The sequence below is a fragment of the Mixophyes fleayi genome, chromosome 5 (genome assembly GCF_038048845.1).
Source record: "Mixophyes fleayi isolate aMixFle1 chromosome 5, aMixFle1.hap1, whole genome shotgun sequence".
Classification (NCBI taxonomy): domain Eukaryota; kingdom Metazoa; phylum Chordata; class Amphibia; order Anura; family Limnodynastidae; genus Mixophyes; species Mixophyes fleayi.
Window position 1 is genome coordinate 230,640,507 of NC_134406.1, and position 57,138 is coordinate 230,697,644.

The 57,138-nt window shown below is 39.3% G+C and overlaps 1 protein-coding gene and 1 long non-coding RNA gene across 3 annotated transcripts; one reads left to right on the top strand and one right to left on the bottom strand.

The window, feature by feature from the left end:
- Positions 1 to 1,707: 1,707 nt before the first annotated feature.
- MCMDC2 (minichromosome maintenance domain containing 2) lies at positions 1,708 to 38,798 on the top strand. The gene is made up of 14 exons (XM_075211379.1): positions 1,708 to 1,887; positions 8,893 to 9,023; positions 9,138 to 9,197; positions 10,027 to 10,222; positions 11,496 to 11,618; positions 11,705 to 11,812; positions 12,708 to 12,836; positions 14,962 to 15,199; positions 16,191 to 16,396; positions 23,262 to 23,422; positions 25,156 to 25,335; positions 30,628 to 30,767; positions 32,574 to 32,683; positions 38,532 to 38,798. The coding sequence occupies exons 1-14, from the start codon at positions 1,782 to 1,784 to the stop codon at positions 38,696 to 38,698; spliced, it is 2,055 nt and encodes a 684-aa protein (XP_075067480.1). The 5' UTR covers positions 1,708 to 1,781; the 3' UTR covers positions 38,699 to 38,798.
- A 4,512-nt stretch (positions 38,799 to 43,310) lies between these two features.
- On the bottom strand, positions 43,311 to 49,868 carry LOC142159053 (uncharacterized). Of its 2 annotated transcripts, none has more exons than XR_012692898.1 (5): positions 49,815 to 49,868; positions 47,729 to 47,840; positions 45,335 to 45,407; positions 44,257 to 44,388; positions 43,311 to 43,540 (listed from the first exon to the last, which is right to left on the bottom strand). It is a non-coding gene; the product is annotated as an uncharacterized LOC142159053 (long non-coding RNA). The 2 variants fall into 2 exon arrangements; XR_012692899.1 differs by having other exon boundaries at positions 49,752 to 49,823.
- Positions 49,869 to 57,138: the final 7,270 nt, after the last annotated feature.

Consider the following 57,138-nt stretch of genomic DNA (forward strand, 5'->3'; position numbering starts at 1 on the left):
CACCATTGACCTATGAATTATGGAGGCAATCATTTATTGATTAAGGGAAAAAAATGTTAACTTATGGGGATTTTTTTTTTTAAATTATATTAAGGGATCAATATTATTGTATTATATTATGGGGTTAATATAAATATATAATTACATTAATGGGGCAATACTATCTAATTGCTACTGGGGGCAATAATTATTTATGTTGTACATATTTGTCACTACATATTACCCTCCAATAATATAATAATAATGCCCCCTTAATATAATGAAATATAAAATTTGCTCCCATAAGTTCATTTTAAATTTATTTTGCCCTTTAATAAATGATTGCCCCCATAATTCATACGCTGGGAAAAAAAACAACTGAAAACTGGTGGTTTCAGAAACCTCCCCTTTATTAAATCTACTCCTTAGGGTTATTAAGAATGTGACTAGTACACTAATAACATTTATTACAGTTGCTGACAAATTACAGTTACATATACTTTCAATATATATTGGAAAAAAATGCACGTATTGCACTAAGATGAGGTTCAGATGAAGAACAAGTACATAATGGTTGTAGTTGCAGTCATATGCATTGAAAAATGCACAGATTGTATTTAGATGAGGTTCCAATATAGGAGAATCTAATACTGGTTGTAGTTCCAGATACAAATCTGAGGACGAAACTGAAGAAAAGTGGTTAAACTCAAAAACAGAGATGCAGAAGGCATGTAATATCACACAACCAGTATACATCTATATAGCTTCACATCCAACAAGATAGCCACTATGTTCCATATAACCAAAATACCTTCATATAGCTCATATGTCACTATATAGAGCCAGTAAGTCAACATAGCCAGTAAACAAACTCAGACAATCCCTTGCAAAACACTTTCATGTTAAAGGACCACATTAGCTTAGTATTTCATGGCAATCCTGTGCCTTTTTATTTCATAAGGTTTACCATGGTACATTTTCGTAAAAGATACACCATCATCATCAACATTTATTTATATAGCGCCAGCAAATTCTGTAGCGCTTTACCATACAGCCAATATGCCCACATAGCCATTAGCCACATATACTTTGAAATCCCCATATGGTATATGGGGCATGTGGGACTATCGCTCCCCATACTCATTATGAAAGGGCAGCTAGATAGTGTCCTTCGAGCAATGGTCACTCTTATCTTATTCTCCACCACACAATCTCCACCCCCTACCTCCGCTAATTTTAAAGCAGAGCGTGGGTGTTTTATTTATTATCTTTTAGTTATGTAGCAGCACTATATTATGCAGTGCTGTACAGAGACCACTTGTCATTCATGGATGGAAGGTACATATGGGTGGACATCACAGGAGACCCAGCTATGCCAGAAGGACTGATATTCTCCAACAAAAACAAATTAAAAGTGGAGACTGGCAGAGATCACCGTGTGAAGTAATTCTGTCACTGTAAGACCTGATTCTAACCATGAGACTCATGAGAGAGACCACAAAGCAGGATATATAACCTAATACATCTGAATACAACCAGATATCTTTTAGTATGTTTAAATATTACCAAAGCTTGGAAGGACTGACCTATAGATTAATAAAGGTATTATTCTACAACTTCTCTAAGGACCTGATAAAAATGCCCCTGGATTAGATATCTTGTCACCACAGTACACCTGCCCCATAGCGCTCATGGTGCAGACCACATTTCTGCTGGTTTCCCATTTGCTGGTTTTCCCGCCAAATTTCTCCAGCTGCAGCTACTGCAGTCAGTGTGAGGAGACGGCTGTGTGACCGGCCACCATGACCTGGGCCCCCAGTGTCAATCACATGAGGCAGGCTGCGCTCATCTATATGGACAGGAGCAGGGGTCTAGAGAAGTTTATAGAGGACTGCAAGAGATATAATGGTGTATATATACTTTTTGTTATTAGGAGAGACCGTATGCTGGCTTAAATGAGGTATCTTTTGGAGGGTTTAGCCATTTAAAGTAAATATTAAACAAGCCCGCCTCCCACCACAATATGTCATGTGATATGTCACATGACTATGCATATTGGTATTGGTGCACAGATGCTTTGATAGGGGCAGCACATGCCCTCTGAGGACTCTCTGTTAATTCCTTGCATATACATTTGATTTAGTGGCATATATTGTAATCTGGGCTTGTTTGTGGAAACAGAGATCTCAGGTTCAATTTATAATAACAGATGATGGTGTGAATGCATGAAGAACTGTGAAAAATATCATTGTCTGTGTGACTATCTGGAGAAAAAAGTCATCAAAAATTACAATTATTTTGCCCATTTTAGGACATACCCCATAGGTGGAGAGACAAACAGTAATACAGATAGCCCATATGTTCAGACACTGTATTTGTATAGACTCAACTACTTATCTACTTTATTTACCTCATTCCTAAATATCCGTTACCTCAGCCAAAGGTTATACTGCCACAATATACCCCGCACCCAGCCCCACCACGGGCAGCTTCATCCCCCCAGATAGAACCACCTTATAAAGCAGAACTGTGTTACAGCGTTTTCTTTTTCTCAGAAAAAATAAAAATAAACAAAAAAAAGTAAAAATAACAAAATATAAATTAGTGAAATTATAGCAATAAAAATATTAAATTGTCAAACTATTGCTCACATATTCTAAAGAATAAAGAAACCCCAACCTGTATAAAAGATGGTCACGGAACTCCTCAGCAACCTTTATTATTATTATTATTATTATTAACTTTTATAAGGCGCCACAAAAAGGTCCGCAGCGCCGTACATGACATGCAGTAGTATTCAATAAACAGACTACAGTGATCCATAACGCATTTCATAATACATGAAAAACAAAATAATACAAAGACCAACTGATTACCATCACTCTTACTCACTGTAATTGGTTTAATGTCAAACGTAAAGAAGGTCTGGGCACAAGAAGTGCTAGGGAAGAAGGGGGTGATGGAATAATAGAAGAACATGAGAATACCTTTATAATACACAAGTAAATGATTATAATATATGTATAAACTCACAGACAATAGAAGTCACCTCAGATTTTTGTGACCTGTATAACAGGGGCGGATCCAGACTTTTGCTATACCCCGGGCGATTTTAGGGGGGGCGATTTAGGCCCCGCCCCCTTTCTAATTTCTAAGGCTGCCGGCGGCTGCACAGTATGTGCAGGTCCGCTCGGCAGTGACAGTGTGCTGCCCCGCTGCTCTGATTGTGTTTACAATCAGAGCAGCCGGGCAGCACACTGTCACTGCCGAACGGACCTGCACAGTGTGCAGCCGCCGGCAGCAAGCCCCTGCTAGGGGGAGCGCTCGCCCCGATCGCCCCCCCCCCCCTGGATCCGCCACTGCTGTATAATATAATTTAGCCTATAAACACTTCTAATATCCAGTAGGGCTTTATGTGAGAAGAATATGGCATAACTTTGGTTTTGGTTATACCTCTCCATTCAAGAGGTATCACATTTTTATATTTCTGTTTCATATGGCCTGCTAGGGAAAGTAGTCATGTACAATGTTTCTCTTTGATTAATTACTGTTAATGTATGAAAAACAGTTGGAGTATAGACCTATCAAATCACAGAGTCCCAGGAAGGGATTTAATCCACTGCTAGAATCCTGTTTAGTGATCTGTACTGTTATTGGTTACAGTACCAGGGGCAAACGCAGGATTTGCAGAGGGGGTTTCCACACCATGCCGTCAGTGGGCGTGGCCAACATGCATGGGGGCGTAGCTATAATTTTAGAGAGTGCTTGCCTGCTCTCCAACTCTCTCTATCCCCATAATATACATGGGCAATGCTGCGTGCTCTACTGTTAGGTGCATGCAGCTCTCTCTTTTCAAGCAGACCCGTGTGAAGTGGGGGCAGAGTCCAGCCACCTCAATTTTACAGTGCCCCAGGCTTGGAGGGGGGTCCCAGACACTAGAAAATTCCCCCTCGGTTTGCCTATGAGTACTACGTTTTGGTCTTTCTTCAGGTAACTCCAGATAGAAGGAGCTCACCATAGGAAATGCAATCTTGGCGAGTTAACTAATGATTCTGAATAGACATAGAACTATATAGTATGAGGCAGTCGTTGGTACATTAAATTGCAGACATGGAACTATGTATGATGGGCTTTGGGACTTTTGGAAGTGGACACATAACTTTATATGCTTATCAACTATATGTGTTTGATATGGGGCAATCTGCTATGCATGGAACTGGATATGATGGGCATTAGGAATGTGCATGTTGGGAATGGGACTGTATGTGTTTGATATGGGGGTTAATTTGACAGGTCTGCTATGCAAAATATTTACTTGCATCCATTATTTACCTGTTTACTATCATACATGGCACATTAGCTGTACACTTTTTTTTGTAATACTATATACATGGTAATGACATCTTTTACCTAGAACCATACAAATCAGAAGGATTTCAAAACATTTTGATGATATCTAACATCTCTCACTTATTAAAAACTGTGGAATAGGCATAGGAAAAAAATGGAAAATAAGAATACCACTGTTGTAAGAGATACAACTTTGGTGGCCCCAGAGTATAGACCTGTATACAGTTTGAGCCAATATTAGTAATAAACAATAGTGAGTCAGAGCAAGGGGTGTTACTACGTTCTCAAAAGAATTGTAGTCCAGCATCACAGACTAAGTAACCACATTCATAGTCGCTCCTACTATTGACTCACATATAGTATAGATTTCTAAATGAGAATAGCAAAAGGGGAATTTTCATTTATTACAATTATATCACTGGCATTACACAGTGTTTGACAGGAAGTGAGCCAGCCATGGTCCTGGACACTGGTATCTGTGATACTAATGCATTGCCCTGCTTGTCTGCCGGTTTTGAGAGACCGCTTCCAGGGGTTTCTAATTACTCAGTGAGCTTTACCTGGTTTGACTGTAATTGGAGGCCAATCAGAGAAAGCACATAGCTGTATACACCCATTAGCTTTCTGCTGCCCTTGCCTGATTGTTGTTGTTTGTAACTGTGATGTCTCCTTGCTTGCTGCTACTACTGTTAACTGTGTTAACAGTAAACAACAATAGCAAGTATTTAGCTTGAAACGCAAAATATGAGTTATGTAGTTTACGACTAAAGTCCATTGTAGCTTTAATAAGTGAAGTGAAATATCAAAGAGGATGGTCAGCCCAGACCTTCATATGACCCTAGGAGAAAGGACTGTGGATGCTTCAAGTTTGTTCTTCCTCGGCTGTTGGGCTGTCTGTCACGTTTCTCACGGTTGTAAGACTGGAGGTTCCAGGTTGGAGTATGAGATGAGGCAATCTAGGAGTGATGTTTAAGGCTGAGCAGAAAAGATACATATCCTGCGGCTAACACAGTGATGTAGCATTACCATCCAGTGGAAACCCCACTTATACCTTATGTGGCTTTTACATGGCTTGTCTGCGAGCAGCTTTGGAAAACTCTTTAGTTGCAGTGTGCACCAGGAGATGTCTTAAAATATTTGAATCCTGTGCCCATTAAAGCCTTTTTCTGCCAGGTGCCTGTTTTTTTGTTTTGTTTTTAAGTATATTTTCTTTAACAGTGTAGTAACAGAGACAGCAGATTACATTGTGGGGCCTTTCAGTCTTTTGCATTAAAATTGTTTTGTTAACACTTCTATTACACCTGGAGTAGGTATATCTGCCGCAGTCCATGGACTCTAAAGCAGTGGTTCACAAACTGTGCACTGCGGCTCCCTGTGGTGCTGCGGCCTGGGCTGGTGGTAAGCAAGTTGGGGGATACTTGGTAATTATTTTTGTTTAGAGGTGCCTTGAAAAAATGATGGTTTCCATCATTTGGCAATTAGAATGCCTCAAACTCAGAAAATTCGGAATCTACTGTTCTAAAGTAATTTCAGCGCCCCCTGCTGTTAAGAGTGTTTAAATGTTTGTGTGTTGCTCTGAAGAGTACTGCATTCTGCAATAATAACTTTATGAAGTGTCCCTCTGTTCCCGAAGGCTAGTTGTCCTTCAAGCAGTTTGAGTGATTTCTTTTTGCAGGAAAGAGAGCTCCTGTTTGACTGTAGCTTGTATCTTTAATTCCAGTCTCTGCCTCGTTGTCTGGGATTTCAGGTGCTGAAGAATCTGCCCCAGCTCTGCTGATTTAGCTGGATACACAGCAGACATAATGGGGCTTATTTAGTGTAGGATACATATATACATATGCTCTCAGAACCGGTGGTAGTCACTAACGCGACTACCACTACACCGATAAGGACTTACCCGACTTGATAAGGTAGAAGGTGCCAATCACGATAGGATGGGAACAGCGAAGCTTTGAAAAGAGGACTTTGCAGAATTGCGATCAATACAGAAGCCGCCACACAGAAAGTCATGCGACTTTCTTGGACTGTACTAATATTAGGGGTGTTTAATGAGTAATGCAGGGAGTTTGAAAATGTACCAAGTAGAAGGGTTGCTGTAAAATGTTTTAGATTGTGTGGCTCCCTGCATTACTCATTAAACCCCCCTAATAATAGTACAGTCCGAGAAAGTCACATGACTTTCTGTGTGCCGGCTTCTGTATTGATCGCGATTCTGCAAAGTCCTTTTTTCAAAGCTTCGCTGTTCCCATCCTATCGTCATTGCCACCTTCTACCTTATCAAGTCGGGTAACACGTACCGCACCCCTCAGAACATACGCAGGAAGAAAATGTACACAAAAAATTTAATATTTAAGTGCATGTGTTATACCAGACATATGTCAAGAGCATCCAACTCAAAACCAATAGCATTTGTGCAAGGCTTACGTCAGGTGTAGCAAGTGTGAATACTTACCTATGAAACTGTAGAGATAACATAGAGATTCTTGATAGTGTTTGTAGTAAATGCTAAATTCACATTACCCTATTTGTATACAATATAATAATGTAATGAGGTGTCATATACATGAGAGAATAGTGTCTTTGAAGTGTTGTTAATAAATGTTAAAGTCACATTTTTTCCATTTAAAATGTAACTAAATAAAATAAATTAAATCTGGGGGTACATATATGAAACTGATTTTCTGCTATTTTGCTGTTTATATTTAAAACGGCAATTTAATTAAAGACAAAACCACTGAATTGTTTTTCCCTTTAAAAACCTAATGGACTCTTCATTACTTTAATAGTTCATATGGAAATCAATTACGTAATTTGAATAGTTGGCTGCAACTTCATATAGTATGGCCATTTACCATCATCATTGTTTATTTGTAAGGGACCACAGACTCCGATAGCATTATAAAGCATACAAAATAAAACACAAGAATAAAAAACAGCAAGTGTAAAAGATTACTGACTAAAATTATACAAGCTCAACTTAAACATAAATTAGAATATGACATAGCACTGGTACAATGGAGTTAGACACTACTGAATTAAGACCTCTCAGCTGGAGGGGTCAATCAATCAGTATTAGCTAGTGCTGCAAATTATTAGTAAGTATAATTACACCACTCATACAGCACTCACTGGAGGTATGGCTCCTAAACTGTGTATCTACGAATGCGTCCACAACTTATTGTAAAACCCTTAATGTGTTGAGTCTTTACTGTACTAAGCCTACGGCTTCATGTCCCCTTTCTGCCTCTCCAGGCCCATATATGGACACATACGTACACATTTTTGGGGCATATGCTCATAATGGAAATGTGTATCTTATGAAAAGAAAAATAGACATACATCCAACTGTAAATGAGTCCCAATGTCAGTAGTTGATGTAATATAAAGTCAATAGCACACTACCTCCTTTATTCTTTGAGTGGCACTTCCCAGGCATCACAGGAACATCTCAAGTATATAGAAAATTGTATAGAATGAATTGATTGTGAGGAGAGGAACCAAAAGGTTGACGTAGCCCGATAACAGGTCCTGTCCTTAATGGACATAGTCTTAGTTATTAGAGTTCTTGGTAATGATGGATTGTGTCCTTGTTGTTAGTAGTATACATGTCTTATTTCCCCCCTGCTATTACTGACAGTAATATGGCTACTGGCAGTTGCAAGTGCATATGGTTGGTGTATGTATAGGTAGTTCATAAATGTGACTTTTATAAAAGGTCATCAGAATTGGCGCAAGCTGTAAACCCAGGTAATGTCTCCTTACTGATCAGATATGTACTGCTGTGTGCTGGAACAGATGACAGGTGCTGCAGGAGATATATCAAGAGCATGTGATATTTATGTCAGTAGCATTTGTTTTTATATTTATACATTTTTTTCCCGTGAAGAAGTTTGCTTGTCACTGAGCAGATATTGGTTGGGGACAGTGAATGTGGAGGTGGAGAAATGGAAGTACAATTAGGCTGCAAAGTTAAGGCTAGAACATCAATGTTTTCTGAAATAGTGTATGTCACGTGCTACAGTAGAAAGACAGCCGGAGATTAGGGCAGTTGGCGTAGGAAGGTGGGGTTTTAGTTCATGAAGAACTGGGCCGACTTCTCCAGACTCTACAGTAGGAATAGGGTGCATCACAATGATAGAGAAAAAGAGGGTTCCCTATTAACATAGAGAAGGGTTCTTCTCTGTAAGGATTGCGTGACGGTGGAATTCACTACCAAGGGAGGTGAACGATGATATTCACCCATCCATGTGTGCACTCTCATAGTTCCACCCTTTCATAGTGTTGTATATGGATGTACAATCTCGGGGGTGGGATATAAGGCACCCCTATGATCCAAAGACTATTTGAAGTGCCAGATAATTCATTTCTTGCTTCCTATGAACTATGTGTTATACAATAACCAGTAGGATGCTGCCCTCTGCCCAGACAAATGGGTCATCTGGGAGACTCCGCTTTTAACCAGGGAGGCAGCCTTAGAAAGGAGTAAGAAGACTAGGCATAAAATAAATGTGGACATGTTCATACTCTATTTCTTAATAAATCAGATACTTATTTTTTATATAGAGTCCACTCATAGATATGCTGTCTATCGGTTTGTAATCTCTATCAACCCCACGGATATCACAGAGCTGAATGCCACTCTTGGAAACTATATACTTCATGAGCCAGCGAGGGCTACTCAGATCTTCCAGTCGGTATGGTTTGTAGGTTTTATAAAATGCTTCTTTATCTTATATTATATTCTCACCCTTAGTACACACCATAAAGTAGTATTATTATTTATTCAGACAACTAAACTTGCATTTTAGGTTTGTGATGCTGCAATAAGAACCCTGTCTTTGATTGGACAGTACCAGACTGAGGCACAGGTATGGAAATGTCCTGTATATTTAATATCATAATAACCATTTAGTAGCAATAACTTTTCACTTACGAAAACAGTTGAGTTGGTTTACTAAAGTGCATCTGTTGCCTTAAGGGGCTAGCTATTTTGTTGGTTGAACCCAATATTCACAAGAAGGCAGCTTATCACTATACTTCGCGCCTCAGTACAGTTACATATTCCTGGTGAAGGGGTAGGCTGCATTTATGGGATTATGGGATGACAGAGGTTCATAGTGAAAACAAAATATATTGTAGCTGTACCTAAACCGACAGTAGTACATTGACCACATCCATTCTCCCCTTTCCCCCCCCCCCCCACCCCCACCCATTAAGACCTTGAACTTGAAGCCTGTTGGAAGTGTCCTTTGCATTAGAAGATGAACTGCGTGTATTTGTGGTTATTGGCGTATGGTCTGTTTTCAGAGAATTCAGTCTATAAAATGCCTGCTCCCACGATATGAGACCGGTGCACATTAATACTGAGTTTCATGTACAACGTGGTCAAAGAATGACAGATATTTTCCAGAAAGAATTTGATGTATTCTGTGCAGGCTCAGATCACCCCAATATAGCAACCACATGGCAGAACAATAGCTGCAGGGGGTTACAGTATGAAACCACAAGTGGGGAATGGTCAGACAGCTATTCCAACGCCATTTACTCAGATAAGGTGGTGGAATTACCATCACTGCAGGGGGAGCTGCTGCTATGGGGCCAGAGGTGAGAGAGCCCTACCCCAAATTTGCTATGTGACCCAGTGTTCCCCTGCTCATATTGTTATCAATCTTTTTCTTAAATAATCTTGCTTTCCAGATAAATGTGGTTCTCAAACTAACCCACTTGCCTGACCTACCTGGTTATCGATTAAGCTTAAGTGAATTCCCCTTGGACTACAGATCTCAGCGACTTTATATGTTGGAAGGAACAGTCACTGCAATGTCTACAGTGACCAAATATACTCAAGGAGCGAGGTTTCTGTGCTCAGACGCAAAGTGTCCCTTTTCTGAAGGTACAACTGTTAGAAAACAGAAGAAGCATGCTTAAGATTGGTTAAAATATTTAATTTCAAAGCAAATTGTTGGAAAGTCACTAACTCAAACCACTGTGTAGAATACATATTCTAGTTCTTACAATAATATATATATATATTAATTACTTGTAAAATGGACCTTTGACCTACACACAGTGGAAGCAGCAATTTAGTTTGATGTACCAATATTCAGTTTATTCACTCCATGCCTCATGACTCAGTGAAGTCACAAGTTCCTAGGTAGCACTCCTATGGAATTTGGTTCTGCCCACAAAAAGGCACAAAATGGCTGCCTCCACTGTGTGTCAAAGTGTCACTGACGGTCCACTTTAATAGATTTTTTGTGATTATTGTACTATACAGTTATTATCTCTTATGTTTATGCTCATACAAGAGAAGAAGCTGATAATAAATGCTCCTTAAATTTATCCCATGCATTCAGACAGCCACTGTTGCCACTTTTATTTTTGTAAAAATCAAGATCATTATCATCATCAACATTTATTTATATAGCGCCAGCAAATTCCGTAGCGCTTTACAATTGGGTGCAAACATTAATAAAACAATACTGGGTAATACATACAGACAGGTAAGAGGGCACTGCTCGCAAGCTTACAATCTATGGGACAATGGGAGCATGTAAAGATTAGAGGGCTATCAATCTCCCACATATCAATTACAAGTATATACATTTTGGATGTTTATTATATTTGTATAATTGTATTGTATATTCATACAATATTACACTATTGTATTTGAGTTATTTGTTTTTCATGTTTGGATCACACCATTGTGAATCCCATTAGGGAGCACCTGGTCAAGAGATCAAATATAAGTGCTATTTATTTATATATTTGTAATTGATATGTAATCTTAACATGTTTTTTATTTTTATATATATATTTTTTTAAGTGTATAGTTGAAGTTCAAAGGGTTCTGAGCTGCAATCATATGTAAGGCGCTCTAAGAAACCATTTTGTTTATTTTAATTTAACTTTTATTTCTGTGTATTGGGATCTGTATGTTGTTGTTTCATTTCCATGTGGATTCAATTGATTGTGACATATTGATTATTTATGGATGTTAGTCGTGGCTGATGGGTAGCATCTCTATCTGATGGTCATTGGAGAATCATCCAGATATCTATAAGAGATATAGAATAAATTAATATAAAATACTTATTAAAGCGATAACAGTCATTTCATATAAGACTAGTGCGATAATATTCTTATTATCTGATTATGTATGTCAGATTTCCGATATATCCGAGTCCACATACCTGGGGCTACAGAGTCAGCGACCGTGAGACAAGACTTTGTGTGTGACTTATGCTCTACACCCCTAAAGGAAGACATGAAGTATAGAGTACTTGGTGGTATGTCATATATTTAGGAAGTTATAGGCATTTCACTTTAAGGTTACCATGATAAAAATAAGTGACCTTTGAATCTGTGTTGTTAGATAAACAGGTGGTTGATTTAATGGATTCAAAGTCACTGCACATTTTCCAAGGGCGGTGTGGAAATCACCAGAATTACCGGTTCCAATCCTATTCAGTGTTTGTCAGAGGTAAGTTCTGTTTAAGTCAGTTTTATTTCTTCCTACTAATCACTTATCTATGTGTGTGTTGGCAGTCAACCACATTATTAATCAAAAGACTGAAAAAGACACTGTACAATACTATCAAGAACTGGAATGTAAGCTGTATATAGCATTGCTATGTTTTCCTGAGGTGTAAATGTCCAGTCATTTGCTGGTAATTGAGCATAAAGTACTGGAGAAAATTCCCCCTTCTTTCTTGGTAATAACGACGACGCAATTGTGCAGCATGAGATAACTCTATACTTACCTGTATAATAGTCTGTCTTATATACGGATTCAAAAGGATTTATATACACTGGGCTGAATAAACTTTGGACTGATTTTGCTAGTTATTATCTTATTTCACTTACCAACGTATACAATATTAGTTTTTAAAGAATATATAGATTCTATGCATTGTTATAAACTGTAACATCTATTTTTAACCTAAGCAAATGTAAGGTTGGCTTATAAGTTATATATTGTGTGGAATCCCACAATTGTAAATGTTATTTCATTGCAATTATGTTCACATTGATATTTTGGTACAGAGTTTACAGTATCTTGCTATATGTCATCAATTTCTAATCAGCTTTTTACTATGTTTATTCATTCATCAATAATTTAATAAGATCTGGAAACATGCATTTATGTATTTTCGATTTTTAAGACTTGTGATGGCTACACTTATTCCTTAGCAGCTTAAGTTTCATTTTTGTTTCTGCATAATTCTTCTTTTGTGCATAAGAATAAATGCAAAAACCAGCATAGCACAATGGTGGCAGCATATTCTGACCAATAATATTCATTCATTTACTCTGCATTCATCACAAACTTACATTATTAGAACATATACCACATCTTTATTCTTTTTATTCTATAGATGAATTAATCAACAGAATGAAAATAGGAGGAAGGTATAGAGTTGTAGGAATTCCAGTATGTGGGCCCAATGGTTCTCAAGTCACGGTCTGTATAGAAGCCAATAATATTCATCAGTACATTGGAGAATGTAAGTCCGCTGCATGTCAGATCTCAAAGTGTCTTAGATACATCACATACAGTATAATACATTTTGCATTCTCTACACTTAAGCATAACCTCAGACTGTCCTGGTTTAGTCAGGACAGCCCCAAGTAAAGGAGTGCCTGTCCTGCCATCCAAACAGCTGTAACCTGTGTCCCGACTGCCGGCAATGTTGGGAGGTATGTCCCGATTACCATGGCAAGCAGGTTCTGCGGGCTCCTGTCACTTTTTAAGGGGACAAGAAAGAGGTTGGGGATAGCCATGCATTTTGGAGGCGCTAATCACTCCCCTAGGGCATACAATTCACCTCCAATATGGCGTGAACATACAACCTTTTTGTGGACATTGTGCTGCAGTGCGCTTGAGTTCCCAATTTGCACCAGGCCAACATTGGATGGTTTGTATTAAGTACAATGGTAAAGCTAACCGTTTTATATACCTACGTTAAGAAGACAGTGGATGCAGCTAGACTATATTATAATTTAAAGATCATTGATCAACAAGTGCACACACACACAAGCACAAGCCAGCAGTTCAGGAGATCCGCAGTGTCAAATGGAGAATTTCAGAAGGGGTTTTCCAAGCCACTCTGCCAGACGGGGCACGACCATTGAGCAAAGGGTGTGCCTAGCATTGTAGCTAGTGTGGGACTGCTCTCCAACTCCGTTCCCATCCACTTCAAATACATGGGCAGCACGGTGGCTAAGTGGTTAGCACTTCTGCCTTACAGCACTGGGGTCATGAGTTCAATTCCCGACCATGGCCTTATCTGTGAGGAGTTTGTATGTTCTCCCCGTGTTTGCGTGGGTTTCCTCGCACACTCCAAAAACATACTGGTAGGTTAATTGGCTGCTAACAAATTGACCCTAGTCTGTCTGTCTGTCTGTCTGTGTGTGTGTTAGGGAATTTACTTTTTTCACATTTTGTGGACATCATTAAATTAAACCCCCACCCACATTACATTAAGAACTCCACCAACATTACATTAAGAGCCCCTCCACCCCCCCCCCCACTGTTCTCCACCCACCACTTCTCTGTCTGGCCAGGCTTCAGGGAGATTGGCAGACTCTCTTGGGAGACATGAAGATGATTCACTATTTCAGGAGTCCTCCAGATATTCTGAGAGAGTCAGCAAGTACAGTCCCAGGCCTGGTGCAAAGTACACATATTTGGTATGATTGGGAGGACTAGCAGACAAATTGTTGTAAATTTTGACTGTGTTGTTGAACATTTATTTATTGTGTTAATTTATGAACAGGTATAGCAATAGAGGCCCAAAAGTGCCATTGTTGAAAATTGTATTTGTGGACTGTGCACCTGTATTCATGGGACTACATGTTGTTTAAATACCGACTATTGCAGAGTAAGAACATTTTTTGTGAATCATATTCCCGATTTTTGGGGTTGGAGCTGCAAGGCTTTTAGTCAAAAAGAATCTTGATCACCTCAAAAATGGCAGAAATCAGTACTTTTCCAATAACATCCTCTCTCTGCCTGGGTAGCATAATACACAATCCACATAAACATATTTTAGAAAAAGGAAATGAAAATATTTCTCATTTCAAATACAAGCAAAAGTGATTTCTCCTTATTATATGAGTTACATGAAAATTAAATAAAGGTCAAATGACCACTATATTGAGAGACAAACATGTTTATATTACTGAGGATGGTGGGTTGAAGGGAATGGTTTATGTTAATTATTTCATTTTGATTCTACCACAAAAATGACATATCTGATATCCAGGCGTATTGTAAAATGGGAGTGTGCATTTGTGTATGTGCAGAATAGATATATGTAGTTGCACATACAGAGATGTACTGCATCATGAAAATCCTGCTCTTCGGAAATATTACTCAAAGGGTGTATTTAAAATATTTCTGACCATCTTTCACAAAGATAAAATATTTATTTCAATATAATACTGTGTCTCTGAAAAAGAAAACAATATAAAAAACAACTAAACCTAAAAATGCTCTGGACAGAAAGATACAAAATACAATTGCTGGTATACTATGCTCTTCATGGGTATAATTATTCCTTGAGGAATAAGTCTGTTATATGAGGTACCTTCACATGAGGCATTTTCCTCTGTTCTCTTAACTAACAGGCCCACTTACCATGAGTCAGGTATTCCAGGATCTTCACTCAAACACTATAAGTTCGCCGTGGATTTTTACAGGCATCCTTGCAAATCATTTTGCTTCACAAGTTGTCCCAGTGGGAATTTATAATACTCTAAAACTCTGCATCCTGCTCAGCCTTGTGCAAACATGCAATGAGGACAAAGAAATTGGGAATGCCCTCGATCTCCTGGTTGTGACAAGTGACGCACTGATTGTGGAGCGGTAAGTATGGAAACTAAACACACAGTTAAATAATTGTTCCATTACTGATCATGTTAAACAAGGATGATTAGAAATGCAGAGCTGGAAGTATGCAGGGAACATACAAATAGCACAGGGATTCCCAATTATAATATGACCTATAAAAAAAAGTTAACTTGAACAAGGTTTGTTCTGTCCTAAAACATTGCAGTATTTTGATTGTTTTCATGGATAAACCCCATCAACATTGTCATCTGTGTCAGTCAATGAGGCAAGATGGTACAAGAAGTGTAAATTATGTTTCATATTGGATCATTGGTGTATTGACAAATATCCCCAACCCATCATGTGGTGTAATGTTTAGATAGTCTGTTATGTTGGCATTGGGCTTACAAAGATTGCTAATTTTTGATCTACTAAATTATCTATACAGTCCAACATTATCTGTAATGTTAACTGTGTTACACCTTCAGATAATTTTAATGTCCTGGATTGTACGTGACCTCCTGCAACTTCTACTAAATACATTAGGCATTGGATAGAAAATGTATCCACAAATATAAATGCTTTGGTGAAAAACACCTAAGAAAGCCAAAGGTAAAACAATGTATTTAGTAAACGTTGATGGAGGGCATGTACTAATAATTATACATTTTTCTGAATGTGGAAAACCCATTTAACATTATCAGAAGGACTTGAAATGGAGACTAATGTTTTCTGTTTAGCTACACCCTTTGATATTGCAAGTGCCTGTGTCAGCCAGTGTTGAACTGTTCTCCTGGAACTAAGTGTTGACTGTTATAACATGTAATTTGAAGGATGGAAAGGATTGTACACACTAGTTGCTTTTCTGAAACATTGCTCATATAAATGTCCCCATTACTTACAGTTACTACGGAATAATAATCATAAAATGACGTATTTGACTTCCACTTGTAAAAGATAATGATCACCTGTTCAGTCATTAAATTATGGAACATGACATAATGACAAGTAATCATTTGCTTTGCAGACTAATGAGTTACAGTATTTGCCTTGTGCCACGTGCAGTCCACCATACACAATTCAATGATGTATTTGCTACTGTGACTAAAGATGAACTTGGAACGGGAACTGCCATTGTAAATGCTGGCAGTGCTTTAATGGCTAAAGGAGGGGTCTGCTTCATTGGAGATATAAATTTGCATAAAAAAGATAAACTTGATCACTTACTATCAGGTAACTAAAATAAGAATTAGTCTTAAACTAATGGGAATATAATAGAATGAACGGCTAAACCATTATAATCTATAAAGCAGAGTTAATCTACTAAAATGTACTACAATTCTTGTCAGCAGTTCTGAACACCCTGCTTAGTTAACCCGGTATGGTTAGATCATGCTGATACTGGATTCATACACCCAAGTAAATATACAACAGAAATATCACTAGTGTTTCAGGGGTGACAGGTTCTTTGTAACTAAGGTTTTCTTTTAAACAGTATCATGATGTTTAATTGTATACAAAAGCCTACACCTTCTATATTTTGGAGGAAGTAGAACAGTATATTCTAGAAGAATCCAAGAGTGTGAATCCTACAATTTCCAGTGGCATAATACACCAGTGACACTAGGGGCATAATACACCAGTGGCATAATACACCAGTGACACCAGTGGCATAATACACCAGTCACCCCAGTGACATAATACACCAGTCACCCCAGTGGCATAATACACCAGTGACACCAGTGGCATAATACATGTCGAAGTCGTATAATTGGATGAACGAAAGTATATTGGTTAATATTGTTTTATCGTGCGATTGCACTCAGTATGCCACGCTACACGTGGCATACTGCGATCGCACGGTAAAATACGCACGCACACACTCGCGCTACAACATTTAGTTATTTATATATTTCATATTTATAATGATTCCATTCCACACTGATTTATGAGCAGATAGTATTTAGTTTAATATTAGTTTATATATTATGATTATATGTACACTTTAGTGTTATTTAAGGTTCAGGTTATAGGAAATGTGTCATGTCTGATATCATTTTAATCACCTATTCATCAGCAGTTGTCCGGTTTTTTCGCCGAAGAGATCACACATTGCATACTCTAGTTAGTGTTGTTAGGGAATAAATACTTAAAGTGATGCTGACTGTAATGTGTAAATAGATTAGCTTAAACTGGTTTCTGGGTGGGAGAATCATCTGGAATGTTGACCCTCAGCCTTGGAGGGGGTTGTTTGAACTAGCCTATGACCTGTTTACAATGGACCCACCTGAAGTCTGGACCTATAGAAGCAAGCCACGTCATCTGCATTGTTGTCTCTGTAACACTGAGTGTATATAATATAGCTGTGCTCCCACTTGCTTCAGTCATTCTCTGACCACAGTATTCTGGAGTGAAATACTGTTCACTGGTACCCGTGGGAGCTCAGCTAGCGCAAGCGAGTGCAGCGGTATGTATTTATCTTTTGGTATTGGCTGTACTGTATTATAATCATGTATTGAATTGTTAAATTTTACATCTGCTAAAAATAAATTACTTTGTGCTTCGGAAACACAATACAATCGCCTATGCAATGCTTATTTGAATACAATAGAATTACTTTAATATACACTAGTGACACCAGTGGCATAATACACCAGTCAACCCAGTGGCATAATGCACCTTTAGCTTTCTGGACTCCTATTCAGAACTAGGAGGCAAAACACCAAGATACTAAGTAGTACTACCTACCTCTTTTGTACTCCTCCTGGGGATGGATCTTGGCACCCTGTAGTAGTCTGGTATGGCATTTTTTGATTACTGTGGATTCTAGGGTTCAACTTCACTCTGCTAAACTAAAAGAGGCAACAGGTCACAGTTTCCCCCTGCTTTTGCCAGGCTCACCCAAGACACCTAATTACACACCACTAGTAAGTAAACTGTCATCAATAATGATCAAAATAGTCCAGAATGATTGTAATAGCAATCCTTAGTCCAGGTTTGTCAAAAGAAGAACCACACCACAAGACCCTGCTTCTCCAAAGCTGAGGCATTTTAATCCTCCCCTCGAAAATCTCCCCTCTTGTCCATGGAAACCAAGGTTGCTACAAGACTGGAGACTGCAAGAGGGGCTGAATTGGGAGATACCGGTCCTTCTGCTGGCCTCCTGTGGAGGAGGCTCTAGCAGGTCTTGGGCTGCTGGTCCTAAAACAATGAGTCTAATTGGATTTATACAGACTAATTAATCTAGTAACAAGATGATTGTTGTTTATTTGTAGGGCACAGTGCTGAACAGTTGTAATAAAAAAACAATCTAAGAAAAAACTTACACAAAAGCAAATACATATGCAGATGACAAAGAAATTTCAGGCTTGAGACAGAAGGTAGAGAAGGGTCCTGCTTGTCTGAGCTTACAGTCTAGAGGGAGACCTCACTGCTGAGAAAACAGAGCTAGTGAGTGTTGGAGTGGAGAATGGGACTGGTAGCTGGTAGCAGGGGCGGATTGGGAACTTAAAGTGGCCCTGGATAAAATTATTGAAGTGGCCTCATGTCGGCGGGACCAAAATAACTGGGTGGGGCCAACAGAAAAGTAGGCAGGAATTAGAACTACAGGAATTTGGTTGTAGTAACATTTAGGAAAACCTAGATGTGATGACTTTACACACAGTGGGTCATCTCTAAAGCCATGCAGGGCAAATGTATAGTATACTATAGGCAGCCCCCTCTTAGTATAGTATAGTATAGGTAGCCGCCCAATAGTATAGTATAGGTAGCCCTCCTTAGTATAGTATAGTATAGTATAGGTTGCCCCCTTAGTATAGTATAGTATAGGTAGCCCCCCTTAGTATAGTATAGTATAGGTAACCCTCCTTAGTATAGTATAGGTAGCTCCCCTTAGTATAGTATAGGCAGCCCCTCTTAGTATAGCATAGTATTGGTAGTCACCCTTAGTATAGTATAGGACCCCCCCTTAGTATAGTATAGGCAACCACCCCTTAGTATAGTATAGGCAGCCCCCCTTAGTATAGCATAGTATAGGTAGTCACCCTTAGTATAGTATAGGACCCCCCCTTAGTATAGTATAGTATACTAAGCCCCCCTCACTTACCTTCAGTTGCTCTGAGCAGCGTCTCTTCTCACATCAGGCAGACAGGAAGTGAAGTCAGACTTCCTGTCTGCCGAACAGCACCGTGGGAGCCTAGCAATTGGCTGCCTGTTGCTGCCCACTGAACACCAATATTTTAGATTGCTTTCCTGTACGTGCCTCCCCCCACCGCATCCAAACACGCCCCCGGGAAAATCTGAGGTGGCCTCCAGGTGGCCTCGTTAGGCCATCGGCCTACCGGGAAATTTCCCTGTAAGGTCTATGGCCAATTCGCCCCTGGCTGGTAGTATCCAGAGGGGGAAGTATCAGGTAGGGATACGGTTGACTATGCGATTTGAGAGAGCGCCTGAAAGATTGAAGGTTATCAGAGAATGTGGTCAGGTGAGGTGGGAAGTACCGTATATGTGGAGCAGCACTGTAGACGTCTTGGGGGTAAATGAATCAAGCTGTGATTTTCCTGCTGGTTTTAAAACTGGAGATGTTGCCTATAGCAATCAACCAGATTTTAAAACCTGCCGGCAAAATCACAGCTTGATACATTTACAGGTGCTCTAAGGGCTTTGAAGGCAAGGATGAGCAGATTGTATTGAATTCTTAAGGTTATACGGATCCAGTGTAGGGATTTGCAGAGTGGTGATAGCTCAGTATTAGACATGCTGAGCTTTAGATAGCATTAAGACATCCAGGTAGAAATGGTGGAGAGGCAGTTGGACACACAGGATAAAAGAGAAAAATGTCAAGGACGGTGTTATGTATGCCCAGGAATAACGAGTTTGTGTTGTAGTGATAAACATTATGGAGTTGCATTATGGAGTTGCATGAATGAGTAAATGCCACAATGATATGCAAGCGTTAAACAGTCTTTTGTTGCATCACTGAAATAAGCAATATCTCTTGAAGTATTACTGGAGTAGATATTCAGTGTAGACAAGGCAAGATATTAAATAGTATCTCTTGAAGCAGATTATAAGGTCTTTAGGTACGGCAAGATAATGCACAATGTCTTTTGAAGCAATACTGATGCAAATAAACACATAGTCCAGTAATCACTGTGAATCCCCTCTGTGTGAGCAAAGCACAGTTGCCACAGTCCATGCCTAAGGACAGGGGCGGATCTAGGAAATTACTATACCCCGGGCGATGTAGGGGGGGGGGGGGATTTAGAACACAAAAACACAATCAGAGCATTCGGGCAGCACACTGTCACTGCTGAACGGACCTGCACAGTGTGTAGCTGTCGGCAGCGAGCCCCTGCTAGGGGGGGCGATCGCCCCGATCGCCCCGCTCCCCCCCTGGATCTGCCACTGCCTAAGGATTCTGAGTTGAGCTCTATTTGAATAGCTTGTAGATGCAGTCCAGTAGACAAAAGCCATGAGACAACCAGAAACAGTCTCAAATGATGCAACCAGATATTAGGAGTCCAATCTGAACACAATCAGAACCAGCAAAACTTTATGGTGCAGTCCAGAAGTCAGGATACAAATGAAATGCTGTAACAGGAACTGGTGCAATGTCAGGCTACTGCATCTTATTCAATTTCTTCCTATCAAACTCTAGCACTGACCAGTCATGAATGCAAATGGGGTCTTTAAATGGTACATCTCACCAATCAGCTATTCAGGGAAGACACATCTGCACTGCAATTCAGACTGGATTGAAAGCAATGATGCAGGGAACAGTTCTTCAGAGGGAGACACATCTACACAGAAAACAGTTAATCGTGAAGCTCAAAACATAGATGATTTTTAAGCCTAATAACAAAGATGAAATAACCAAAAACGAAAAAAAGAAAAGCATTACTGTTTTGATAGACCATTAATGACTTGACAGAAGGCAAAATGCAGGGAACAAACGGCTGAACCCTAACAGGAGGAGAGGTAGATTTGGGTCACCAAAAGAAGATGTATGAAGGTAGAAAAGCAAGCGGCGAAGAGCAGAGCCTAGAGAAACACCAACAGACATAGGGGCGGATGTGTCAAAAGAGAAGACACTGAATGAGCATTTAGAAAGGTTGGAGTTGAATCAGTACTACAAATGCAAATGGACTGGGTGGTGTACAGAAGTGGAGTGTGGATAATTGCATCAAAAGTGGAAAAGTCAAGTCAAGGAGGATGAGTACAAAATTTTTGTCTTAGCTGTCAGTAGATCATTGGTCAGTTTAGTGAGGGCAGTCTGTGTGCAGTGTATTGGGTGGAAGCCGGAAGCAAATGGGTTGAGAGAAATGTGGCGATAGCTGGAGAGGGAGGTAAGGTCAGAGATGGTATATTGAGAGTAATAGAGATAAATGTATGTTTGAAGACTGAAGGGAAAGTACCAGTATAGATGGACAAGTTGAAGAGATACAGTCAAGCAGGCAGGGGGGAGGGAATGTAGGTAGGAAATGGGTAAAAGGTTGAGCAGGGCCACATTATGAGCTACAATAGCTTGGAGACCAAAATTTATGAAGGGCCTATTGTGAACAGCACCATGTTGCCAGAGGTGGTATGGCCAGCATCATGGAGGGCATGGGTAGCGCCTCCTCTCAATCACCTCCATATCCCTCTCCTCTTTCCTTACATGATGCACACACCACTAACTCTATAGTGGTGAATGCGGTCTCCAATCTCAATATGGACAGGAGACTGCATTTAAAATCAGTATAGATAAGAGACTGCATATAAAAATGGTACCATATATAGAATTGATCCAACATATATATATATATATATATGTATGTATATATATCCCAGGTGAGGCTGCACTCAAGGATTTAAGACAGACTGTAATTGTATAAAAAAGGTGTATTTAATCCACTCCAGCGTTTCAGTACATTACTTTCCTCGGGACTCATGGTGTCCCTGAGGAAAGTAATGTACTGAAACGTTGGAGTGGATTAAATACACCTTTTTTTTATACAATTACAGTCTGTCTTAAACTTCTGGCAGCGGCCCTGGCTATAGGTTGCACTATATTAGGCAGAATAAGGGGCAGATGTCTCAGGCAGCAGAACCAGTAAAATGTAGGAAATTGGTTTTAAGACATTCCTAACAGAACAATTAATATATTTTATTTACATTATATAATATATATATATATATATATATATATATATATATATATATATATATATATATATATATATATATATATTATCCAGGTGCTTGGCACTCCTGAATAGCAAGTGTACATATCCCTATTGCCTTCCTCAGTACTCCACTTGTATGGATAGTACAATAACTCAATAAATAGATTCCTGTAGATGTATCAAAAAGGTATATTTAATCCATTCCAACGTTTCAGTACATTACTTTCCTCAGGGACTCATGATGCGCTGTGCCTCAGCCGTTTTGCACTTTGAAGATTACCTCCACAAACAGCACATAAAGGAATCCCATGTAGTCTATGAATAAAAGTAGCCTGCTGATATGGCAAAAAATATCATAGAGAGAAGCACAAGTGATTATTTGATTTTCATTTTAGTAATTCATTTCAAGACCTCTCTGCTTATGACTCTCTGTTTTTTAATCCACCTACCTGTACAAAACATTTTTTCTACCGGGTCAGTAAATTAGAAGACTGCAAGCTTACCTATTGAACACATGAAGCTTTACGGTTGTGTATACTGCCCCACTTTTCTACACAGCTTTAATATATTACATTTGATCAGACAACAAAAAGATAGCTGAATAGATTTATCATTAATGTGTAATTTTCCATGATAACATTTTGCTGTTGTGGTTTTCCTGCAATTATTTAAGGAGACAAATTTACTTGCCCAGAAGAACAAATGATGTGTCCTCAAAGAGACTGTTTCTGCATATCCATTTATTTATTTTTACTGAGCTATTATGTCATTTATTTAATTTATCTTATTTATGGTATGTTCATATGCCCAACAATGGGCTTAATTGTTCTTTAACTATTGTGTAGCAAAATAAGCATCTGTGTTTCAGTCTTGTTCATTGCTGGTGATATGCAAATAACCTATGATTAGTATATTAGTGTGTTTCTCCTTAGTTTTGGAGAGCAGAAACACCACGGTATTCATACCGGGGAAGAAATATGGTAACAGTGGTGATCACCAGATATTCATTCCTATCCAGTGCAATTTTTGGTCATATGCAGATTCATCTTCTAAGAAGTGTAATCAAAGGGAAAATATCTTCATTGGTCAGATGGTAAGTAATCTGAACAAGTGTTTTCTGTTTGCACAATGGGCCTTGGGGAGAATGCTGCATTTTTAATTAACTTACATAGAGCATGAGGCTTGCTATGTACACTGGAACATTTGTGTGTTTAATGTAAATTCCAAATGGTTCTACAGTGAATATTAAGGTTTCACAAGTGATTCAGTAGGTGAACAGTGTGACTTTTTAGCCCTTGGTCCCCTCCAGATTCCTCAGTTACAGAAGAGGCAAGGACCAGCATGGTCAATACAAGTTAATCCCGCCAAGACTCACTCAACATTCAACTCTTGTTATCTTCCTTTTTTTGAAAATGATATCCCTCATGTTGAATGAAGCATCCTCTCACAACATAGTAATATTTGTATATTAATAGTGAGAAAGGTCCATAAGCTGGTGCAGAGCTAACCTTTTCTTTTTTCTATTCTCCGAGTGCGCCAAGTACCGGCTTGAGCCAATAAATGAAACCTGGGCTGGTGGGTCCAGAAGTCCAGCCACAGTCTATTGGGAGTGCCACCTCGAGTACAAACTTCTGCAGAGCAGCAATGAAGGGGGTAAACCAGGAACAATGTCTCTGCTGATTTCATCAGTAGTGAATAGGTTCCTTTCAGGAGATTGTTTGTGCGAACTTGGAATCTGTAGACAGCATGGATGCCCCTTATTCATGTTCCAGAACCCAGGGTTAATCCAGGGAAGATTTCAGAGTTAATTACATCCCCAGTGATTCGGCTTTTTTGCTTTGGATCCATTGTGGAGCTCTGTTTTGACTCATCCTTCCTTCCAACTACCAACAAATTTCCTTTGCTTCAAATCTACTGGGTTGCTTTATTTACAATAGATTGATCATTTTGCTCTTTTCTTCTACTAACCCATACTAAAGCCTTTTCAATCCAGCACACTTCACAAAAATGACAGTCATTAAAGTAGTGAATGACCTCCTTACAGCTAAATAAAAATGTACATCTTTCTATCTCCTGGATTTCTTATATGTAATTGACATTGCTGACCACTCCTTCTGCAAATGTTTAATTCCCTTGGCATCTTCTATTCTGTCCTCTCCTGGTGTTCATCATTCTTGTCCGACTAGTCATTCAGGATTTCCTTCAGCGGAACCTAATACTCCATGGTGCCTCTCAAGGTTGCAGTACCCCAAGGATTGATCCTCAGTCCACTACTACTATTCTTTTTGTACTCCACCTCTCTTATAATATCATATTGGATCCAATGTCACTTATGTGCAGATGACACTCAGATTTCTGTTTCCATTCCTGAACACACTTTCTCTGCATCAGCCTATATCTCCAAATGCCTATCAGCCACCTGCTCATGGATAACTTAAGGGTATTTAAAGTTAAAGTTAATCCTAAAAAATACTAAAATATTTACTTTATTCCTCCGTCACCTTCCAAACTTCTCCCAGATATCTCTTTACCAGTCCACAGCACTATCGTTCTACCCACTTTACAAGTTTTCTGTCTGGGTTTCAGTCACAAAGCAGCTGTCTCCTTTATCCCTCACGTTCAGACAATCTCCAGATTATCCAGATATACCCCGGGGAAGGTGAAGTAAGTAGCTCTCCTACACTATTAAAACAATAGTACTGGAAAGCTACAATTAAAACAATCCAGCTTTACACTAAATAAAACCGATGAAGTTTAGTTACATTACTGCGTGTCATTTTTTTTTTAACAGTACTGTTTCCATATTTCTATTTCTTTCTTTCAAAGGATTTAAGTGTGATACCATCCATCCTCAAGGATGCATTTGGGATATTAGTATACTGCAATGAGTCATCTCACAGTCATCGTGATGTTTCTCTGGTACATCACAATCTGATAAGAGCAGTGAGTCCTGGAGCATCTCTCTGTCCTGCGTCACAGCTGTTTACAACACAACACTATGAAGAGGTAGAATTCAGAGGATTATTAATAATAATAATATACTGTGTAGATCTTTACAGAATCATAAGTTGAGTTTATGTCTCTGATAAAGACAAAGAAATATCCATAAGATCCCAACGTTTTTATGCTGTGAAATACCTGTGTTGTAATTCACTTTTCTGTTATAAACCACTACAAATTTATTGTGATAAATAGGACTGTTCTCATAAGAGATGCTCAGGTTTGCTCCTCCGAGAACTGAGCCCACCCGAACTTAGCAGATCTGAGTACCGAGCAGAACCGGGTCGTTACTTTCGTGCGCCCTCAGAATTGAAAACGAGGGAAAACGTCATCACATGTTGTCAGATCTCGCAAGTTTTGGATTCTATTAGTACCGCCTTCCATGGCGATCCAGCGCCATTTCACAGAGAGTCACAGAAGGGGTAGCACGGTTCTTTGCAGCCTCTAGTGCAGTTGGTCGGCGTCATAGAAAAGAAAGAGGAGGGGTAGCAGTGTTCTTCAAAGTCTTCAAAGTCTCCAGTGACATTCTACTGAGTTATAGCTCACACAGAAACAGAAGAGCTCTATTGCTAATTGTCATTGCTGAAATAGAAATAATAGGGCTGGCAGTCTTGTTATAAATCTGCAGTCACATTGTACTGTGTTATATAGCTAACACACAAACATGAGAGCTCCATTGCTAATTGTCATTGCTGAAATAGAAATAATATTGCTGGCAGTCTTGTTATAAATCTGCAGTCACATTGTACTGTGTTATATAGCTAACACACAAACATGAGAGCTCCATTGCTCCATTTCTAATTGTCATTGCTGAAATAGAAATAATAGGGCTGGCAGTCCTGTTTTAAATCTGCAGTCACATTGTACTGTGTTATATAGCTAACACACAAACAGGAGCGCTTCGTTGCTCCATTGCCAATTGTCATTACTGAAATAGAAATAATAGGGCTGGCAGTTTTCTTCACAATCTGCAGTCACATTTTACTGTGATGTCAAAATGGATTCACAGCAGTACACAGAAGCACCAAGCAGCTGCTGGCACCAGTCATGATGATAGTAATCCCACTACGTCATCTGCTGAAGCCTATGTTAAAGTGCATAGTGTTTTAATTTTAAGTCAGGGAACAAAAATGTAAAAAAACACCTTTTACTTTGGTAAAGAAAAAAAAACTGTAATCCAGGCAAAGTTATCTGCAGAAAAAAATAAAATTGCCAACATGCCATTCTACAGTAGCAGTGGCAAGGAAAGAATGAGGCCTTCGCTTTTCTCTATGAGTGCTAGTTCTGCAACTGTCACTGAGGCATCTTCTTGTAAAGTCAGTCATGACCAAGCAAGACCTTGTCATTCTGACTCCAAAAGTGGTGTTCAAATACTTTTACATGTAAAAAAAAAGAAAACAATAAGGCATTAGAGGAAAATGTATATTTAGATTCAGAAATGACACAAATCCCTGAGGAGAGTCTATCCATGAGTGCTATGTGTAAGCCTGACCTTTCTGATAGTGTACCCATAAAGAAGGACCTTACTAGTTGTATTTATTTATTATTACATTAATATACGCCTATATAGTGTAATATAGGATAGTCTTTACATATGATGTTTTTTTCTGAGCTCACTATTTTATAGTATCATAAAATGCATGAAAACTATGTACAACTATCACAATATTCATAATTTCCTAGTAGTGGCATCACTTTAGAATTCAGTAATAGATAATCTGTTACAACCCATGTTTTACATGGGAGAACACACTCCTTTTAAAGTGTCAGAGCATTTGAAGCTATCTCAAAGGTCCGGGTAACCCCCCTCTCTTTGTACTTTATTGACAGTAAAGTAACTGTTTAATTATGAGATGTAAAGGAAAGTTGAAAAGTTTAAATGCGCAAAATGTACACTTTTTCTCTGTCTGCTAAATATTTCCCTGCAACCTTAACTTTGAATTTCTTGTTTTCTATATCTTATTTCGCTTTTTTTTTTACCAGTATCAATAGTCATAAGCAATAAAGATGCTTATGGCCTGGTATTTAAGGGGATATCCACCTTCCCTGACCATAATGACCCTCCTTCCCATGAAGCAGTAATGTAGATCTCATTTATAATGAGACATACAATGTTACCTTAAATCATACTTACCTACTTTTGAGACCAGCTGTCCAGGAGGGGGTCCGTTGAGGGGGCGTGGCCACGCACGGTGCGCCGCTAGGCTCTGCCCCCTGTCAATCTTAGGACATTCTGGCCACGATGCTGCGGTTAGCCCCGCCCCCACCATCTACAACAACGGGGAGATGCTGGTTCCGGGTTTTTTGCCTGCTCTCTCGGGAGTCCGGGAGAACTCCCAAAAAATCGGGAGTCTCCTGGACATTCCGGGAGAGTAGGCAACTATGCCTTAAATGGCAGCTTTCTGCTAAACTCCAAGGCCCTGATTCATTAAAGAAAGCAAAGCAAAAAGGAGTACATTTGTACCTGGACAAACTACGTTTCAATGCAAATTAGTTTATTAATTTGCACATAAGTTAAATACTGGCTGATTTTTCACGTAACACACAAATACTTGATTACTTTATTTTACACTGAAATTTAAAGTTGATTTAGGACATGCCCCATCCCAACTATAAATTTGTCCCCACATTTTAAATTTACCTCCCCCTCCAATGCAACATGGTTTTGGCCAGGTGCAAATTTACTCTTTTTTTTTGTTTAGCTCTCCTTAATAAATCAGGCCCAAAATGTATGTTACAGTAATTGGTCTAAATTCTGCATTCTCAATCTGTGGCTTCTTTAAAGATTTCCACATTTTTTGTTTTGGCTTGTACAGTAGTTGTTAAATTATGTGAGAAAATGACTATGATCAGGAAGGATTGGACATAAGACTTACCGAAACTTCTCCTGGGAGGCCGTTGGCCACAAGAGACTGCCCAGAGGCAGCCTAAAGTTTTTTTTTCATTTACCTTTACTCTATTTTTTTTCTTCCACGTGCATGCCTAAGTGTGGGGGGAGGTTTGTTTGCAGTCCGCGGTCACTTGGTTATTAAAGAAAAAAAAGGCTGGCCGCTCCTCTCCTTGTAGGGGTTGTGCAGTCTATTGTTACAGCGGGTTTGGGTTTGATTATGAGGGTGAAGGGGTTAATGGACCCCTTATGGAGTTAATTATGGTGAGGGAGGTAATAAGGGGGTTAATGAATATGAATGAAATGAATTGATGATGTAAGAGTTAATTAATAATGAGGATGAGGGAATTTATTAATTATAATTGGTTACTGATGTTGAATGGAGTTGCTAAAATAGTTCATGATTTTGAGGAGGGGTTAATTAATGATGGAGATGATATTGTGTGTCAGTCACAAAAATGCTCTCTGTATTGTATGGCGGTCACTAGCATGCTTTTTGTATTGTATGGCGGTCACTAGCATGCTCTTTGTATCATATGGCGGTCTCTAGCATGCTCTCTATATTGTACATCTATCACTAATACTGGCAAAATTATCATTGAAAGCAATATAATACCTACTTTGTATTTCATTACCTTTTGCATGGCGTATTTGTGTTAAGGTTACACAGAAAAAGCATTTGTTGAATTACTGATGCTAGTGTTTACAAGTAATCACAGTTCACCACCATGGTTGGGACATCTCAAAGTTTTGCATACAGGTATGCAGAGGCAATGTGATTTCCCCCCTCCATTTCTTTTTTAAACCGCTAGGTAGAGTTTAGAATCAGTGGGAGATTGACCCACTTATAAGACCCAGTTAGAATGATAGTGGCCGCGCTTCATGCAACAGAAAGGACTTCCCAGAGACAACTACTATAATGTTAATGCTAACCTTGGGAAGCTCCTGCTTCTGTATTAAGCTGCACCTGTCAGGCGCCGTCCCTCGATCTCTCTGGGACGGCCACCTGTCATCTCGCCCAGCGCGTCTGGTTGCTTAGCAATCAGACGCATCACTTTCGGCCGCCCGTCCACATCACACTAAGCGTGCCCCGTTGCTAGGCAACGGGACGCTATGAGCGGATCTCTCGACGCTGATCAGTGACAGAGCTGCAGCGCTGATTTCTATTGAGGCACTGTAGTATTTAAACAACTTCTGGCCCTCCTACCAGTGCCAGAGTATCAGGTCTTCCTGCCTCCAGCGTTTCCTGTGATTACCAGTGTTTCCAGTTCTATATTGTTCCTGACCTTCCTCGTTTGCCTGTGACCTTTCTGACCCGGACCGTTTGACTACCTCTTCTTGGATCTCCCCTTGTACTGCGCTTCCTGAACGTTGCTGACCTGGCTTGCCTCACCATCCCTCCGGATATCCTTGTGTACCTCCTGTTCCAGAACGTTACTGACCCGGCCTGTTTCACACCTCTCTTGTATCTCCCTGTTGACTCGTGGAAGGACCGCGACCTGCTTGTCCCTGCAGCGGAGCCCATACCTCCTTGCGGGGGTCCCTGGTGAATACCAGGGGCACGTTAGACTCCGCACCTTCCTCTGAGTTGCGCCAACAATAGCAGGTACGAATATAGTTGTGACAGCACCACTAACTGTAGCCAATGCATGTGTGGTGTGCTGAATCTGCCCACTACGTGTTGCATTGGCCTTGCCTGCCACCGATGTGGCAAGGGCTAACAATGTGCTAACCCTGCCTAGTTTTGTGTTGACCCCACGTATAATTGACTTGGTCCTGTCTATAAGAGGCCACTTTACGTTTTTTTCCCAGGGCCACTTTAAGTTCCTAATCCGCCCCCAACTATGGTAGTAAGTAACATAGGCAAACCTAGTGCCTGGAAACCCCCCCTCCAAGCCTGGGGCACTGTATAATTCAGGTCGCTGGACCCTGCCCCCGCTTCCCATAGCTCTGCTTGAAAAAGGAGAGCTGCGTGCACCTACCAGTAGTGCATGCAGCATTGCCCATGTATATTATAGGGATAGGAAGAGTTGGAGAGCAGCCAAGCACTGTCTAATATTATAACCATGCCCCCATGAATGCTGGTCACGCCCACTGGTGGCATAGTGTGGAAACCCCCCTCTACAAATCCTGCGTTTGCCCCTGAGTAGCCCTTGCATTCACATAATGCTCAGCTGTCTATTAGGCTAATGTCAGGGTAATGCATATAACAAGTTGACAGCTAAAACCTTACTCTACAGATCCTGCCACCTGCATAATGTATTTGTACTGATTACTTGCAGAACAATTTGTCATGTTCTAGTAAAAATCCACATATGTAATGATATTTTTTGTAGCATTTTTGTCATGGTCATAAGTGAAGTTTAGGGCGATTGCGGAATGTTAACTCAAGTTTACATTTACTTATTTAGCTTATTGCTTATGCAAAGAATTTACAAGTGGTATTTAGCTCCCAAGCAGAAGCACTACTACATGGTTATTATTTGGCAAGCAGGAGAGTAAGAACAGACATGACTGGAATTAAAATTCCAACATCTGCACTACGACATCTGTGAGTATGTTTATTTTATGTGTGGTATGAATATACAGCAATAGCCATAGCAGCCCATGTGGCTGCCACCACTGACCCAGAGAAACAAGGGGCCCAGTGTGATTCAGGCCCCAAACAGCACATGAGCGCCCATGTATATTAGCTGAGGGAACTCTGCATTTTTACCCTGTGTTTCCCTGGATGTATTAAGCAGTATAAGTGGTAAATTCTTTACACAGCATTCAGAGGACGAATCCAGAGCTTACACTGCCTCCTAAGTAGAGGAAATCAGGATATAAGCACAGAGTTCCGTAGGCTGCTCAAAACACCTGTATGCTATTAGTCTATCCACCAGTGGATGCATCTGCTGTGAGCAGTCTATGGAAGTGGTTCCTGTCATTCTCAGGTGCATCTGGACCAGATGACTGTTTGAGGCCTTAATAGATTTGTTTTTTTTCTGGGTGTTGGGTGCTGGATAATTAGGGTCCCCTCAAAACTGAGCTAAGGGGCCTGGTAATATATAGTTATGTCCATGTATTACAGCATAGTACTGGTAACATACTTAACATGTGAACACATATAGTAATGACTGGTCTTTCAAAGCAAACTTTTATAGTTGATAATTAAACACATATCTGCTGTCTCAACTAAGGTCCACTCTACAATAAAAAAAGCCATCAACCAGTAGTATTAGTAAAGCAGAGTAAAGCTCTGGAGAGACACTTGCACTTAAATTTTCTCCAAAAAACCCACATATACTGGAAAAAAAAAAACAATTTGAAAATAAGCTAAAGGTTCAACAGACACAGTTGTGTCCATAATTTGAGTAACTGTTGTGCAGTGGTCAGAATGCAGACAGGAGTACCAGCAGTAACAGTCAACACAGATTTTATTCAGCATAAAGATCTCCTAACTACAGAAGCAGCCAAGAAGTAACTTTATATATAAGTGCTCAATGTTCTTTTTAATATCACCACCTAGGGGTAAATGTATGAATTTCCGGATTCTTCATCTCCGGCGTGTTCAGCCTCTTCGCTTTAAATTTAAGCGCTGAAGAGGCTGAACACGCCGGAGATGAAGAATCCGGAGATTCATACATTTACCCCCTAGTGTCATAAACTGGTAGTACACCACACTAACACTCATGTCCACTGTAATTTGCAGTGAATTCAGTCCTGTGATGAAAAGGCTGAGTGACAATATGGCAGGGAGACACAATGCTCCGGGTCTCCCTGGTATTGTGACACCAGCCCAACCTGTCATAGCCTAGTGCTTGTAGTGGCTCTTTGAGGAGGACCCCATCCTAGGCTATGTACTGGTAGTAATTGATGAAGACGACTGTCATCTCTACTCCATGATGATATGCTTTAAACGTATCTTAATGCAGTACATGCTTGTAACATAGTGTGCTGAGCCGCACATATCTTTAGATACATACAGCTCTGCATACACAAGTAAATTTGTGTTGTTTCGAGCATAATTTACTTCAATGTGTGTTTTTTGCATCCATCTATACATCAGGGGCTAAATCTTTAGGAAGGGTTCAGGACACCAATGGCTCTCCTCCACCTGCTCTGGTGGCTCAGTTCAGGTAAATGGAGGTCAAAAGGAGATTTTTTTTTTCCCCCAAAGTAAACACACTTTTAAAAATACTGTATGTTAAAAGGGAAAATATATACATTTAACATTCAATTACGGCTAAACTGTTCGAAAATTACAATAAAACTCAACTCTGAATGAATCTCCTTACCTCGTCTTTAGCTTCTAATAGCCTTTAAATAACTGTAACCCAATTTTTAACAACACTTGTATAAACATGTGTTCTAGATATTCAATATCAGAAGCACACACAAAATTAAGTTTGCGAAGGGAAGTGACAGAAGAAGATGCTTTGATTGCAATTTTATTATTTGAAGCCTCTCTTACATTGAAACACGGTAAAGTTGTGCATTATTCTACTTATTTAAACATTCTCGTATACTGTTAAATAATGACACACATGTATGTTAAATTCAAAATATTCTTGAAATGTTTTTAAAATGGTTCTTCAACCGGAACTTGCTTCCACAGCAGTTAATTCACATTTTGTCTGTATTTTCACTGTGAAGGTATGTAACATACATGTGAACTAATTGCAATGCACTGTGAAGTTTGACATGTCTGACTAAAAAATGAAAACCCTATTATAAGTTTTATAACTCTGGGCTGGGCTGGGACACCCTCCGGTGGAGAAAATATTATATGATATGTAAGTACAGGAGATCAGTAAACTAAAATAGAAATATCATCCATAAATCAAGTGATTTATTTTGTTATTATTTAAGTTAATATTATTAAATAGATACTTTTAATTTATTTATACAGTAAAAATGCACTTACAGAGTGAAGATTATTTAAATCATATGTGACCATTAGTCTAGACTGCTCCCCACAGTCAATAGCAAATCGGAACCATCCACTATTGCGTATTCTGACCACCCATTCTGAAAATACCTGTTTATAAGGTTACAATAGCATACATAAAGGAAATAGTGGGAAGTTCCCAACTATATGGGACTTCATTCAGTTCCGTAAGCAACTTGCACATAAGTTGCGTTTTAAAAAAGAGCATGGAATTTGAGTGTTGTTCTGAAAAATCCAAGCGCATCTCAAGATACATTTTGATTTTAATCTGGTTGGAAGTATAGTCTGCCTAAACGGACTGCAGAATAAGTACAATAAAAGCTCACATGCGTACACATAAAAAATGTTGTAATATAAAATAAAATAACTCTTTACAGTCATTTCTATAAATATTTTCAAATATACATTTTCTTTATATATTTTTTTACATTAAATACATAAATAAACTTGATTTCAATGTGTACTGTGCACACAATGCATTTCTAAAAAACAAACAAAATAAACAAACTTTGTTTATTCACATAGCAGCAGATAACAACATTTGACAGTGGTAAATAAGATGTCAACAGTGCAATTGCATCCCTTAAATTATTAAACTTGTAACACGTAATAGATACAAGCAAAATTTCACAAAATTGAAATACCTTGTCAGTATAGAAATTTGAAAGTAAGGTGTACAAATCCATTTTTTAATAACAAAACAGAAAGAGAGCAGGAAATAAAAATAGAACAGGAGGTAAGGTGCCACTGTGGCTTGCTGCCTTGGAGTGGAGGTGGTAGGTAGGAGAGAAAAAATAAATAAAAAGAAAGGAAGGTGAATGTGAAAATATGAGGCCCGTGGTTCCCGTACATTATTAAACGATTTAATGGTATTACGAAGAATATATATATATATATATATATATATATATATATATATATATATATATATATGCCAAATTATGTTGATGACTATTTGCACTGATGGTTCATGGGGTTGTTTTCAACCAGCGGCTATTTTGCAGGTGGCTGCTGAAAAGATACACCTAAACATCTAGTTTTGGTGATTAGTGGCTGTTGGGATCCCAAGAGGGAGGAGGAAAATAATGGGGGAGAGGGGAACATTGAGATGTAGCAGGATGAATGCAAAATGTCTTCATTCTAACCAGAATGAAGCTAGTTTTGGACATTGCCACCATATATGGAAAAAGGAATCAAATACCGCTTTCTTTCCATGCTTCAAAGGAGTTCAGATTACAACCGGGTGGGAATCTGGAGTTATCACACAATGCATTTTTATAATCTATTTTAGTTACACACAGTTGTTCTATGATAGCTAATAGCACTTATATGTGTACTTTATAATTCAAAGACTATGCCATGTCAGTCATCACTATCAGTCGGCATTTACATTTACAATGTAAATGATGTGCAAATGTTATGGGTGAAAACAAGAGTACTTATGACAAACACAGGACTTGAATTGGCCGCATCTGCATCGGCATACCCTTAGTGTACAAAGGCTGCATTATTCTGCACCTTCCCTCCCCTTTCCCACCTTTTAAGTCTTATGGAGTCTTAAGTTTCATTTACGTCATGCATTCCAACTTTCAAAACGTCTCCCCCGGGATCTATGTGACAGGGGTTAGGAGGGGGCGTGTTGACATCTTTGCATCACCAAAGCCCCTCCCCCACGATAAAATTGGCGGCATTGAATAGAGGGGGCGGGGCTTTTGGGCTTAATGGTGAGATTAAGCCCCGCCTTGACATTCAATGCCGTGAATTTCGCCGAATCCGGGAGGTTTGCCTACTCTTCCGGGAGTCTGGGAGGACTCCCTGAAATTCGGGACCCTGACGGGAATTCCGGGAGAGTAGGCAAGTATGATTTACGTTCGGACATGAAATTCAAGCAATTGCGTCCATTGATGTAATGTTCATCTCTCTCTGGGCGTGCGCCAAGATACGCTACACAAAACAACATACGTCTGGACATGAATCAGGCCCATAGTGTCCACGTTACTAGTGGGACAGGGCTGCACTCCCACATTATTAGAGTAATAAAATGATTCTGAGAGGAGTTAGAATCATTAAATTCAGCATACATGGGCTTAATGAGACTTATCTGTATCTGAATGGAACGCAACCCAGACTGCTGTTCATATGAGCTCATGCAGATTACTATTAATCAGAGGTCTAGGGGTGGATTTACTAAAATGTCTAAAAAGAAAAAGTGGAAGTGTTCCCATAGCAACCAGATTCCAGCTATCATATATCATCATCATCATCATTTATTTATATAGCGCCACTGATTCCGCAGCGCTGTACATAGAACTCATTCACATCAGTCCCTGCCCCATTGGAGCTTACAGTCTAAATTCCCTAACACATACACACACACAGACACAGACTAGGGTCAATTTTGATAACAGCCAATTAACCTACTAGTATGTTTTTGGAGTGTGGGAGGAAACCGGAGCACCCGGAGTAAACCCACACAAACACGGGGAAAACATACAAACTCCACACAGATAAGGCCATGGTCGGGAATTGAACTCATGACCCCAGTGTTGTGAGGCAGAAGTGCTAACCACTTAGCCACCATGCTGCCTATCTTATACATTATAGAAAGTAATAGCTTTCTAGAATATATTACTGTATTATTATGAGCAACACCTCCACTTTTTAGGCATTTTAGTACGCACGCACGCACGCACGCACCTTTGATGTTTTAGGAACAAAAAGTTTGCTGAATTATATTTTTACACCACATTATAAATATTATCTACAATATATAGAAGATGAGATTACTGTTCCCAAAAAAATATGTTAACCAAGCTATAATTAAGACTGTGCTCTTAATAAACAATACAATAATTGGAGCAAGTTTAAAGCTCCTTATAATCCCATTTTCTTTTAATTATTTATTTATTTTTATGGGAAGGGATAAACGTATAACTAAAACTGTTGACTTAGCTACTATGAGTAAAGCACAATCCTCTTCTTGCAAAGGAGCCCCTAAAGATAAAACTAAACACATTTGTCTGTAATAAATTTGGAATCAGAGAATTTAATGGTGCTCAAATGATTGTACAATATTTTTTCAATGATATTGCAAATACTTCTGTATAAAGTTTTCCTACTGGAAATACATTTACTGTTTTACAGTGGTGCTAGAAAGTTTGTGAACCCTTTATAATGATCTGATATATATTCAAATCTTCATCCAAGTCATAAAAATAGACAAAGAGAACCCAACAAATCAAATAACACACAAATTATATACTTTTCAATCATTTATTAATCAAAATGATCCAACATTAAATTTATTTGTTGGAAAAAGGATGTGAACCTATACTTTCAGTAACTGGTATGAACCCCCCTCCTCTCTTAAGCAGAAATGACATTTACAGTAATTGTTGATCCGTCCAGCACATCGACTTGAAGGAATTTTGGCCCATTCCTCACTACAGAACTGCTTCAACTTATGGATGTTGGCGGCCTTTCTTGTATGAACATCCTGCCTCAACATTAGGATTGTATTAAGGTCAGGGCTTTGTCTCGGACATTCCAAGTTCACGAACGATTACCGTGACACACTTCTGTAGAATTTGCTGATACAATCATATTCACAGTTCCATCAATGAGGACAAGCCGACATGGCCCGTTTCAGCAAAATGGTCCCAAACCATGATACTGCTACCACCATGTTTCACACTTGGGATGAGTTTCTTATGTTTGGGATGAAATGTTTGTTTTTTCCAAACATAACATTTCTCTTTTAAGCCAAGGAGTTCTATTTTATACACATCCACAGAACATTATTCCAGTAGTCTTCTGGATCATCCAGGTGGTCAATAGCAAACTTTAAACAATCTGCAATGTTCTTCTTGGAGAATAGTGGCTTCCTCCTTGCTATCCTCTCATGCACAATATTCTTGTTCAGTGTTTGCCTGATGGTGGATTCATGACACTTACATTAGCCAGTGCAAGAACCCTGCAGATCCTTTCATGTTACCCTGGGATTCTGTGTAACCTCCTGAAATATTATATGCCGTACTTTTTAAGTGATTTTTGTTGGGTGACCACTCCTGCAGAGAACAACAATGGTCTCTATTTGTACACTAGCTGTCTGACATTGGATTGGTGAAGACCAAAGTCTTTAGAAATCATTTTGTAACCTTTTCCAGCCTGATGATGAGCGTCGACAACTCTTCTTCCAAGTTCCTCAAAAATCTTCTTTGATGGAGACATGGCATACATTCACAAACCTGTCTGGTGGTGATCAGTCTTTGATAGCAAAGAATCAGGTTTATGTTGTTGTTTCCAGTTTGGTATGCTCGCTGCTTTGTGGCATTTATACTGGAAAAATATATATACATGAACTGTTACATGTTATTGGTTATATCAGTTTTACACAGCCTATATAAGGTGTGAATTTCTGTTACTTATTCTAAACATTCCACTCCATATAATGTAGTAGTGTGCATAATATACCTTGTGTCTATTCAATTATTCGGTTTCAGTGTTCTTTGATTTGGGTAATAATTCTGCTGTGGAATGTTTTGACTACTCTCTCTTTCTAACATGTGGTGGTCTATGATAATCAGCGGCAGGCTGGGCTGGGTGGCAGGGGGGCATCTGCCCCCGGGCCGGTCCCATAATGGGCTACCTTGGACTGGGTCACTGGGCCATCTGCATTTTTTTCCTTTACAATAGGCTGCTGAGTCGAGTCGCCCCCGGGCTGAAGTTTGCCAGCCCTCCCTTGATGATAATAGGGGCCCTTAGAGCAGCAGCTTGTGGCCCACAAATTATCCTTGGAATTCTGGGCTCCAACTATGTCCCTGACAAAACATAAAGTGAGATTAGTATAAGGGGCTTTCTCTAAATATACCAATATATTTCAGAAATGTTACTGCTGACTATTGTAAAATACCTGGAGGATTACTGCACAGAGTATATTAAAATACTTGGGTTGATGAGCTGGCTTTAAATCTCAAAAGTGGTCCTTAGGGGACTTTGCAGACTTATGACTATGGATTATTAGTCACAAAAAAGTATGTGGAGGAGGGGCCATTGCTTGCACACCAGCAAAGTACAGCACAAGCTCATACACCCATACATCGTTCTTCGTTAGCCATTTTCTGCCAGGGGAGCATTATGGAGACTGTCCGCAGGGTGCTTACTGACATGAAGTCTGTGCTGTAAAAAGAAATATCTCCCTAACCCCTGCAATTACTGTATCACACTTATTTTGTGTTCTAGTAAGCTTCTTATACTTTTACAGATATATAAATATTGTTAGTAGCTCGTTTATATAAACAATGTGTTCTGTTTTTTTGTGGTTTTTTTTGTTTAGTGGTCCTTTAAGTGATCTAAGTAGTGTAATGTGTGTGTTTTGTGCAGGCAGCTCTGTGTTCTGTGTATCTCAGAATCCTGTCTTCCCTGTTGATGTCCTTGATGAGAGAAGTTTGCATCAGAGAGATAAGTACCTGAGAGAATGCCACCAGCAGCTGTTGCAGTTTATTATTACCTATGGACCCGCAACAGCCGTTTCTATGGCTGAAGAATAATATAGGTATAAAAAATTGCCTACTAATTGCATTCAAGAAATGTTAACAAGTACTTGTGATATGTTGTACTTCATATATAGCTGTTTAACTTATTACTGAAAACAATGCATAAAAGATAAAATGAACTGTATCTTTAAATAGTGTTTTTGCCTAATTGTGCCTAGAATATGAGATAATACTGTATATTTTAGTTAAAGTTTCATGCTTACAGATGGAGAGACAAAGAGTAACACACATCTGACCTAGTCCCCCTAAAAGAAACATAAAGGCAACCCCTATACTTAAAGAAGCAGCCATCCCTGGGACCCACCGTGACTTACTAAATTCCTCTCCCAGCACTTCACCGCATCCTCCGGAGTGCGGTGAAGCAGTGACCGCCATTCCTGCAGCCGCTGTTTGGGGTACCCCATGCACAGCTCACAACGACTGTGGCCAGCTCCCTTTGAAGTTATCCAGCAACAGAGGCGCCCCTTCAGTACCTCCAAACCCCCCACTTTGAGTTCACTTCACATTATGTTCTTCTGACAGTGACTTGTATGGCCAAAAATTAATATATATTACAATTAAAGTAAACTAGAGGTTCAGAGTGAGGCCAAAAGCTTCACTTACAAAGATTTACACAAGAGTTCAGACAAAGCATAAGATGCTACCTCTTCCTCCAGATAATCACTGGGGATCCCAACGATGCTCTATTGGATTGAAATCTGGTGACTGTGGAGGCCACTGCAGCACAATAAACTAGTTAGCATGTTCATGAAACCATTTTGAGGTGACATGAACTTTGTAACATGGTGCGTTTTCCTGTTGTAAGTCATAAAAGGTTGCACATGGTCAGCAACAATATGCAGGTAGGCTGTGGCATTTAAACAATGCTTAATTGGTATTAAAAGTCCTAATGTGTGCATGAAATCATCCCTTAAACCATTAGACCACCACCATCAGCCTGCACCACTGACACAAAGCAAGATGGCTGCATGTTTATTCCAATTCTGACTCTACCATCTGAATGTTACAGCAGAATTTGAGATTTGACAAACAGTCAAAAGTTTTTCCAATCTTCAACTGTCCAGGTTTAGTGAGCCAGTGCCCACTGTAGTGAGACTCAGTATGGGTAGTGCATCCACTTCAAGGTCCAATGTGCCATGTGTTCAGAGACACTCTGCACACAACTATAGTAACACATGGTTATTTGAGTTGCTGTCGCCTTCCCGTCAGCTTGAACCAGTCTGGCCATTCTCCTCTCTCACTAAGATGAAGATTTTGCCCACAGAACTCCAACTCACTGGAGGTTTTTTTGTTTTCTGCAGTTCTCTTTAAACAGATTGTTGTGAAAATATCAGATCTGCAGCAGTTTCTGAGATACTCAAACCACCCCCTTCTGACACCAACAATCATTCCACGGTCAGTCACTCAGATGACATTTCTTCCCAATTCTGGTGTTTAGTCTGAACTACTGAACATTTTGACCATTATTGTATGCTTTTATGCATTGAATTGATGCACATTATTGGCTGACTAGGTGTCTGTATTCCCAAGCAGGTGTACCTAATAAAGTGATGGGTGGGGGGGGGTGTGGGTGTGTGTGTGTGTGTGTGTGTGTGTGTGTGTGTGTGTGTGTGTGTATATATATATATATATATATATATATATACACACACAAGTTAACCAATGCATGATACTCATGCATTCTAGTCAAATCAAGCTACTTAAGGTGTTAAAAAGGTTCTTGTCATGCATTTGGGCCATAGCCCAGGCCTCAACCACCAACCACTCCCCACTGTCACCCCCGGCAACCACCAACCACTCCCAACTGTCACTTCTCCTTCAAGAAATATATATATATTTTTTTTAAGTCTTTATAAACACTTTTAACAATTAACAAATTAATAACATCTTAGTATACCAAATTTCAGCCCTTTCTGAATTTTTTTTTTCCACACACACTAAGAATTTAGTAGGTCAGTGTATAACTCCGCCCAGCAGGTGGCGCTGCAGCTTGGTTTTATTTTTTCCACACACAGACTAACACACGCCACTAGACATTTATATTATAGAGATAGATAGATATATATAGCAAGTGAGGATGGGGGCAAGCAGCAGCCCCCTCATGTACAAGTAGAGGACCTACAGCTTGAGGAAACTGCTACTCACCTCTTGCTGCTACTTAAGGAAAAAAGGTTTTGTTTTCTGGGTGGGGATACCTCACTCAAATATATTGGGCAGTAGTGGTTCAACCTGCTAGAGAGCCCCAGCAAGGGTCTTGCCCATGCTTTCTGCATGAACTTGCAAATTGAAGGGAAAGACACTTTGTTATCTTCACAAAGTGTGATAATTATGTCTTCCAATATCTGCATTTGGCCAGGGTAGAAGGTGCCAGACACAACTTTACTCCATACATAATTTTAGGTCCCAGCCTCACATCCTTCTATATTTGTTCCATTGTCTTGTAAAAGCTGAGATGAAGGATGAAGTCCCTTGCTGCAGTAATGACGTGTAAGCACAGACATAATGCCTTGTCAAGCAAAAGCATCTCATCTAGGATCAGAGGCAGTATGTGGAAAAAGCAGAGGAGTAATTCTTCCAGCCAGATACACATCCTGAGATGTTATGAATCCTGAGATCATTTTCCTAACCCTATTATCAATGTTATGCATTTTGTCTACCATCTGACAGCTATCACATCAACCAATATCTTGCTCTGGCATTTACAGATTCTTTTATAATTTCCTCTTGCTCATGTTCCAAAGCATCCAACCAGCTACCCTAGATTTAGGCTTCTCAGCTAGTGTATAATGGGCTACTGCCAGTACAGTTTGTATGCCTGGAACAGAAGTTCATCCACTTTGAGGGCTCCGGTCAGATGTAGATACTGTAACAGCAGATGGTGGCCTTTCCATGTCAGACTACAAGCAGGACAGGTGCCCTAGAGTTATGTTTCCAGGCTCATTGTTTTCTCACCACAGCACCAGTACCATCATCAGGTTTATGTTTCTTTCAAGGGCCTGCTTTGTACTTCAGGCTAAGACCACATAGAGCTTACAAGTCAATGAAGGATTGGGTGAAGGGGAAATGTACGTCTAGTAAACCTCCAGGTGGTTTTGGGACCAGGCCTCATGTGAAGATACAGCAAAACTGGTATCCTATGGAAAGTCCTGCCACTACTTAATCTGCTCCAATTAGCAGATTCCTCTATTATTTAGGGCTAGGGGGCATTTTTTTTTTTTAAGTTTGCTATTAACACTTTAAATACCATTGCAAGCTCAGTAAGTGTGCAATGCTGCTCCTCAAACAGGTAGTACTGTGTAAAGATGTTGGCACTTTATAAAAGGATACATTTTGCATCATGAGTGGTCCTAAAACAAGCCCAACAAGAATTCTAGTTATTGGGTTTGCTGGCAAGTGCGGTTGGAAGATGACCACTAATAGTCCATCATCTTCCAAATACACAAAAGGACCCCAGAGCAGTTCTAAAATAAATAGATTTAGATCTGCTTATGCAGACAAAATTAAAAATGCAAAGAGTTTACAGACCACTTTGCAACAAAGGGTAGAGGCAAACAGTGATCAAAATCATGACATTTTAGTCTGGTATAAAGTTCTAGCTGGCCAAACATACTTAGGGGTTACACTGGTTAGCAAACTTAGGCCAGCAGTACGTATGTAGTAAGATTTACATTATGCAGCCTTGAAATACAAGAATCCTACTACTATAGTGTGTTGACATTCAGACACCCAAAGGGAAGAATTTGAACTGCAAGAAGAAATCTGCACAACCACATTTGACAAATCTCTCAGGTTCACCCAATGATAGCCCAAGATAAATCCATATTAGCACCTCAGGCTACTCATACATGATGTCTGTTACATTATCCTAATCTTTAAAGTGTATTGCAAATGTGTAGTTTGGAATAAACTGTTGCCATATCAGTCAGTACCTAAACCTTTTGTAATGGTTTTCTTTTTCAATTCTGTAACAGACAGGGATTAGTTACAGCACCCACATTTTTCCTGATAACTTAGTACTTACACTACGGGCCTGCACACATCAGACACATTGTTTTTCCAGTCACTCTGAACACTGCACAACTGTACAGTATTAAAATTCCTTTGGTACTAATGGTATGCGCTCGTCTGACATCCGTTCTAATTGTGCTGGAATATGCTGCAGATACCTCCAAAAGCCATCCTCGCAAAGAAATATATCACCAATTTACCAGAAAGTTAAACATGAATTCCCAGATTTGGAGTAACATACAAGCATGTCTACACATTAGTGCAGGGTGGCCAACCTGTGGCTCTCCAGGTGTTGTGAAACTAAAGGTCCCAGCATGCTTTGCCAGTAGTTTAGATAGCAGGGCATGCTGGGACTTTTAGTTTCACAACACCTGGAGAGCCACAGGTTGGCCACCCTGCACTACAGACTTTGCCCATTTCCCCACAAAAAGGTTTCACCAGTTTCAGTACTTTATATTGGTTACTTTTATTGTGCGACAGCCAATCTGGATATTACCACACTGCTTACAGATACCTGGGTGAGTGCAAGTACAATGGATGTGGTCACATTGTATTACCATCATTTCAGTGTAACAAATAAATTTAGACCAAAATAAAATTGGGACTAAAATGGTATTTATTGGGTTTGCCATTTATACAGGGTGACAAAAGGCACCAAGATAATATCAGTATTTTGTTATACTCCAAGTTTTGCATAACACATGCGCTCCTCTTTAAATGGATATTCAGCATTTGAAATCGCAGCCTGTTTTCTGGCAGGAGAATCACACTTCATTTGCAATCTTTTCACGTGTCAGATTCTCATTTGTTTCAATGGATCATCAATTCCTGAAGTGGAAAAACAAGTGTTCATTAACACATTAAAGTTAAAGGACAACTTTTAGAGGCTTGTACTTAGAAGTATTTGGCTCCTCAGATATTTAAAGCATCAACATTTACCATTCAGATGGGTAAACGGCAAAGATAAATCATCATGGAGTCAGGAGGATAATAGCCATCCAGGGAGGCAATTACTAACTAGTCAGATTTTACAGTAAGACAAAAACAAACATTTCTATGGTGAACTTTAGCAAATTCATCACTTCACAACAGAGCAGATGGTGTGACCAGGCTTCTTCCACTGTATGTTAATTAGTAACCATGTACATATCACGACCTCTACCCATCAGCTCTCTGTAGCAGGGAAAATGCAACAGCAGATCTAAGACATGACTGTAGAGATCCAACTAACAGCTCAGAGATCCAAGCTGCACTAAATGATCAATAAAAAAAAAAACAACAACTTAAAATATGCCAATTTGTATATTTTAATGCACCCAAGAATACCTTGTATTAGCTACCATTTCAATCCATTGTAACCAAGTAGGGTGTTAGTGTCTGCCTCTGTACTTAAGTTACACTAAAAAGCAGACTGCTTAAGTGAGAATAGACTAAAGTTTTATATCTTCAGTCAGTTTTTACTCACATTTTCCTTACGGAGTTTATTTGTTCTAGTTGTGCAAATTATTTTTTTTATTTTGTGATAGGCATCCTAAAATACTCACCATATGTCCATAACTCTGTCGCAGGAAACCAGGCAGGCCCAGACCTAGCAGATTAGAGTCTTCGAGTACAATACATGGCAGGTGACATTCATTGTGACTGCATGAAGCCTTAATTACCAACATAGGGAACTCCTATAGAGGGAAGAAAAATCCAATTTTTTAGACGATCACAACACTATACACAATTAAAAAAGGGTTATATCCAGACATTTTATGGAGACGCTTCCCTCAGAAAATATTTCGTAAAGATTTAAGTTGCACATATATCAAGCAGAGACAACTAGTGCCCTTATGCTAATACTTTAGAGTTTATATGATCTGTATTTAGATCTAGAGCAGGGACCTTATTACACACGCCATATGCATAGTATGTAGGTCCTTTTACAGATCTTGCACAGTATAAATATTGATCAGATTCACTCCAGATTGCAGACCAGAACAGTTATACATAATATAACGCTAGGCACAAGAGCCAAGCCTGTTCTGCATGATCCGCACAGAGGTGCAAACTGCAAAGATCTCTTCATTTAAGGATCATGCCAAACAGGACTGATGGTAATGGGGTCACTAATCTAGTTTTGGGAATGAGAGGACAGAAAGACAGCCAATACAAGTGGAACAGTCAGTGATCTTAATTTACTTTAATTGCCAGTTAGTCAGTGTCTAACACCAATATACATGCATATGGCAATTACTCAGAATGAAAACAAACGTCAGCTATACTTCTAGTAAAAAACAGATTTGCAGACTTAGAAATATGCTGGTATCAGTTTATAAAAGTGTCACCACAGTCAATCTGATGGGTAAACGGCAATAAATCATCATTACCAGCAGCATAATAATCCTCTAACTTGCGATAGGACAGTAGACCCTGTTTTTCAATGCATTCTTTGTATAGGATGTGCAACAAAAGAACACTTAGGCTTCAGACCCACAGAGGGCTGCTTTGTACATTTAATAGTCAGTCCAAGTAAGCTTAAGTACACGTCTATCCCTGCTGCATGCTGACCATCATTAAAGTGAAGCCAGTGTCAGGGACAATACACTACAGCTGATGTTATTGCACCAAACTGCTTACCTACAAAGACCAGCATCCATTTCATCCTGTGTTATCCACAGCAGGATACATTAGAACATAGCACCTGCTAGATCTAAAAAAATGCAAGATAGAAGTTATTGAGTTAGAGTTTGCTCACAGTTCAGCAGGCCTTTACTTTATACAGGACACAACTCTTAATGGTCCAACTATCTTTATAATATACAAGGGAACATAACACCTTAAACTACACAAGTAGCACCATGCCATTGAAACCGGTTGATGTCAGAGTGTCGGGCTATTTGGAGATGCCAAGCTTGGCAGTTACATATTGGATGTATTTAGAGCCCATGTTTTATTTTAAATTTGTGTACATTGCTGCCTCACATCACTGGGGTCATGGGTTTGATTCCAAATTATAAACTTAACCAATGAGTGTCTGGGTGGTAGGGAATATGGCCTGTAAGCTCCATTGCACCAGGGACCCAAGGATTCAAAATACTCTATGAAGAGCTGCATAATATGTAGGTGCTACATAAACAGTATAAATTGCTAACAGATAGCCTGATTTTGCCATTTGTATAAAAAAAGATTTCTGCCAGACTTCGATATTTATACACATCCTGGTGAAAGCATATTTTTCATATAGGTAAATCTTTGTTCTTCCTAGTAAAGAGAGGGCAAAGCAAGAGTTTCAGAACCTCTTCCAGCTTCACTGTTTAGCTACATATACCACATGAACAAGTCACGCCTGACATGTCACATCAGATTTTGTTTCTGTCAGCACATCATCAATATGATGGGTAAACGGCATAGAAAAATCATCATTGTGACAGTGTTTGGGCAATGGCAGTTTCCAATAGAAGAGGGTCCAGATAGCACCAAACCAAAATTACAATTACCACCACTCCAGATTTCAAGATGTAATACAATTACTAGCTGAGCTGTTTGGAAGGCAGGAATTGGAGTTCCTTTGTTCGAAACTCAAGATTTGCCATGAATTTCTGGCTAAGTGGTTAGCGCTTCTGCCTTACAGCACTGGGGTCATGCGTTCAATTCCCAACCATGGCCTTATCTGTGAGGAGTTTGTATGTTCTCCCCATGTTTGCGTGGGTTTCCTCCAAGTGCTCCGGTTTCCTTTCACACTCCAAAAACAGTGGTAGGTTAATTGGCTAATAGAGTGTGTGTGTGTGAATTTAGACTGTAATCCACAATGGGACAGGGACTGATGCAAGCGGGTTCTCTGTACAGCGCTGCGGAATTAGTGGCCCTTTATAAATAAATGGTGATAATGATGTAGTAGAGAAACAAAGAAAAGACGACCAGTCTTCTCACAATTTGGAGAGAAGTTTACATTGGAGCGAGACTAAGACTAGAACTTGCAAAGTGGGAACATTTTACTACAAGTTTAATTTCATAGTAGTGTGGTTAGCACTTCTGCCTCACAGCACTGGGGTCATGAGTTCAATTCCAGACCGTGGCCTTATCTGTGTGGAGTTTGAATGTTCTCCCTGTGTTTGCGTGGGTTTCCTCCGGGTGCTCCGGTTTCCTCCCACACCCTAAAAACATACTAGTAGGTTAATTGACTGCAATCAAATTTGCCTAAGTATCTCTCTTTGTCTGTCCGCGCGTTCGGAAATTTAGACTAAGCTCCAATGGGGCAGGGACTGATGCGAGTGAGTTCTCTGTACAGCGCTGCGGAATTAGTGGCGCTATATAAATAAATGGTGATGATGATACTATGCAATTAGTATGTCCACAAAGACTAAATTAGGTCTCCACTGCCAATATGTACTAATAGATGCAGACAACTTGGACCCAATAGGGAAGAGACTTGTCAGTTACTAGTACAGTTTACATTGAATCTTCTCAGGTGGCATTAAGTGAGCCATGGTAAAAGTACAATCCCTATTGTATTATTCAGATAAAAATACATAATATATCTTCTAAAGTTACATATGCAATATACAAGGGAAAACTAGTTCCCTGGGTTAGCCTCCTTTCCCTTTCTTAGGAGAAAACAAGAAAAAGTCAGATGCATAAAGATAGGTCTGTCAGCGGTGTGGTTTGCCAAAGCATATGAATGAGTGACCCCAGGTAAGCAACATTCCTGTATCGGAAATGCCATCAAAAACAGAATTTTTAATTTGGGTACAGTTACCTTTCATTTAGGGGTCTTCATATTGACTTGTTTACATTCACAGAATATTTATGCATAAAAAAAAAAAAGCAGAGTTTCAGGTTAAGAGTTTGGGGGTGTTTAATGTACTATAAGGAAGGCTTATACTAAACTGTGGATAGGTGGAAGTGTGCCTGCATGGACTACTGCCTAGTATAATCTTGATTAGAATGTGTGCAAGTGTAGAACATCACAAAACTCACATTCAAGAACGAGAGCAAAGAAACACTGCAAATACAGAACAGTTTACCACTCACCTTGCTCGTACTGTGCTGGATTCAAGAGAAGTTACACAAGTACCAGGTAATTGTAGATGCATTCTTGCAGATGCAAAGCAATACAACATTCTGTATTGTCCTTAAGTCCCTCCTGTGATGAGAAGAAACTTGTAAGACTTTCACGTCACCACATTTGTGCAGCACAGTGGCCTAGTGGTTAGCACTTGTGCTTCGCAGCACTGGGGTCATGAGTTCGATTCCCGACCATGGCCTTATCTGTGTGGAGTTTGTATGTTCTCCCTGTGTTTGCGTGGGTTTCCTCCTGGTGCTCCGGTTTCCTCCCACACTCCAAAAACATACTGGTAGGTTAATTGGCTGCTATCAAAAATTGACCCTAGTCTCTACCTCTCTGTCTATGTATATGTCTAATTGTGTGAGTGTGTATTTATATTAGGGAATTTAGATTGTAAGCTCCAATGGGGCAGGGACTGATGTGAATGAGTTCTCTGTACAGCGCTGCGGAATTAGTGGCGCTATATAAATAAATGATGATGATGATGATGATGATGATTTGTACTATTAGTTATACTAAGGATTTTAAATGGAACTCTAGTAACCAAATATTTGATATAAAAATGGAGATTCTGTATCAACCATGCTTTCATACTAATGGAGAATATATAAACTACAATTTACTAGTTAATTACATGGTAAATTATATTGTCTGCTGTGAAGCATACACCATTTTGGGAGTTCCATTTTATATAGACTTAATATATCCAGGGAAAAAAAAAACTTCCAATACAGACTTAAAACACTGAGGCAGAAAGCTGTAGTATTTTGTTAAGGAAGACAGTGTATAAGGGGAATGTGACTGCAATATACAGAAAGGTTATATGGCAACCTCTGTATCCAAATGCAGCTAGTCCACAGTGCAGGAAGTCTTGGTATTTATTCAAGGTCACAATTCACTAGAGTAAACCATATATTTACTCCAGTTAGTGAATCCAGATGGGTTTCACTAGCAAGAAAGGTCATCAGGGGAAGTTACAGAATAAAAAATGAGTTGACCATATGACCTGCTGTCAAATAACTGATTTATCTTAGTATAGACTCAAGTGTCAAGAGTGATCTATGAAGGTATCAAGTGCATAATTTCCTCACATTTGCAAACAGAATAAATTGATTTGAAATGTTGACTCTTTAAACAGTGAGGACATGCCTGCTTAGCTAAACAGCTGGCTCAGTAACAATACAATTATTAAGCAACTACAGCAGTGACATGTACAGACCAACTACAAATTATACAGTAACAATTTACACAAGACAAGCATTTATATTAAACTACATACCATAATTATGTGTACATCTGACCTTACTCTTAAGTAGACAGAATAATAAATAGTCATACCCCTGAACTGTTCATGCCAGACTCGTGTAGCAGTAACAGCCCTCAGAAATTAAACTTTCATATAACTAGTTTACTATTACTGCCTAAGCCACAACGTGGATAGAGCCAGTATGGTCATAAGCCGGCAACACAACACGTTCAGTTGTATATTAACAACTCGGCTGAAAAACGTAGATAAAACAGCTTTGTGAGACTTTATTAAATATAATAGAAATAATCTAGTTAGCAAACCAAATGCGATTGTGCTGGTTTGAAACACTTCATCAGAAAACTAGACACTAGAGTACTATTAGAACCACAATATTGCACATATCCTAGAGGACAATAGTCGGCGAAACTCACTGCTAAAGGATAAATGCATAAAAAACGCCTAAAACTCATGTGCTCTTAACCCGCTCACATGAATGATTATATGATAAATAAATTTGTATACTTTACGAAGACCTTAAAGCGTATGTGACTTGTATAAATATAGGAAGAACAATTACATATATAAAAAGGAGTAAATAAATGATTTAAAAAAAAAAAAAAAAAAGTTATCAGTATAACTATCGCAGTATAAAACATTTTTTTTCTTTGCTATAAATAGAAAATGGTTTGTGCCTACTGCACCTAATGTCTGTACACTGTGCAGCAAGTGAAATAACATACAATCACTAGATCCATGCGGAGGGAATCAGTGCTGAGCAGCAGCCACCGCCCTACACATCCTACCTGCTGCCAAGTCCGGCACAAAGAGGAACTGCTCCTGCTCACAGCGACCTTACATGCCCGGCAACCATAGAGCTGTGGAGCGGCCAGAGTGTCTTTTACAAAGTTGGCCATCTTGAAAACGGGCAAATGACGTGTTGTTATTTTTACAGACTATTACAAAATACCATGATATCCGCACGGGAATTCATGAAAGAAAAATATAAACAATCAGCATATTGTAGTGTCTGATTTTATGTATTCATACTTGACTAATTACTTGCTGGGCCACGGAGGATAGCCAGGAACAAATATGGCGTTGTTAAAACAGTGTAAGTGCGTGTGCACACGGCCGTGTTTAGGCCCGCCCTTCTCTTGTCAGTTCTGTGAGCGGGCAATGGACCCCTTTAAATAACAGGCACTGTGTACAGGGGCATCCAAATATAGAACGTGCTATATATTCTCTGCCAGGGGGTGAGACTCAGCTCTCCAGTCTATTAGGAACATTTTAAAGGGAAAAATTTGATTAGCCCAGTGCGCCAGCCCAAGGTAGCTCACTATGGAACTGCCCCAGAATGACAGATGCCCCCCTGCCCAGTCAGCCCTTGTGCCCCACCCCGGCAAGCACTGGTGTGCACAAACACCCCATACTTTTAATACATTTCCATTAACATTAATGTAAAGTTAAAATGTTTTGGTTTTTTTCACTGCAGTAAATAGGACAGAGCCCATTCCAAAAACTGATATAAAGCATTTGGGACGTGTGTCTAAATGCCTGTGTCTGTTATGCAAAACAAAATAAAAATGAGTGTGTGCACCTGGCCTAATTTCAGAGTCTGACAATTTGTATTTCCCATGAAAAAATATTTTGGAACACAAAAGACAAATGCATATATTGCTAATACGTCTAAGCATAATATATATATTTAATTTGACTTTCTTTGCAAAAATATGGGTGACATTTTTCATTGTAACTGTCATATACGTGGTGCTGTTGCTAATGCTTCAAGAAGAAGTCCTCCTTTAGGGGTGTATTTGTTAAGACACTTCCGATAACTAGATTTTCTATTGCTGTGTATCACAACGATAGAAAATCCTTTATCGGGCAATGTATTAACAGTATGTTATCAGAGTAACTGATTCATGCTCAGCTCGCTGGTGATACTGGCTGGCAGCGGTAAGAGGAGTCTTAATGCCAAGCGAGTCCTTGAGCTGACATGGCTCGGATATGCAAACTTTAACTGGAAGCCCAACCTTGGGCCCCCAGTTCCAGATTCTACAAAAAGTAAACTATAAAATAGAAAAAATAAAACACAGAAAAATGTTATTTTAATAATAACTTTTTTTCATGTGGGCACCCCTGGCTGGGCACCATCCTAACCGGCCGGCGGCTTTATAAAATAAATAAATATTATTCATAAATATTTGCTCTTTGGCACTTTGCGCTTTACAATGTGGCTTCTGGCTGGGGGCCATGACCGCATCACATTGCTCCAGGCGCCAGCAGGGGCAGATTGTAACGCAGTCAGCAGCTCGACTGACTGGGATCAGCGTGTCATGTGACCTGATCTGCACAAAGCAAAGAGGTCACAGTGTCCTACAATCCAATCAAGGAAGGAGGAGTGTAGTGTGCTCTTCCTCTGCGCAGGCAAATGTGGCATGTGGGTAGATCTGATGGCACGTAGAAGACAATGTGGAGAGGTCTGATGGCATGTAAGGGACATGTAGTCAGAAGTGGGGATGCTTATAGGCATGTGGTGAAATCTGATGGCAATTGGGGAGGTCTGAAGGCATGTGTGGATATCTGATGGGCAGGTAAGAGGGGCATTGGAAGAAGTCAGAGGGGCATTGGAAGAGGTCTGAGGGGCATCTTGGCCATTTATGACTTTCTATTGATTCCCACTTTAACAATTCCTTCAGAGCGATTGTGGATGCAGTAGCAGTGTGAGCTACTGTGAAGAGGTAGACCATTAGTGGCCCTTTGAACCCTCCTCCACTGGGCACAGCAGCGAGGTAACGGCTGTGCAGTGCAGAACTGAGCTGATTTGGTGATTATTGTGAACATTTTGGCAATGTTGGATAATTTATTTTTTGCTTAGCAAGATATTGTGAATTATGTTATATTTTCAATGTATATGTGTATGGCATGTATGCATGTGTTTATACTTTGTGTATCTATATGCACACACATATAAAAAGTAAAGTTGTCTCTTTGCTGTATCTCTAGATATTTTTTGGCTCTTACTCTCTGACTGGTTTGCCAACCCTGCCTTAGAGTATTTTATTGCCCAGGAAGATTTGTTTCATTTATTACCTTAGTATAGATCAAAAGACAATATCGGACTGGGACATGAAGGGCCCACTAAGAGAATGCAGTAATAGGGGCCCACTACATTAGTGCGTGGTACCAATGTAGTGGGCCCAATTTACCAGAGGGGGTGTGGTCATTCATTAGAAGGGGCGTGACCAGTCCCCAGTGAACATGTTTAGCACAGTAGGCAGTGGGCTCTGTGGGCCCCTGATGAAGTGGGCCCCCTCAAACATTAGAAAATATGTTAAAATTGTTAATGACCTTTTAGTAGCTTGAAAATATAATAGAAGTTACAATATTATTTCTGTATGCAACTAAAATTTATGTTGTATTACTATTTTAATAAAATAATTTTTCGAGGATACTTTATATTTTATAATATAATAAACAACGCTGAAAAAATAATTCTGATTCGGGTTATGTGAGGCCGACGCATACGTTATATAGGCTCGGATCTTTACTATTGCGACTGCGCAATGAAGCTTAGCTGTGAATCCCAGCCTGGGATCGTGACGTGCACTGCATACATTGCAAAGACAGCAAATATTTTTTATTGCATTGGCCTCAGTTTGAGTGTGATTCATCTATTCATGTTGACTCAACACAAGATAATTCATCCATCAATCAGAATCCATCAGTCAGTTTACTTTCAGTAGTGACAAATAATGATGGTACAGTACAGGAACTTTTTGATCTATTGACTGAAGCATTACAGCATCTTAAAATTGCAGAAAAATCCCAAAAACTGTTTATCTGATCATACAGATGAAGCTGCAAGCTATCATGGCCAGTATAATGGTTTACAAAGTAAAATTACTGATGTGGCTGATCAACATGTTCATATATGGTGCTATACCCATGTCTTGAATTCGGTGATAACTGAAACAACAAAATGTTACGTGCCTGCAGTTTCTTTTCTCAAGTTGCTCCAGAATTTAACAATGTTTGTGAAAACATCATACAAGAGAATGGCTGTATGGATAGAAGTTGTTGATAAACATCTAAGACAAGAAAAAAAATTAACCGATTAAAGCTAATTAGTGAGACAAGATGGTCAGGAAAATCCAATGCAGCAACAACTATTGTTGGACATTTTGATGATGCCGCTGTCAGTACTTTTGTAAATCTATTGACATGCTTATCAATGATGCAAGATTCAGAATAAATTGATGCAAAAACAAAACAAAAAGCAAATATTTTATTTCAAAGTCTTCTAAAGTTTGAAACAATATTGACAGCATTTAGTTACTTGTATATATTTGAAACTACAGCCCTGTTATCAAGTTATTTACAGACAAGTGGATTAGAGATGTTTACTGCATGGAGTTTAGTAGATTCATCTACAACAAAGTTGAAGGAACAGACAAGAACATTTGATAACGTCACAGCAAGGCATTGGAATTTGTAAATAAATGTAATGACAAGATTTCACAGTTGAATATGGACAAACATTGGAAATTGACTCTTTGGAAACAACATTGCCGGTTAAGAGGCAGGGGAAGAAGAAAAGAACGACAGATGAGCTTATAGATGATGAAGGAAACTCCTTAGATTCTCTAGCTGATTTTTGAGTAAATGTGTTTAACCTAATAATGGACAGCATTGTCCACTCACTAGATTCACGCTTTGTACAACACAAAAAGTTGTATAAAGATTTATACTGCTTGGACCCAGCAAAGTTTAAAACTATTGCAGAGAAGGGCCTAGAAGATGAAGCATTGGACGGTATTATTAAGCTGTCTCCACAGATCAGCAAACATCAAGTAATGTTGGAATTGTTTTCTTTTGCTTCAAATTTTGATATATTAAAGCTATTGCTTAATGATGGTGAGAACGGGCACTCCAAACCCGTCTGTTCCTTAGAGCCTACCAGCCATCCACCTAACCTTCTCCATCCTTCTGCACCTTCTCTCTCTTTCCTGTTCACGCTTATCTTGTGCTTCATTCCCTCCACTGACTCCCCTTGTACCTGCAGTCTGTTTTCCCTCCCCTTAGTATGTAAGCTCTTACGAGCAGGGCCCTCTTCCCCTCTGCCTCAATTCCATTTCTTCTTCTCCAAAGACATTGTACTTGCTGTACTTAGGGCTATCGGAGTTTTGGTTTTACTCGTTTATTGTTCTGTATTGTTGTACCCTGTATGGTCCACTGTTTGTATTGTACTTTGTAATTGTACTTGTACAGCACTGCAGAAACCTTGTGGTGCCATATAAATAAAGAATAATAATAATAACATGGATTTTAGTTGAAACAAGTGTAAAATTTGTAGCACTTGCCCATCGTGTGTACTAAAAATCCTGGCACCCAACAGACTTCATGACAAGGTATATGATAACCTTTATGAAGTCAGCTGCACCCTATCAGGTACTCAAGTCCAATGTGAGAGGACATTTTCATCATCATTATCATTTATTTAAATAGCGCCACTGATTCTGCAGCGCTGAACAAAGAACTCGTTCACATCAGTCCCTGCCCCTTTGGGGGGCTTACAGTCCAAATCCCCTAACACACACACACACACACACACACACACAGACAGAGACGCAGAAGGTCAATATTGATAGCAGCCAATTAACCTACCAGTATGATTTTGGAGTGTGGGAGGAAACTGGAGCACCCGGAGGAAACCCACGCAAACATGGGGAGAACATACAAACTCCACACAGATAAGGCCATGGTCGGGAATTGAACTCATGACCCCAGCACTGTGAGGCAGAAGTGCTAACCACTGAGCCACCGTGCTGCCCAAAGCTAAAGATCATAAAGACAAGGCTCAGAAATTCACTGCCTGAGGAGAACCTAGAATCATACATGTTGCTATCCATTGAAAAGGATGCAGAAGCAATTATTGACAGATTTGCACAATCATCTAGTGACATCAATAATCTTAATATAGTGGATAGCATGAAATATGCTTTTGAACTACCTGTTAATGTGTAAAAACGTTCAGTTCAAGCAAACTATTTAAAAATACCCACCCTTTATTTAAAATAAAAATAAATAAAAATGAAATTATAACACTCTGTATTTACATTTAGTGTCTAATGTATACTGTCAGTAATATGTACAATATATGTACACTATAATTACTAAAAAAAATATACATTTAGCAAAAATTTTAATTGTACCTTTTTTCCACTTATGTATTTTTTGAAAGTTTTCTTTATTACTTATAAAAATTAAATGATAGCCTTATAGTTGTGGGTGAGCCCCCTTTTTCTCCTGGCAACCAATATTTTTAGACCCAGTCCGCCATTGACAGTAGGGAAGTTTATAAAGAAAAAGTGGACCTTACAAATAAGGCCAATTTCACATGTACTATTAAATGTGTCTCTATCAATAAATAATGTTTATTTATCCTGATAAACACATGCAAGAATAAATGCAAAATTAGATAGGAATTATAAATAGAAATGTATACAGCAGCTTTTGAATGAAATCATATAAATTAACCATCATAACTGTTGTAACTCACAGTAATGAACATCTTTCAATTTAGTTTAACACTGAAAGGGTTTGATCACCAGAACCCCCAGATATAGTATGCAGTATTTAGGATATATGTATCAATGTATATTGATATATATATCCTAAATAGTTTGGATCAGAGAAGAGAAAGAGGGACATGATATAAACTTTCAAATATGTCAAGGGTTTTACCAAGGTACTGGAGGGAAACATTCTTCAAAGGAAGAGGTATACTATAATACGAGGACATGCACTGGAACTGGAAGGAAATAGGTTAAGAGGAAATTGAGGAAAACTATGGATAAGTGGAATAACCTCCCATCAGAGTTGGTAGAGGATAATACAGTAGGGAAATGATTGGAATATACATAAGAATACCCTTAAAAAAACAAATGGGGTTGGAGGTTACCATAGATTAAAAAATGAGCAGACTAGATGGGCCAAATATAAAGGATATTAAATAGGAAATTAAATTTTTTTAGATTAGTAGAGTAGTGCACTGGCTGCTCGCCAGAACCCCCACTCCCAATAGCTTATAGTATTTAGGATATATATATTCACAATAATAGTGTAGATAAATATATTTAGTGCACTGGATGTTTGGCAGAACTCCCCCCCCCCCCAAATTATAGTATGGATAGATATATTTAGGCTAGTGCACACGGTAATCACCAGAACCTCCCCACCACCCCCCCCCCTAATTATAGTATATAGTATTTAGGATATATACTCAGGTTAGTGCACTAGATGATCACCACAACCACCCCCCCCTCCCCCACACACACACACACACACACAATAATAGTGTAGATAAATATATTTAGGTTAGTGCACAGGGTAATCACCAGAACTGCCCCCCCTCCCCAATAATAGTATATAGTATTTGGGATATATATTCAGGTTAGTGCACTAACTGGTGCCCCACACAACATGATTGAGGGCCTCGACAGATTATTGGGGAAAAAAAACACTGGCCTCGGATGGGGGACTTCCTGGTCAGTCTGGGCCCCATACACTGGTACCTCCTGTACCCGCTGGTGGCTGCCCATTCCCCCGCAGTACTAACCTGTTGTCTGGCATATTGCCACTAACGCCACCTTGCTCCTTTCTTCTCTAGCTCCTCCTCCAGGCAGCGGCTCTTCTTCATATACAGAGTTGCAACATCGTTGATTTCCGCAATGCTTAAAGGTGCAGAGAGCCGGGCGTTGCATGTGCACAATGTGTACAGTTTTATGGTTTGATTTCATTATTATGTGGCATCTCAATTACATGCATTTAATGTGAGTACAATTCATCTAACGTGCACTAGAAACCACTGTTAAACCCTAATGATGACCATACGTGCTGTAATATTTGGAGATTGTCCCTATATTGCAGCATGTGTGGCCATGATTAGGGTGTAACAGTGGTTTCTAGTGCACGTTAGATGAATTTTACTAGCATTAAAAATGCACATGTGAAGCACATAAACACCAATGGGTGTGAGGCCTGTGTTGGGCACAATAAAATATGGCTTTGAGCTTTCAGGTGAAAGAGGTGCTGTTGTACTGACGAGGGTCCCTGACATAGGAA

Excerpts from the sequence above, each read along its gene's own strand:
- MCMDC2 (XM_075211379.1), top strand. The coding sequence starts at position 1,782 with ATGACCTGGGCCCCCAGTGTCAATCACATGAGGCAGGCTGCGCTCATC. Across the intron at positions 16,397-23,261 it reads ACTTGATCACTTACTATCAG|TTTTGGAGAGCAGAAACACC; the intron begins GTAACTAAAATA and ends GTTTCTCCTTAG. Across the intron at positions 25,336-30,627 it reads CAACACAACACTATGAAGAG|CTTATTGCTTATGCAAAGAA; the intron begins GTAGAATTCAGA and ends TTACTTATTTAG.